At 35.2% G+C, this 72,089-nt stretch overlaps 3 protein-coding genes and 2 long non-coding RNA genes across 9 annotated transcripts; 4 read left to right on the top strand and 1 right to left on the bottom strand.

The window, feature by feature from the left end:
• The first annotated feature begins 6,207 nt into the window (after window positions 1–6,207).
• Window positions 6,208–8,907, top strand: LOC133780064 (protein CHROMATIN REMODELING 5-like). The gene is made up of 8 exons (XM_062219943.1): window positions 6,208–6,227; window positions 6,306–6,393; window positions 6,494–6,628; window positions 6,878–7,069; window positions 7,165–7,232; window positions 8,374–8,467; window positions 8,602–8,726; window positions 8,817–8,907. The coding sequence occupies exons 1-8, from the start codon at window positions 6,208–6,210 to the stop codon at window positions 8,905–8,907; spliced, it is 813 nt and encodes a 270-aa protein (XP_062075927.1).
• Window positions 8,908–9,736: 829 nt separating this feature from the next.
• LOC133834048 (uncharacterized) lies at window positions 9,737–11,742 on the top strand. 2 transcript variants are annotated; one of them, XR_009893289.1, is made up of 4 exons: window positions 9,737–10,116; window positions 10,892–10,951; window positions 11,043–11,137; window positions 11,534–11,742. It is a non-coding gene; the product is annotated as an uncharacterized LOC133834048 (long non-coding RNA). The 2 variants fall into 2 exon arrangements; XR_009893288.1 differs by lacking the exon at window positions 11,534–11,742 and having other exon boundaries at window positions 9,750–10,116; window positions 11,043–11,357.
• A 20,185-nt stretch (window positions 11,743–31,927) lies between these two features.
• On the bottom strand, window positions 31,928–33,004 carry LOC133834047 (protein P21-like). Its single transcript, XM_062263568.1, has one exon. The coding sequence runs from the start codon at window positions 32,870–32,872 to the stop codon at window positions 32,165–32,167; it is 708 nt and encodes a 235-aa protein (XP_062119552.1). The 5' UTR covers window positions 32,873–33,004; the 3' UTR covers window positions 31,928–32,164.
• Window positions 33,005–40,789: 7,785 nt separating this feature from the next.
• Window positions 40,790–45,554, top strand: LOC133778359 (uncharacterized). 3 transcript variants are annotated; one of them, XR_009869089.1, is made up of 5 exons: window positions 40,790–41,201; window positions 41,549–41,718; window positions 43,547–44,711; window positions 44,858–44,973; window positions 45,362–45,554. It is a non-coding gene; the product is annotated as an uncharacterized LOC133778359 (long non-coding RNA). The 3 variants fall into 3 exon arrangements; XR_009869088.1 differs by having other exon boundaries at window positions 40,792–41,718; window positions 43,547–44,326; window positions 44,557–44,711; XR_009869087.1 differs by having other exon boundaries at window positions 40,792–41,718.
• A 2,354-nt stretch (window positions 45,555–47,908) lies between these two features.
• Window positions 47,909–49,650, top strand: LOC133834046 (uracil phosphoribosyltransferase-like). 2 transcript variants are annotated; one of them, XM_062263567.1, is made up of 4 exons: window positions 47,909–48,048; window positions 48,322–48,399; window positions 48,675–48,756; window positions 49,098–49,650. In XM_062263567.1, the coding sequence occupies exons 2-4, from the start codon at window positions 48,352–48,354 to the stop codon at window positions 49,331–49,333; spliced, it is 366 nt and encodes a 121-aa protein (XP_062119551.1). In that variant the 5' UTR covers window positions 47,909–48,048; window positions 48,322–48,351; the 3' UTR covers window positions 49,334–49,650. The 2 variants fall into 2 exon arrangements, 1 of the variants encoding a protein (XP_062119551.1); XR_009893287.1 differs by lacking the exon at window positions 49,098–49,650 and adding an exon at window positions 48,957–48,986 and having other exon boundaries at window positions 47,915–48,048.
• The last annotated feature ends 22,439 nt before the right edge of the window (window positions 49,651–72,089 follow it).

Genomic DNA, 72,089 nt, shown 5'->3' with positions numbered 1-72,089 from the left:
CACCCATATCAATGTAAGCATGCAACAACGTACATAAACATGCAATATTCATAAACTCATAACATACATCACAAAATCATAATCATAACCATAACATACATAAACTTAATTAGATCACATATACATAAATTTGTGCCTTCAAATGCACACTCTGTGTTACAGTGACCACTCTTCTTACCTCAAGTCTAGCAGGGCTCCAAAACACATTCCTTGTTCCATTCAAGTATCCTTTACCAAGTCCTAAGTCAAACAACATACAAGCTTGAACTTATAGATCATACATCATATTAGACTTATGCAACCTCTCCTAGACTTTCTATGACTCTTAATAGCCTTAAAATGTCCTTAAGAAAGTCCTAAAATCCCCAAACAAAAAACCCTTAAACTATACCATCAAAGCCCCAACCAAGACCATCAAAATGAGGAAAAAAACATGTTTTCTAGGAATGTAGCACGGTTGCGCCTGACGAAGAACCCATATCGCGACTATTCTTCAAACAACCATAACTATTAATTTAAATACGATTTGAACGATTCTTTTTGCATTTATCTCATCTTGAATCTGTCTATATCATCATACTATTATTAGAGATCAATAAAATACCAACAATTCATGAGAGTCCCCTAACTCAATAATTCTAACAATTCTTACGCAATAAAACTCATTCTTCCTATGTTATGGACATATATCCCAAAACTAGTCCTTATTTCATCATTAATTCTTCTATATCATGTTTATAACATTAAAACATATTCATAAAATATCCTAACATGAAATTCTAGGATCTAATTCATATCATCTACCCTTAAATTCCATGAACAATCATAAACATGACCTAGATTGTAAAGAGTAATAAGATCTTACCTTCAAGTTGATTCTTACTTCTCCAACCTTCTAGACCTCAACCTCAGATAAAATCCTTGCTTTGTGTAACAACCCAACTAATTTAAAGACCTCAGACCTTTAAAACTACTAAGACATACTACTATCTTTTGGATACATACATAAAATAATAAAGACTTTATTATAAAGAACATCCAAAAGTACGAGATCTCATTGTTTATACATAAAAATCTTAAATAAAACAAAACATTTATTTAAATATTCAAGTACTAAATGTGGAAATCATAAATACGTAATTAAAAGACTCAAATTTCAACGTCATCCTCGATCGATCCCATCGGTTCACTCCTTTAGTTCCTCCACCAATACACATGCCGGATTCATCCCGCCTTCCATGTTCATTTACCTGCACAATCTAAATAAAAAGAAAAAAGCCTAATGCCCAGTAAGGAAAAACTACTAAAACATAAAGCATAAAATATAAAATGGACTACAATATTAATGGCCATTAACTCATTACCATAGTATCTGATAGAAACCGCTATATTCCTCTTAACTACTATTTTAAAGGTAGGTTTAGACACAACTATAGTCTAAGATAATGATAAAAATCTCGGGATTTGCTATCTAAGCAACCATATTTCCCAAGTGACTAAAAGACATAAAAAAAGCATACATACAAACACATAACACATAAGAACTAACTTATTTTCCTTACCAAAACTGGAATATTGGAGACAAGTGCAAGATCAAAAACTCCTAAAACCAAACAGTAAAACCATAAATTTTGTAAATAGAAAAAGATGAAAAAAAAGATCTAAACCATTGGAATAAGAACTTACCAAAAATCTCAAGTTTCAAAGAAATCAAGTTCCTAACCAAAAGCCATTATAATGAGTGTAACACCCCACGTCACTATGATTACTTCCTGGAATGACGATTGACCCTACAAACCAACACGAGTCTTTCCAGCATGCTTTGTCATCCTAGGAAGTCACCCATCATGATACTACTCTAAGTCAAGCATGCTTAACTTTGGAGTTCTCAAGTGATGGGCTACTGAATAGAAGATGCATCTTGTTGTCATAAGTAGTACCCATCAATCAATTTAATCCAGCTTCAACTATGTAGTCCCATACCTACACAGTCTTAGAATCATCACGCTTGACCTTCCCCAGGCAGTGCGGGATTGCACAGTTTTTACCCGGTCTTTCCCCCTGCGAATCACGGGATTCTGACTATCACAATCACCCTCCCTTAGGGGTCCAACGTCCTCTTCGGCCACACTTCCAGCTGGGTCAAGGCTCTAATACCATATGTAATGCCCCACATCACTATGGTTGCTTCCTGGAATGACTTTAACCCCAAAACCCTAGTGTTTCTCTCTAGAACAAAAATAACAGCTTGAAGGCTCTAAAAAGTGTTTGAAAGATGATGAAAATGGCTGAATGAAGGGTCATATTTATATAGTTCAAGGAGTGAAACTAACTCCTATTAAAATGAATAAAAATGGGATTTTCCTCTCAACAAATGCCCATAACTCAGTCAAAATCGTACAAGCTGTTAAGGGTTGTTTCTAGCTTCAGATTCCACAAAGTTTCAAACTAAGCCACTAGAGCCGATACATCGCCCCCTATGGGCGATATTTGCCTCCCCTGTTTTCCCGAGGCTCTGTGGTTTCGATAATGTAAAGTCGCCATGTTTCCCGTATTAGCATAGGCGATATATCGCCCCCTACAATTGTGATATATTGGCTTACGCTTAAATACTAAAACACATTTTAAGCACACTTAAAGTTGTTGAAACCACTTTGACTGAGTAGTACGAGATCCTAGCATCTGAGAGAAGGTTCTAAACTTCCTAGGTTTATCCTTGATTGTTTTATCCATCTAAAATCCTTAAATCCTTAATAAACATATATGTGACAAATGTCACACACTACACCAAACACCCATTACCATAACACATCATTATAATACTATTTAAAAAGAGTTATTGTATATATAAAGTTATTGAGTAAAGTCACACGCGGCAAAGTTAAAAATAAAGTGCCAAGTGAAAAAAAAACAGAGGCAAATTTTTCTCATTTTCACTATCTCGGACTGAAGTCTTATCTCTTTCTCATTTTCCCTTTTTTCCCCTTCTCCTTCTCGTCTCTCTCTTCCCTTCGCCCTAGCCGCACTCCCGTAACCACCGTCATCCTCAGCTCTGACCACCTAACCACCATCCTCACACCTGTTTTTCTCCGAGCCAAGCTCCAAATCTCAGGCACCCGTGAACCCAACCCCCGAACCAAGTGACCCTAGGTGCGAGCCCACCTCTGTGTGCCTTCGACCCAATGCGACTTCCATTCGCGGGCCACCACCAAGCTTACGCCGTTAAGGAGAAGATGAAAGGTTCTTTTCATTTTCCTTACGACGTTTTATTTTTCTTTTTTGTGGAAAATATTGGTATTCTGCTCAAGTATGTATTCACTGCATTAGATGTAATGACCCACTACTCTAGACTTTTGGACCATTAACGAAACTATACATACAAATCCTTAATAAAACTTACATTTGCGAAAATACCATAATTTTATTAACTTGTAGAAATAAGAGTTACTTACAAAAATATCAAGAAGGATATGGGATCCCATTGTCTTAAAAACAAAACATAATTTAAAATAAAGGAGTTACATAGAAAGTGCGGAAAAATTACACATAAACCCATAAATAAAAGACTACATCCTCGAAATCGAACTCTCGACTCCTTGAATCCATTCACCATCGATACACAATCTCTAAGCATCCATGAACCTTACCGCCACTAATAGCTATTTTACTGCACATATAAACAAAAAGGAATGAGCCTAATGCCCAGCAAGGAAAAATCTAACACATAGTTTATATACATAAATTTCATAAGAAACATAAAGACATAACATAACACTTTATCATACACATACTATAATGGCCATTATTACTTAGGGTCCCATAGACTAATCAAGTCATATGCCCATTAGATTAGTGGGGTCCTACTAGCTAAGTAGGTCATATGCCCATAATCTATTTGGGGCTTGTTAGTCAAATGGGTCATATGCCCAAGCCTACAAACATACATATTTCATAACATATTTATAACATATTTCATAGCATAAAACATAAGATAACATAAGCATATAACATATAGATTCTATCCTATTTTCCTTACCAAAGTTACCGGGATATGAGGACAGAGTTGGGACTTTTGGAACACTCCTAAAACCATATATAACAGGGTGAGTAGATTGAAGAAAAAGTAATGAAAAGAATGGAAGGAATGGAATGACTAAACCTTTGAGAAACATACTTACCAAAAACTTATGTGCAAGTTCTTAGATTTCCTAACCAAAATAAGAATGAGGTTAGAAGACTGAGTAGAAGACTATGAGAAAGAAAAATAACATAAAACCAATGAACTAGAGTGTGGAAATACCTTGAAGACTTATAAGACCAATCTACACCTCAAACCGAAATACTATGAAACCTTACTTCCCAAAGTGTTTGATAAGCTTATGATTCCCCAACCCAGGTGTTTACACTCTCACACTCACTTAGCACTTGCAGCCTCTGAACTTAGAGCAAAAGATGAATAATGGCTGGGTACTAGGTCCTATTTATAGAGTTTAGGAATGAAAGGATCTAAATTTTACTTGAATAAAAATAATAGCTTTTTAGGTGAAAATAATTTGAATAATCGTTCAGCAGAGGCTGAAGACTCGTTCAAAAAGGTGCTGGACTTATCAAGAGGTTGAATGGCTGAAAGGAAAAAGAATTCAAAAACTTTTGAAATATACTGAAGGAGGCGATATATCGCCCCCTGTAGGCAATATATCGCCTGGGCCAGTATGCCCGAGGCTGTCGTGCATCATCTCGTGTTTTCTGTATCTATGTGCTGCGATATATCGCCCCCTATAGCTGCGATATATCGGCACATGCTGATTATTTAAACACGAAATTACACATTTTTAGCTAAGTTTGAATGGAGTAAACAGCCTTGACTAAGCCCTCAACGTATTCAAAGCTGCTGACTGACCTTATAGCATTCAAACTTTTACCCTTATTAAATTTAATCCTCAAAATACTTAATCTTTAATCACCCATTCATAACATGTGCTTAAAATCCTATTGGTCCTTATCTAAACCTTATAGTATAATAAATATTATCCTTAATATCAGTCATATTAATCAAACCTTAGGTTAAAATTAATATTCTTAAACTATAGATTAAACTTAGAAAATCTATAAGTACTACTATGAGTGTCCAAATAATTCCCGGTCTGAACCAAAAATCCACAGTTACAAAGATAATGCTATAAATACTATAATACTATTATCTAACTAGCTAAGTAAAGTTCTTGGACTCTACATTAGATGTCAACCGATGGTTCCATAAGTAGTTTTCTACCCTTGAGCCTTTTACATTCCTAAAACTGTGTAGGCTTATCCAGCATTTTGATCCTCAACCAAGGCTATCATGCAATGCATCATTTGTTAGCATTAGATGAATATGCATTTGGATCCCTAGTTTGTGTTGTTTTTGCTCTTGCTTTTCAGGGTTGATTTCCTTCATTGTTTGGGCCTTGAGCTCATTGGGTAGTTTACTTCACTGGGTTTTGATTGTATGCAGACACAAATTCTCACTCAAGTAGAAAGTGCTTCTATATTTTACTAATGCTTGTAGTGTGTCATCTATGAGCAGGCCCGTGAGGCTGAAATTTCTATACAGGGGAAATTGGTAGATCCCCAGCGCAAAAAGAGCAAAGGTTGGTATTTCTTTGGAGTTTTAAAAACTTGAACGATGGTGTGCTCAAATTTGAGTGGCCTATGAAAGTTCCAATGTCATTCTTTTCTACTAAATATGAACAAAAGTAGGTAAACACAACCATTTTGATGCTCATATGCATCAACTTTGTGATCCTACCATTTCTTCTATATTGGCAAACATTTCATTACTTTTTTAATGAACCAGTTTTATTCAGATAGAAAATATGAAATATAAAGAACACGTTGGTATTTTATACAAAGAAATATAGGCAAACTTTTTAGTAATGTAAATACTATCTTTATTTTATATGTGGGAGGAGTACATTTTAACTGTGCACTTATCTCTAGACATTGGTTTGCTAAACACAGCTTATTTCTACTATGATTTTTATTTCAACTATTCTTTTAAACATTGTATCTTTGTCTAGAATTTGGTTAGTCATATGCAACAGACATAATGGGTGCATTTTTAATGTTTAGCAAGTTTACGGAAGCTTGATGAGCAGCCTTAATGGTTGAGGGGAAGAAAGCTGCGTGATTATTAGCTTGAGGGTCTGAATTTTCTTGTTAATAGGTATGTCATTTTATTTGGAACTGTTTTTCCATGATTAAGTGTTACCGTAAAAGTATTATACTTTGGCAGTTATCTGTTTAAAATCTCTTTCTTTTTGCAGTTGGCGAAATGCTACTAATGTTATTTTAGCTGATGAGATGGGTCTTGGTAAAACTGTTCAGACAGTATCCATGCTTGGGTTTTTACAGGTGTAAATGTAGTTATTTTGAAAATTTCTTGAAATTTGAGGTCATGAGTTTTTCTTTAGAGCTAGACTTGAGATCAAGGTTTTGTTTGTTCCCTTTACAGAATGCTCAACATATCCATGGGCCATTTCTTGTTGTTGTACCATTATCCACATTGTCAAACTGGGCAAAAGAATTTAGGAAGTGGCTACCTGAGATGAATATTATTGTATATGTTGGTACTCGTGCAAGTCGAGAGGTGAGTTTAAGTTTTTCCATTACATGTATATTGGTATATGTCACATAGATGTTTAATGTAAATATTTTAATATTAGTAACAGTCTACATGCTGCAGTATGATTACTTTTTCTATGTCAAAAAGTGCCCATCATAAGTGAGGGTTTTTTAATAAATTGGGAGGAGGTCACGGACATGTGACCATTGTCTCTTTTAGTGCTATCATAGTTAGTGCCTCATTTTTTTCTTAAAAGTTTTATGTTGGATGCAGGTTTGTCAGCAGTATGAATTCTACAATAACAAAAATGTTGGCAGGCCAATAAAGTTTAATGCATTATTGACTACATATGAAGTAGTTCTAAAAGATAAATCTGTCCTTTCAAAGATCAAGTGGTGCTATCTGATGGTTGATGAAGCACACAGGTTAAAAAATAGTGAAGCACAGTTGTATACAACACTTTCGGTAGGTTAATCATGGCAATTGAATTTACAACTGCCCATTTTATCTTTCCTTTTCAAGTTTAGTTTGTTACCATTTGCTAGTGCTGTGATTGAAAGGAATTTAGCACCAAGAACAAGTTGTTGATTACTGGTACTCCATTACAAAACAGTGTGGAAGAGTTGTGGTAAATAATTTCTCTTTTTCACTAACACGGATATATAAGATTTTGTGTGTTCTGCATTATTGTTAATTTGCTATACATGCATGTGATTACCCATTTAACAAAACAATCCAGCTTGTTTGGAGTTTTATGTTTAGAGATGATTATGGTGCCTGGGAAGTGGGAAGTATGGGAATAATTTTTGTTCTTCTCCCTCCACCAATTGTGATTATGAGCACATATACCAAATCTTTTAGCTGTTGGACGGGTTTAAACTATGTGCTTAGTAATTCCTATAATGTTTAAATTTGCAGAAATATTGAATTATTAAATTTGAATTTCTTATGTTCTATTTGATAATTTTTGGCATCTTTAATTATGTGTGGAGAGGTTGAAGCAGCTACAGTTTCTAGATATGCTAAAATTTTGATGTTGGGCAACTGTTTTGTTAGCTATTATAGTGGAACCATCATCAATTTCATCTGGTGTCTAGATATCATTTTAATAATATATTTCTAAACTACTCCTGTTTCAAGTACTATTCTTTTTTATTCTTACAATGTTGTTGACTCTTCTGTCTTCTCCTGGCTTTTATTACATTTTAGTTATCATAATCATTCTCTGAATTAGCTTCAATTCCCAGATGTTCTTCTTATTTGAATTCTTCAATAAAATTTTGTTATTATAAATAAGAAAATGCATAACATAGTTGTACAATTACAGCTTATATTGTGACTGATAATAATCTGGAAAGGAGATTATGGAAATATAGAAAAAGGGAGGTGGATAAATTCTTGAAAACCCTTGCTTTATTGATTATTTGATTTCCTGAAATAAAATAAACAATATATAGATTTATATGTATATATATACATATGGAAAATGGGTATTTTGCTTATGTACTCTTGTTATGTCAGGTGCTTCACTTGCATGCTTTATACTTTTGCAATTTTTTAGACCACCATTTTATTGACCTTGTTAGAGCTCCGAGAAACAGCTTAAGAAGTAGATCTTGAGACTGAAAAATATATAGGAAAGCCGAATTATTATCACGATTTTTCTAAATAAATTTTTATTATGTCGATGAAGGAAACTTCGCTTAACTTTTCTTACCTTCCTACTGATGCTTATTGATTTTCCATATTCACCTTTTGTTTTCTTGTAGGGCCCTGCTTCATTTCCTTGATCCAGATAAGTTCAGGAGTAAAGATGATTTTGTTCAGAATTACAAGAATCTTGGCTCTTTTAATGAGAATGAGGTATACAACTTATCTTGCTTAGTCATCATAGAATATTTATGATTAGGTACTTAATATTGATTTCATTGCTCTTTATTTCTTTTTGGCTGATTGTCCGTACTCTGAAAGTAATATTTGCATTTGAATATTTATAGCTTGCTAATCTTCATACGGAATTAAGACCTCACATTCTCCGAAGAGTTATTAAGGATGTAGAGAAATCTTTGCCTCCAAAAATTGAGCGAATTCTTAGGGTTGAGATGTCTCCACTTCAGAAACAGTAAGTTCTATTGTTAATTTATAGACATGAGTCTCTATAATATCAGTCAATTTACTCTCTGCATGTTTGATGCTAACATATTTCATTTAGGTACTATAAGTGGATATTGGAACGCAACTTCCATGACTTGAACAAAGGAGTTCGTGGGAATCAGGTATTATGTGTTGCAAATATTGTTTGAAGAATTTAGAGGTATTATATGTCTATTGTTAGTTTTTGATGGATGTGGTTTATCATAAGTAGGGGTGACAATTTAGCTTTTCTCCTTTTGCTTGTTTGATGATCTGGGTGTTTTCTCACTCACTTTACTCTTGTATTATTTTAGCATTAATACAAGTTGATGTTTCTTTAAAGAAAAGTTGACTTTTGGCCAAAATATAAAGGCATGATCCGTTAAAAGCTGGACTATTGAACCAGCCCCAATGACGTATATGATACGAGACAGGGTGACTTTGAATATAGGGAAAAAGCACAAGCAGCTCTTGCCCAATTGCTTCTTTTGTTAGTTTGATCATTTTTAGCCACAAGTGGTGGTGGAATTCACCCCCAGAACACTCTCAAGAGCTACTGCTCAATTCATTACGATCATCATGCTTCCTTCATTCTTCTACTTTGTATATACTAGACTATTTCAGCGCATCCACTATCCATCACTACAATTACCCACAAACCTCTCTACTATCTATATTCTATTAATGTATTGGGACCTATCATTTGGCTTTCTTTACATCTGGAACTCCTCTTCTTGATTTATTCTATCCTGTTGGTTTTCAATTGATTTTGGTTTTATTATTGAATTTGCTTTGACAGGGAATTTAATGTACATATTTTATGGGTGTCTTTGTAACTTCTTATGTATAACAGAATGTTTCCATGGAAATGCCAAATTAATATTGGTGGAAGAGATTTTTCTTTCTAGAGTTTTTTGTTTTAATAAATTAATATTCTTTAGCAACGCCGTGGATTTATCACTTTATTTAAAATAAAGGTAAATGCTTCTTATATAAAATTAAAAAGTGTAGAATGCTTAGATGATTGGCAAGTACAGTTACTAGTGCATGTATTGGGCTGGCGTCACTCATTTTTTTTTAGTAGATCTCATTTGGCCATTAATATTGTTTTTTTTCTTGCACAGATGGTTTTCAAGCTGGCAGAGATATACGAAGCAAGGCGTGGCTGAATCTTTGGTTGATGAGCAGTCTTCTGGATCTCAAAATATGGATGTTATTACTTTAAAGAGTGCAAATAGACCCGGGCAGATTGATTATTTTGATATAGTTCTAAATAACAAAGATAGTGATGGTGATGAACTAGAGCTTCGTAGAATGTTGGAGGAAGGACGTGACTATGTTCTAGTTTCCCAACAAGTTTGGGAAAGACTATTGTCTTGGTATATTTATATATTTCTCTTCCTTTTTTTTTTTGGCCCCTATTTTCTTTATGGTGTGTCTTTTTGTTGTCATATATTATCTTTGTTGTTACATCTATATTTAGCTAATCTGTTACTTTATGTTGGTCTAAGGTAGTTTAATCAAGGAGCCCCCTTTTTTGTGATCTTTTTGGGGTTTAGTGTTGGTAGAATGAGGTTGATTTTTAGAGTTGCATCAAGTAGTAATAGGTAATGACTGGTGTGCACCACTTATTTTTATTTTTTGTGCTTTAAATCATCAGGTACAAAGGAGGACCAACATTACCAAGAAAATTGATATTTCAGGGTACTTTTCACAAGAATTTTCTTGTAGAGGTTTACCCGCTTTGTCTTAAGTTGATTGATTCTAGGGACCAAAACCAATCAATATCAGTATTAAGATTAAGCAAAAAGGTAATTTTTTTTTAGTGATTTTCACTCAACTATAATCATTAATCACTAGTGCTTCCAGTGATTTTTTTTCCTAATGTCTGATCTTTTGCAAGCGCACACATTGCACTTCCTGGTTTCTACCTGTCTATTGTTTTTGCATTTTTCCCTGTTTGTTTGATGTCAATGCTATGGCTACAATTTACACTATGTTTGGTAATGAAGAAAAGAGAGGAAAGAAAGTATATGTGAGAAAAGTGGAAAGAAAATAGTAATACAAGTATATGTTTGGTAGAGCTTCTATTTGGTTTAAAGGTCTCTGAGATTTCCTGCAATGAGAATGTTTTAACATGTTTTATTTTTTCAGGCCTCTACAAGGGAGCTTTATGAGAGGGTGTGTAGCCTTCGTGGAGTAGAAAAAGAAAAGGTTCTTTTTATTTTGTTGTTATTGTTGTATGGTTTTGTTTATTTAATTTAAAAGTAATTTTTTTTAACTGTAGTCTTTCTTTAAATGTCAGGTACTTATTTGGGACTATTTCAATAAACGGCGAACTCAAGGCTGAGTAACTCAAACCAAACTTTGGAGGAGGCAAACTTGCAGATGGATCAAGAAGTGAGTAATTGATAACGCTGAAGATTATTTAAATCATTGATTCGAATCATAACATTTCTTTGATTTATTTTTCCCTGCACTTGGTTCCCTCTTTCTGTCATGGAGACTTTTCCTTCTTATTCGTGCACTTTTTTTTGTTCAAACTAATTAAGAAGTTATCACTAAGGTTACCCTAAACTGAAATTTGGTTGTCATTGTTGAGTATTAATGTAATAAGTGCTATGAAAATCTGGCTTTTGTTGTATTATACACGTTAATTTAGTAGCCATTCACATTCCTCAAGTATGGTGACAGTATCACCAGCTACCCAGCAAAAAGAATTACTCTGACTGTATGGTGGGTATGTAGTTTTTAATACGACTAAAGACACCTTCTTGATGAATTCTTTATATGCAGATTCTTCTTGAGGTGCAAGATGTAAATAATGCTTCTCCATTCGGCAAGGATTCAACAGGAAATAAGTTGGCTTTGGTATCTATAGAACCATCCAGGTCTTCAGTTACAATTGCTGGGGGGCCTACAATGTCAAATGGCCATTCAACTGGATATAGCTCTAATTTATATCAGGGAAATGCTGTAAGTTTGTCATTCTCAGATATTGATGATGGATATGATGTTTTAACATTCTGTTTTCATGTAGCTTGATACTAGTGCTTCAGCAACAAACAATTTTTATTAGCTTTGATGCTTTAGTTTTTTAGGTTATTAGGCTTATGGATGAGTTTTCTATCTTTTGAGTACGTATATGAGAAATAAAAATTATGTTTTTTGTTTTTTTAATATCCTCCGTGTTTACACCAAGCTTTATTTAGTCAGCTTTTTTAGTTGTACATTTACTTTCTGATTTCATGTAGTTTGGTACTATTACTTCATGAATAACCAATTTCTAATAGCATCAAAAGTTTGCTGTGAACTAGTAATGATTTCTTTTTATTTTCCCCCCAATATATGACTTAGTTATTAAGAGTTTGGGGTTTGGGGTTTGGTATTTGGTGATTCATTAGAAAATTTGGAATATAACTAGGCAGGTAGTTTTTTGGTTGGTTTCAACTTATGGCTACATCTCTTTCTAGATTCATTAATAATTGAGTCTTGTAGGATAGACTTGTTACGATATTGTTAGTTGATTGTTATAATTTACATGGGTGTTAGTAAGATTTTGTATTTTCTTTTTCTTATCTGTGAATTGTATCCAGATTTATTCATAGGAGGCATGGGGCTGGAGTGATTTGATCTTTTTTGTCTTTTTTTGATAAGTTTTAGATATGTGCTTCAATGATTCTATTCTGTTGAGCCAGCAAGAACACTTCTTTTCGCTTTCCTTAAGGTGATTTTTTCTTCTTTTTATCTTTTTCCCTTTTATTCATTTGAGGAAGTTGAAATTTAATGGTGCTATATTAGTCTTTAGTTTTTTCAACTGTTTTGGTACTGTAAACTAACATGTTTTATTGTTTGAGGTTTCAAATGCTCTGATTTGAATTTGAACAGAAATTACTATTAAAAGTTATGAAAAATAGGAACTCAAATGGTCTTGCTAGTTGTTTGAGAAGAATAGGATTCATAAACAGTCTATGCACAAATCATTCCAGCCTCAGATTTTCAGTATACATAATACAGTCTGTCAAAACAAAGTGAGCAATGAATAAGAATATCAACCATAACAAACCATAGACAGTAAAAAAACATTATAATTCTGTTAAGAGGTGATAATTATCTGATTGAGATAATATTGCTCAAATTAAAAGACAAACTATACATATACCAAAACCCTTTTATTTAAAAAAGTAAAATGTCTACATGTGCTGAAGCTTTAATGAAAAAATCACACCTACTTTTGAAAATATAGGCACTCTAAAGTCTAAAGTATTCTGATATATGTAGAAAAAAAGCAACAAAAATATCTTAAGATGTAAAGAAAATCTCAATCAATTAAAGAATATACATTGGTTAATTAAAGTGTGGTGAAGCTGGATCAAAACAAAATACAGAGAATTAAATTTACAAATTATACATACTTGAAGATCAAATACCTCAATTAATCAATCGGAGTAGCTGTTTGGATGGTAAATGCAAGCTCAAAAAATTAATTACATTGGCAATATGTTTCCATGTCTATATATATAAATCCTATAGCTAGCTGTATATTTCTTTTTTGATAATCAATCAAAATTCTTAAGAGTTTTCCTCTCTAAACTCCTGCAAAACCAAGTCACAGCCCTGTTCGACAAAAAGGAACGGTAGCTTTGCAATTAGCAAACTAACATAGAAACCAAAACAAGATAAATAAAATAACCAACCATAAGAATGTTCAGTGTAGGGATTTTGAAAGAAAATAAAACAAAATGCAGTTAAACGAGTTATCTATTGGTTTCACTGGCCAAATTCAAAATGCAGCTAGAAGAAACTAATTAGCATATTAAGCTTCAATCTTGCTATTGAAGAGTTATCCCTTCCAATTTGGGTGGCTAGACGTTGAACTTATGATCCTATGACCATTAAAATCCAAGAATTTTATAAAAATAAAAAATTGATCGTTCTATTTTACAGCTCAGTAAGTCAGAATATTCTCAGAAACAGACTTAATGAATCAATACACAGAACAAACTAAGAGCACCATAAGGCCTTTAAACGAGCTCAAAAGATGGTAAACTTGCTTAAAATTTCTTAGCGGTAATCAGGGAATCCGCATCTTAATAACTTCAGTATATTTTCCCTTCTTATATATATTTCCTTTTATTCTAGGTTGTATTTATCAAGAGAGGCTGCCTTATCAATAATCAAAACATAGCAAATGTAACTCTCTTATTTGGACAGGTTTCAAAGTTAGACTGAAACCAAATAAATTTAGGATGTTTATAACTAAGTTAGAGGTAACAAATAAAACCACTAACTAGATGAATCCAAGAAACATAATTTTAGTGACCCAATACTGTTAAAAATCAAAAAGAACAATCCAAGAAAGATTTGAGAAAACACATGAACATCCTGAGTTAAGTGGAACGCACAGAGCTTTGTACACAGAAGCACTGACACCGTCTCCAACTTCTTCATATAATTTATAATCATTTGCATCAAGCGGGAATCTCTTCTCTGAAATATAATCCATGCTTTATTCTATATAACACTGTTAAGACCCACTTTGCTCCTATATTTCCCAGAGAACATGCTTTATAAATCTTAGTTTTCTTTTCTTCCAATAAAACTTATCTTGGTTTTATATTTAGGTTGGTGGTAAAGTGACACCAAGCGAAGGACAGTCTCGCAATGTACCGCAATCAAACAATATTCAGTTCCCTAAGGTAAATTATAAAAGTTGTTATTGTTTTAAATTTTCATTTTAGAAGAACAATTACAGAAACTAATATATTGTCTTTAAAATAAATTTGGTGGAGTATTGCATTAGAAAAAAGACATAACTTTATAGAAGGGAAGAGTGCTTGCTACTTGCTTGACTGGGCAGATGCAATTGTTGTTGAAGGTCGTTGGGATTCTAGTGATCCAAAGATAACTGCACATGGAAAGCCTCTTGGACTAGACTTTATGCGAGTATGGGTTGATGTTGCTATTGTACCAGAAAGTAGTAACTTTGTTTATTTCTTTGTGTTGAAAGTAATAACTTTTAGACTCCTTGAATACTTAAAGAATATTTTGTTGTTGATGACAGTGTTGAATGTTTTAAACTAAATTGTGGATTGTTAATTCAATGTAGAATGTTCTTACTTTTTGTTATTTGAAAATCAAGTTCATTTGATGATGCTAGTATATATTAGAAAGATAATTTTAATTATATAAAAAAAATTAAAATATAATAGAATAAATTAGTGTTATATAAATAAAATATATAATGAGAGTTTAAATATATCTAAATATAACAATAATACGAAAATTGAGTTATAATATATATTACAATAACACTTTTTATGCAAAGAATTATGTTATGCAAACTTCATTATATAACACAAATAATGTGTTATACTAAAGTGTAGTATAACACAAAAAATGTGTTATACTAACGTATAGTATAACACAAAAAATGTGTTATACTAAAGTGTAGTATAACACAAAAAAAGTGTTATATAATCGACTATAAATAACATAATTCAACACTTATCTATATATTAAAATAACACAGAAATTGTGTTATCGTTGACAGTACAATAACACATCTGTATAACACTGATAAAGTGTTATGTAAAGTACCCTGACCTACGATAACATAGTCGGTCTTAACACATCAGAAAGTGTTATCGTAGGTTTTGATAACACATTTTTGGTGTTATTAAAAGCATTTTTTCTTGTAGTGGCATTCTTAATTATTCTATCTAAACCTTAGGTTATAATAAGTAATACTTCTAGGACCAACTTCAATAATTAAACCTTATGATAAAATTAATATTTCTAAACTATAGGCTAAACTTACAAAATCCATAACTCTCTCTATGAGTTTCCAAATAATTCTCGGCTTGAACCAATATCAACAAAAACTAAAATACTATAGCATAAGATACTATTACCTAACTATGTAAAATTCTGAGGCACTACAATGCTCGTGATGCTGATGTGTGATCACCCTTCTTATCGACAAGGATTTTTGGAATCGAATCCAAATTGGCAAGCCTTCAAATGGATAAGCAGTAAATGTCAAAAGGTTCTTATTCCATAATGGATGATTGGACGTTGAATATATTCATAATTTGAAAGACTGTACTATGATCGAGGTCATAGGTCTAAGTTTGGCGTACATGCTAAAAGTATAAAGATGTACTAAGACTTGAAGAGACGACACTGGTAGGAAGACATGAAGTATAGCCAGCTTTGTTGCTAAGTATTTGGGTGCCAACAGGTTAAGGTTGAGCACCAGAGATACTCGAGTTTGCTTCAATCATTGCTTATACTAGAATGAAAATGAGACAAGGTCACCATAAATTTTGTGAATGGTTTTCCTTGATGCTTTTTAAGGCATGATGTTGTCAGATGATTGATGACCACTTCACTAAGTTTGCTCAGTTATTCAAAAAAAAAAAAAGATTTCAAATTGCTCAACTATATGTGGACAGTATAATGATTACAAAAAGCGTCTTTGAACATGGTGTCAAATTGAGATCCTCGTTTCTCATCAAGAGTTTGGTAAGCATTGTAGGAACATTCAGAGACTCAATTGGACTTAAGTACTTTTTACATCCTTAGATTGTTGAATAGTCTGAGAAGACAATAAGAATGTCGAAAGACATGCTTTGTTCTTATATCATGGATTTTGGAAGTTACTTGGAATCACTTGTTGTGAGTGGAGTTTACTTGGAATAAAGATTTCTTGAATATCTATATCAACATCAACATAACTTCCGATGAGGATCTATATGGGAGACCATACAGATTGTCTTTCTGTTGGACAATAATGGTTGAGCATGTCACCATTGGACATTAGATTTTTGCTAACGTAGTAAGTAATACCGAGACCATACAAGGACTCAAGGCTATTCAATGACACCAGAATAGTTATTTTGATTTTCATCAATGAGAAGTTGATTTTGAGGTTGGTGACTATGTCTTACTAAAAGTTACTCTCATGTGTGGCATAATGATATTTAGGGTGAGGGTAAGCTAGCTCTAATGTAGGCTAAACCTTTCATGGTTATCGAGAAGGTTGGGGGTATCGCTTACTTGTTCAATTTGCTAGCACAATTGGGGCACATTTATGTAATGCCCTAAAATCCCTAATGAAGTTTAATAGTTGGATTAGTAGGCTGGGAGGGCCATAATTGATTTATTATGTAAATACTCGATTATGTGCATGTGCATGTTTATGTGAATTATATTATAATATGATGTTAAATGCATGCACGTAGGTCCACATTTCATCATAGGGGCATTTTGGTAATTTGGCCCGTTGAGGGCATAATTTTATATTTGTATGCATGTTGGTGAATTATTGTTGAGGCCACATAATAATGTGGATTTTTTCGAGCCATTCGGCATGAGACGTTCTTTGAATACAAGTTAGCAGTTTGGTCATAACAGGATTAAGTTCAAGGTCGGGGTGAGTCTCGGGGTAATTTGGTGATTAGAACGTTGCCGGGAATTAAAGGGTAACGGGATATGAATTATTAGTATTTGAGAATAACGGGAATTGGAGGGTGTTAATTATGATTAACGAAATACACGGGAAAGGACGATTTTACCCTTGGGAGCCTTTAGAAGACTTTAAATGACCTAGGGGCAAAAAGGTCTTTTAACCCTAAGATATACTTAAGCCATTGAAGGCTGTAGAAGCTTGCCAAAATAGAGTATCAAAAGTTTCTCTCCCGTACATCATTTTCTTCTCCTTTTCCTTTGGATTTTTGAGCTTCTTTTGAGGATTCAAGCTAGGGAAGTGGATCTTGAGGGCTTAGGATTGTGTTCCACCATTGAAGAGGATCCTAAACTGAGCATGAGGTAAGTTTCTAGCCATTAAAACTCTAACTTTGCTCTGTTTTTGTTTTGGATTTTAGCTTGGATTTCTCGGTTGGATACTGGGAATTGATGGGAGTTTTTTGCTAGGGTTACTTGGGTTGTGATGCCTAGGACATGTGTAGAAGGTTTTTGGCTTTGTTTGGGACTTAAAATGAGGTTTGGAAGCTTTTGGTTCAGGTTGGAAATGGTGGAGCTGAAGGGGAGAAGAACCAGGGCATTTCTGCCTGGTTGTAGCGCTACATCGCTAGCCAGAGTGATTCTATTCTGCCTATAGCGCTGGGGCGCTAGGAGGGTAGCGCTACAGCACTACCCTGCTTTTTCTATAATCCTATTTTGGACATTTTTAAAGGATTTTGGCTCGGGGTTTCAATTCCTAAGGCCCAGGATCAAATCTACTCACTGTTTGGGTACAATTCGGGGTCTCGGGAGTGAGGTTTAGGTCAAGACCCTTTAATTGTCGATTTTCATTAATGGAGGTTATAATTGGTTATGACTAGGTAACTGCTATGGAAAAAAAAGGTCGATCGTTCTCAAGGGTTGTTCTTTTATTAATTCTCGCTCGAACCAGAGGTAAGAAAAACTGCACCCCATATGTGACATGCATGGTTATATTATTGAGGCATGTTGATTATTTAAATGTGGAAATTGATTGCATATCAAATGCTTAGAAAAACTTGCTCACTTGTGCATGGCACTAACTAATTAGTCAGAATTGGCAATGGTGTCAGTATTAACTGTGAAGTTGTGACTCACTAGTCATGTTCGGCAGTAGTACTGAGCACTGGTGACATGGTATTGACTAATAATTCCATAACGTTCTTAGCGTGTTTAACACAAGCCAACAAAGATTAGATCTAATCGACATCTGCATTGAATGACTCATCATGAGCATTAATGCCGGACCGACCTCAAGTTCGATGAAAAACTAAAAGCGCTTGTCTAGCCTATGGCTAGTCACTTAGAGTCAGGTCCAGAAGGCCCAGGTGACTGCATCGTCACATGGCTATGGGTGTTTTGCCCCGTAGTGACTCACTCATTAGTCACTCATCTGGTTTATGTAATGACTCGCTCATCAGTCACTCATATGTTTAACATAGTGACTCACTCATCAGTCACTCATCTGTTTAATGTAGTGACTTACTCATCAGTCACTCATCTGGTTTACGTTAGTGACTTACTCATCAGTCACTCATCTATGTAAGCTAGTGACTCACTCATCAGTCACTCATCTATTTAAGGTAATGACTTACTCATCAGTGACTCATCTGTTTAAGCTAGTGACTTACTCATCAATCACTCATCTGGTTTACGTTAGTGACTTACTCATCAATCATTCATCTGATTAAGGCTATAAACCCCATCATGGTTAAACAGAACCTTAAAGTGTTATTCACTCATCTGTTCAGAGCTATAAGCTCTGTATGATTATCATGATCATCATTTGATATTATTTACATGAAGTAATGAGTTTTCTTGCTGGGCTTTGGCTCATGGGTGCTATGTGGTGCAGGTAAAGGGAAAGAAAAGCTCACCCAACCTTGAGTGGAGAGCTTAGGTGGTGATGTGTACATATGCAGCCGCTTGACCACCACGGCCAAGGAGTTTCTTGGAGGAACTAGGGGGTTAACCCTATTTTTGCCGCTTAGGTCGGTGGGTTGTAACTTTTATACTGTAATGACCATTTTGGATTGTAAATAACTTGTAAACGTTATGGGCCCATGAACAGTTTTATGTTTTAAATAAAATATATCATTTCCTTTTTTATGGGTTTTTCACCTTAACCTGTTAATAACACCTAGATGCACGTTTATAACCAAAGAACTCGATTAACGAGTTAAGCACGGTTCAAAGCTCACAGTAACGGTCTAGGAGTAACCAGGGTGTTACAGTTTAAAATGAGTTTCTTGTGTCAATGTTGATGGAGTATAATCTAGACAATTGCACATTATTGGATAAGAGGTGTCCATATTATGAAGTATATGGTTTATGAAGAATAATATCTCAAATTTCTCAAGCGAGTTAGAGATGCAAATGAAAAGGGAGATTTCAGTAATCTGGGTCTTATGGCGGATCCAAAAATGACAGGGCTACTTGGTAGTCAGAGTTGGAAACGGAAGTGTGTGCCTATGAGAAGTACCGTGGCATGTTTAAGTTTTCAGTTGGAGGTTGTAATACTAAATTTTGGGACGAAATTTCTTTAAGGAGGGAAGAATGTAAAACCTATTTTTATAAAATAATAATATATTATATTTCATGTAAGTGGTGGGACCCACTTTTCTTTATTTTTTATAAAAAAAATTCTTCTTCTTCCCTCTACCCTCCCAACTCCTCTTCTTTTTATTCTTCTTCCTTTCCTTTTCCTTTCTTTTTCTTCTCCTCGACAACCATGGAAGCCACCATGGATGGATACTTCCAGCCGCCTGTTGCTGCCACACTCCGGCCAGGGATATTCAGCAGTCCCCGATTTAGTAAGCCACCAAGAGGCATCGCCCCACTTGCCGCTAGCTACCCGGAAAAGCTAGTCAAAGTTTCGTCGTCAAAACTCTGCATTTTACGGCGAAATTTGACCACCACTCAGAGAATGGTTGGTACCGTTTGAACCAGTATGGAGAGAGGAACAAAATCCAGTAAGTCATTCCGGTCAACTCGCAATTTTACTCGAGTGATATTTTGAGTATCTCCATCCTTTTGGGAGCGTTTTTCGACGACAATAGTGGCTATTTGGGCAAACGTGTTGCACGCTTGTGATGTACTCATCTATAGGATCGTTTTGATATATGCAACGCCTATCTTCGTTGATATTTTCGGTGCACCGCTCACTTCAGCCACCAACCGCTACTGTGCACCACTTGGGTGAGGTTCCAGAACTTGAAATTTTAAATTTAGTCTTATTATATGTCGTTGGACATGATTTTGAATAAGGAATGCAATGATGACAATCGTTTACTCATTTAATGCATGTAGGAAAAATGTGACGTTTTAACTTGGATTAATCACACTAGGATCATCGTTAAGCTCGGGAGTGTCTCAGAGAATTATCAAATGATCGTATCTAAAGGTAGGGACTCAACTTAGTTCTTGGAATTATTTGATTTGTATTGGATTGCATTAAACATATTCCAATTTTGATATTTATAAAATATTTCAAAAATGGAAAACTTAATCTCCATGTTTTTCTGGATTGTACTGACGCACTATGTACCAACAATACTTTTTATATACATATTGATGCATGTTATTATTTTTGGGTTTTATTCAAATGCAGTCGTTATGCTGCCCAATTTTATAAAATAAAAGGGAATGTGTTTCTTGTTATTTATGTTTACCTGCAGGTGGTTATACTGATGAGAACCATAGCGATCATGATTTGAGCACATTGTTGGTCCACGACCTAGTCTCTGTGTCATCATAGGTAGATCAGGTGTCCACTCACCTGTAGGTGTAAAATCCTAGCATATGTATACAAGAAGTGTTCTGAGCCTCCCCCTTGTGGTGGTTATCAGGTTTGACTACCCAGTTTAGGATGTCGGTTTTCTAAGGTACGTAACGGGAACAAGGGATCTAGTGGATGATGTGATGTGCACATGTAGCTACGCTCTAGTGATTTGTGGGACTATTACTTTTAAAGGTATATATGATGAGAGTGATCCAAATTTTATTACTATTATTTCTTTATAATTATAGGAGTTAATCCATTATTTTAGACTTATGATTATTGTAGTTTATAGTATAAACTAATGGAACGCTTGTAACTTTTTCCAACAAGGGTTAAAGTTTGTTTGTTGACCACCCAAGATATAGATATTATACCTTTGGCATGCCCTAGGATTCGGGGCATGACATCACCTCTTTGGACGCATTGCATCACCTAAATGTGAAGGGGTTTGAAAACCTCAGTAGGTGATTCATCACGTGCTAGCATACGATGCATCGCCTAGCATACGATGCATCGCCTGTAGGTAGGTGACGCGTCACCTAACCTATTTGTATGGACACATGTTTTAAGCTCCAAATGAAGAGTTTTGAGGCTCTAATCCTATTGGTTAGACCTAATGATACTGCCTACACTATAAAAGGGTTATCTTAGAGTTTTGGAAGACTTGATCACTCTTTCAAATCTTTCTTAAACCTCTCTCTAGCTTTCAAGAATCTCAAGTTTTATCCAAGAAACTCATGAAGAAAGTGCTTGGCTTTGTGAGTTTAAGGCTTGTTCAATCAAAATTCTCATTTCCTCTTAGAAAAAGCCTCAAGCATCAATGGAGGGCTAGGAAAATAGAGAATTAGGACAGCGATACGTCTCGTATATAAGCTTTTGGTTGTGTTTTACATTGAAGGAGAAGAAGTTCTAGGTAGTGGTTCAACAAGGGTTTTGAAGCTTCATCATGGTTGAAGAAGATTGTTCTACAACTAGGGTTTGCATCATCTAACTCAATCTTTCTTTGGGCTCTGTCACAGATACTTTGTAGATTCATAATATTTTGGTGGTGTAATCTCACTGTCCTCGAACATTCTATTTCTCTATTATATAAGATACAACATCATGGAAGAATCCACATCATAATACTTTCAGCTATGAAATACATGACTCAAGATTTTGTGAGATTGGATAGATTTGATGGTACTAAATTTGTTCGTTGACAAGATAAGATTAGGTTCGTGCTAACCACTCTCAAGGTCTTCTATGTCTTGGATAAAGACCTAAAGGCCACGGAACCCGCTAAGAAAGATGACACCCAAGAACTCATCAATGAAAGGAAGAAACGTGAAGAAGACGAATTGATTTGTAGGGGTCATATTGTTAATGCACTATCAGACTTGTTGTATGATCTATACACCAACACCAAGACTGCCAAGCTGATTTATGAAGGGTTTGAGGAAAAGTACAAAGTGGAAGAAGAAGGTACAAAAAAATTCCTTATTACTCTATACATGGAATTCAAGTTTTATGATATGAAACCCCTTCTTCCCCAAACACATGAGTTGCAAATATTTACGAATAAGTTATCTACCCTCAATACTGTGTTGTTGGAGCAATTCATTGTTGGAGCAATTCATTGTTGGCGCCATAATAGCCAAGTTACCTCCATCTTGTAGTGGCTATAGGAAGAAAATCCTCCATAAGAATGAAGAGATTTTATTGGAGGAAATCCTTAAACACTTGATGATTGATGAAGAATCATGTTCTAGAGATAAGAACAAGGAAGAGTCTAATTGTAATGCCCCGGATTCCCTAATATGGTTTAATGGCTGGTTTAGTAGGCCAGGAGGGCCATAACGGTTTAATTATGCCATTAAATGTGTTTATGCATGTTTTTGAGAATTATATTATAATATGATGTTAAATGCATGCATGTGAGTCCACATTTGTTTACAAGGGTGTGTTGGTAATTTGGCCCGTTGAAGGTATAACTGTATATTTGTTTGTATGTTAATGATATATTGTGAGACCACATTATAATGTGGATTGGTTCGAGTATTTCGGCATGAGACGATCTTTAATTGTGATTTATCGGTTCGGTCATAACAGGTTTGAGCTCGGGGCTCGGGGTGAGTCTCGGAGTGTTTTTAATGATTAGAGCGTTACCGGGGATTTTAGGGTAACGGGATATGAGTTATTGATGTTTGAGAATATTGAGATTAGCGGGAATTAGGAAGCGTTAATTATGATTAATGGGATAAGTGGAAAGTACCAATTTTACACTTAGAATGGTTTAAGAAGCTTTAGATGACTTAAGGGTATTTTGGTCATTTAGGTTTGGATATATATGACTTAAGTTGGCTGCTGGTTGTAGAAGCTGGTGGATTAAACAGAGCCAAAACAGAGACATCCCTCCTCCTTCCCGTACGTTACTTTTCTCCATTTTCTTCTTTGGTGTTCTTGAGCTCAAGGTGGGATATTAAGCTAGGGAACTTAAAGGCTGAGGTTGTGGACTTAGTTCAGCTGTTGAGGAAGGTTCAAAGTTGGTTTCAAGGTGAGTTCTAGTCACTAATTCAGGTGGTGTTCTGTTTTTCTCTTTAGTTTTTCAGTTTTTGATTTCTTGATGGAAGTGTGGATTTGAAGAGGTTTTGATTGATGATAAGTTTGGGTTTTGATGAGGGTGAGTTATGGGTGATGTTTAGAGGTTTAAATGAGTGTTTGGAAGAGGTTTTGGGTTGGTTTGAAGGGTTGGTTTGAGAGGAAAAACACAGGGGAGAATTTCTGGTGCGTGCAGCCCTTATGGCTGGTCTGGGTTGGGCGCCGCGGCCCTTGGCGTCTGGCAGGGAAGGCCCTCTCTGTCTGGAGGGCGCGTCGCGGCGCAGCAGGGGAGTGTCGCGGCCCTTAAGGTCATTTTGGCCAGAATCATGTTTTTAGCTTGGCGATTCAAACCTTAGGCCTCGAGGTTGAACCTAGTACCCGGTTGGGTAGTGCTTGATGTCTCGGAGGCTGGGTTTTGGTTTGGGAATCCTCAGTTATCATTTTTATTGATGAATCCTATATTTTGGTTATGACCAGGTGACCGTCAAGGAATTTAAAGGTTGATCGTTCTCAGGGGTCGTTCATATAATAATTCTCACTCGAACCAGAGGTAAGAAAACAGTGTAAGAATACAGTTGCACCCTGTCTAGGTATATGACATGCATGGTTTGATATTGAGGCATGTTGGTTGATATATGTGGACATGGATTGCATATTAAATGCTAGTGAACGCTGATTACTTGTTTATGGCACTGACTAGTCAGGGACCGACCCTAGAGTCGATGAACACGCATTGAATGGCTCTATGGCATTAATGTGGGACCGACCCTAAGGTCGATGAACTTATAAGCGCTTGAATGGTCTAAGACCAGATGTACATAGCCAAGGTATATGACCCCGGTGACCGTTTGTCACATGGCTAGGGGACATTGTCCATAGTTACGAATCTAGAGTCGGGAGGAAGGTTATGTTGGTGACCAATCACCATGTACCTATCCTGATCAAACTTATGAAAGAATTACTTATCAGTTAAGCCCTGGTGACCCTATCATCACATGGCTAGAGGGAGCTGTACCCACTATTGTGACTTTTGGCTATTGTCACCTATCTACTTGGACTGTTGATCCTGAACGATTATTATGACTATTGTTGATATTATATCATGCTTTATTGTGCTTTCTTGCTGGGCCTTGGCTCATGGGTGCTATGTGGTGCAGGTAAAAGAAAAGAGAAGCTCACCCAACCCTGAGTAGAGAGCTTGGGCGATGTTGTGTACATATTGGGCCGCTTGACCGCCATGGTCAGGGAGTTCTCAGAGGGACTAGGGGTTTACCCTATTTTTGCCGCTTAGGTCGGCGGGGATTGTGAATTTGAAACAGTAGCGACCCTTTTGTATTATGAACAGCTTGTAAACGTTTTGAAAGGCTCATGAGCAGGTTTTTACTTAATGAAATGTATCCTTTCCTTTTTACTGGTTTTTCACCTTAACCTAATAATAACACTTAGATCACGTTTTTAACCAAAGGCCTCGGGTAGCGAGTCAAATTTCTGATTCACTGTTCACCGTAACTGTTCTGGGGTAACCAGGGCGTTACGCTAATGGAGAAACTTCAAAGGCCAATGTGGTGGCTAATCCTCTTAACAAGGGCAAAGGCATGGAGAAGAATAAAGGCGAGGGTCAAAAACCCTTAGGGACTAAGAAGTATGAGGGACAATTCAAAAGTTCCAAGGGACCTTACTTTGTGTGTGGCAAGAATGACCACTTTTCTAGAGATTGTAGGTTCAAGAGGAACCATAACAATGAAGGAAGATTCAACTCAACCGAAGAAGAGCTAGTGGCAACACTTAGCGAAATCAATTCCATTGATGGAAAGGTGAATGGGTGGTGGTATGATACTTGTGCCACCATTCATGTTACCTATGATAGATCTTTATTCAATACCTTTGAAGCTTCAAATGAAGGGCATGATATTCAAATGGGAAATGAGAAATGTTACAAGGTTGAAGGAAATGAGACTATTGATCTATTCTTCACATTCGGGAAAAAGGTTCTGCTCACCAATATTTTGTATGTACCGGAAATGAGTAGAAACCTTGTGAGTGGCAATTTTCTTTGAAAACTGGGAATCAAGGTTGTGATAGATTCCGGCAAGCTTACTTTGTCCAAGGGAAATGTATTTATGGGGAAGGGACATGCTTGTGATGTCATGTTCAAAATTTGTACCTCAATTGACAATTTGAGTAATGGTCCAAAGGGAGAAATGCACCTGCCTTTAGATGCTCGTCACTCCAAGCCCCAAAGTCATCCCGAAGTGGAGTGGAGCTCTGCTCTCTTTCCAACGGAGGTTGGACAACAAGGCCCTCGGACCCTAATTCTATCTCGTGACTCAACAAAATTTTATTCACCTTGCCCTAAGTCTTTATTCAGGATTCAAAGTGCTCAACCTCAAAAAAATGCGTTGGGGTCAACTATGATCTCCCTATCCACTACTAGGCCGAAGTGGGGAATATGGGTCTCAGATGCAATCTGCTTGCCCTTACTCTTGCTTTGGGAAGAGGAGCTCACGACTGACTTCTTCTGATGGGCCATGATCTAGCTCGCCTCACAACAAAGCAGCCTGTTAAAGGTGACATAAGATAAAACCTTGCTATGGAAATAAAGGTACGATGACTCGAGGCTTTGAATTTTATTTATCCAACTTAAGAAACACATGACCTAGTATATCTCCTATCAACAACGCGCGTGTCCACGCGCGTTCAGTAACCCACGCGCATTCAGTAACCACGTGTTGTAAACTTAGGAAATCCCCTAATACTCTGGGATTCGCGTGTCAGACCCAATACATGGTTTAAGGCGATTTAATGCAAAACCACTCGGGGAATCATAACCCTTAAGCTACCCAGAACTTAACCTAAAATACCTCAAATTTCTACACATACATAGGCAATCCTCTTTCAAAACCAAGAAAATTACTCGTTTTTATGCACATTATTTCTAATCAGACCTAGTACTATTGTTTTGGCCTATCAAAAACCCCTATTAAACTCGAACATGGCCGAAGTAAGAAACTATATTGGAAAATTTCATAAAACTTATTGAAAAATAAGAGGGTGAAATTTAAACGGGGTATAAAAATACTTACAGATTAGATGTTCGGTCGAGGAAAGTGGTGATAGCTCCAAAGATAGTAGCCTGAAAGCTTATGGAGAATGAGAGAATGCTGAAGGTTTCTGAAGGTGCTTTGAGAAGGAAAGGGAAATCTTTTGAATGCAAAGGTGGTGAGGTTCAGGTCTGTTTCTCCTATTTATACGTAAACTTCAAGAACCAATCTGGGCCACTCGATTGGGTTAGTTCGGGATCCAAGGGCCTAGATTAAATAACCCCTGCAGCAGCAAAAAGTTAACAGGACAGTTGTCACAGTACTCAACACCCGAACAGGCACCTATTACAGACTGACACATGTTTAGCACTCGAGTAGTGGGTGGGCAGGATTTCACATAACAGAATCCTAAAAGCCCCTAATGTACTTGTCAGAGGTGACGTCATCCACGAGCAGGAGCTTGGGGGAAAATGTTGTACCCCAAAATAAAGAATAATGATATGTGCACCCAAAATTTGTACCCAAACATTACACACAGTGATGTGGCAGTGCTTTTTAAAACAGTGGGTCCAAGTTTTAATAAATATGATTGGCTAAGCTAATCTGCCACGTCATTGTGTGTAATATTTAGGTGCATATTTTGGGTGCACATATCATTACTCCAAAATAAATATGAACTAAATCACTCAGCCTGGGGTACATCTGGTAGATAAGCGCATGGAGAAAGTGTACAGGTAGAACATGTAGCTAACTTTGGTGTGAGAAAGAGTCAAACTTGACAGTACGACAACCAGATAATCTCCAGATCTCCTATTGCGCCAACAACCCAGTTCGAGATGCGTGATGGCTAGATCGCCTTCTAGACTGAACTTGGCCCGTGTCAAGTTAGGTTATCTCTCCCACATCCAGCTTGAAGGAAGTGTTTAGCTCATGGAAGCCTGATCATGACGCATAATGAAGGATCCCAAAAAGACTCGGAGATTCCTTATACACTCATTAATGCCTAGATTTTATTACAAATTTATTGCCTAAGATAACAAATGTAAATTCTATAGGAAATCATACCCCTATGTAAATGGGAGATTATTCTGATTTATTATTTACCATATTTATGCACGCGGTTACCCAAAGCCGTCCAAGAAAACACTCTATAAATATGAGGGGGGGATGGATAGAAAAAGGGATTGTGTCTTGACATATAGAAACTCTGCTGAAATTGTACGAAACAATTTCACCCAAAGCCTTAAAGAGATTAATAAGACTGTCTCGTGGACTAGGTGTATTTTAACCATTGAACCACGTTAAAGTGTGAGTGTTTATGATATTGTTCATTTGTCTAATCACGGTTTAGTAAGAAAGCCTAATATCTCTGTTGTTGGATTTCTTAATCCATTGTTGGTGAAAAAATCGCGTTAACAGAAAGTAATATATGAACCCAGGCTATAAATACTAATATTATTTATTTGGAAAGCACACTGAATTCTTGTACTAAAAAATTATGTGAAATTTCTTTAAAAGCTTTAACGCATATTCCATTAATAATAGTGACCCGTGGACTACGTAGATTTAACTACTGAAACACGTAAAAAAATATATGTTCTTTTCTTTTCTTCCTAATTCTTTGATAAAAGTTTAATTGCTCTTATTTATTTTTAGGTTGACAAAAAAAGTCGTCAACAAGTGCTAAGCTAGAAAAGTGGGAAAACAAAAGATCTAGTGGAGGTGTGAGAGGTATCACCAGTTTTATCATAAAGAATATTTGGCTCAAGCTTTAAAGCTACCAATGATTTCGATAAGAATTTGTGGTATTTTCACTAACGTAAAGTTCAATTCAAAAGGCACTTTACTTTAGGCACCAAAATTGTTTTGAGCTAGAGGTTAAGGATTGTATTTAACCAAGTGGGGGAAAGTTATGATTGGTTAAATACAAATTATAAGTGTTGTTATACAAGCTAGGTATAAACATAGTGAAGATGTTAAGATGTAAAATTTGAATTTCAATTGTATGCACTTGAAAATTGTATTTTTGGGTCCAAAGTGATACATAGAGGTATCTAAGTCTACCCAAAAGGTTTGGTAGCATTTGGAGCATTTTTAGGACCCTTAGAGGGGACCTTGGGCAGAGAGGGTTGCGATGCATCGCCTCTTTGGAAGCATTTCATCGCCTAAATGCGTAGGAGTTTGAAAACCCCAGTAAGCGATGCATCGTCTGCTAATAGGCGATGCGTCACCTGATGTGTCCATACGGACACATGTTTTAAGATCCAAATGATGAATTTTGAGGTTATAATCATGTTGGTTAGACCTAATGATGGTGCCTACACTATATAAGGGTTCTCTTAGAGTTTTGGAAGACTTAATCACTCTCTCAAATCTCTCTCTAACCTCTCTCTCTCTAGCTTTCAAGAATCTCAAGTTGTCTCCAAGAAAACTCATAAAGAAAGTGCTTGGCTTTGTGAGTTAAGGCTTGTTCAATCTCAATTCTCATTTCCTCTTAGAAAAAGCCTCAAGCATCAATGGAGGGCTAGCAAATAAAGAATTAGAACATTGATACATGTCGTGTATAAGCCTTTGGTTGTGATTTACATAGAAGAAGAAGAAGTTCAAGGTTGTGGTTCAACAAGGGTTTTGAAACTTCATCAAAGTTGGAGAAGATTGTTCTAAAACTAGGATTTGCATCATCTAACTCAATCTTTCTTTGGTCTCTGTCAATGATATTTTTGTGTAGATTCATAATATTGTGGTGGTGTAATCTCACTCTCCCCCAACATTATTATCATTGTGAACCCCATATGTTTCTCTCCTCCAAAACATCAGCGTGGTAGTTGGGGTCTGTATCAATGTCCATTGACGTAGCTGGAGGTTGAGAGGTCGGAGGTGAATAATCTATGAAGGTATACTATAATTTAGAGGAAATGAGTTGAAACCAAAGAAAGAAGTGTTGGGTGCTATACCTTGTAAATAAGATTTTTTTTGCATAAAACGAATTACTATCAACAAAAATAAGTAGAAATCATTTTAATCACATATTACATTGCTTACATATATTATTATATGATTATTGATAATACAAACAACTATAAAATCCTGAACATATTTATCGTTGTAATTATAGTGACCAGGTCACAGTGGATTATAATTGTAATTATATTTTTAGAAGAATATGTCGTAAGATTAAATCACTGCATTGGATTTTCACTGATTCAGAAATCTACGATAATGTTTACTTACACAATTTTGTGATGTTTTGTCCAAAACACTAACTAAGTAAATAAGATCATATGTATTTTGTTACATCGGAAAATGGTCAATATTGATTATTGATAGATAAATAAGTATCGTTATTATCAAATCTAATCATATCACAATGTTAATCATCATTGGTCAAGTCAATCTCAATTCTGAGTGATAATATATCTATCAGATATTTGCGGCAAAAGTACCCAAATTATTACGTTTGTAGCACTTAAGTACCCAAGTTATTTTTTTGCCAGCAAAAATACCTTCCGTCCATGTTTTGTTGCAATCGTCAGTTCCAATCGTTAAGTGTGTTTGTAACATGTTGGTGAAAGTACCAAATTAAATTAATATTTGTAGTGAAAGTACCTAATTTAATAGATATGTGCGGCAAAAGTACCCAATTTATGAGATATTTGTGGCAAAAGTACCTAGGTTATAAGTAAATTTGACATCACGTGGTGGACTTAGCAGCAAAATAAACAACTGCAACAAAATATGGATGGAAGATACTTTTGCCGACAAAAAAATAATTTAGGTACTTAAGTGCTACAAACATAATAATTTGGGTATTTTCGTCGCAAATATCCTTATATCTATTACTTATGTTATTTTAGTTTTTTGACTTGTTCATTAAAATTTGTCTCATTGATAGGGCTAATACTTATATCTTGGAGATTCAATAACATAATTGAATGAGAGTACCTATCATAGATAAAAAAATCTATAGCTTTTATATAAGAAGTGACCGTACTTATATTTGTGATTCACTTCACCAATTTATTATTTACAAGGACTTAATTAGTAGAAGTTAATGATAAAAAATAAATGAAGGGTAAAATAGTAATTTACACCCACCTTATTAGTAATACATCGTTAGATGACCTCCTTCATTTCTTTAACATGAAACAATAAAATCGTAGGTTTTGGCAAAATAAAAAAAATAAAAATTAGTGTGAAAAGTTTATTCAAACTAATTTGATAGTTTTTTCTTGGGTATTAGTAAGTTATCTTCTTCGCTTGACTCTTTCTTTCTCATTTTTTATTCAAGCAAGAGCTTATGTTCTTGACAATAACCATAACAGAGAAAATCATGGTCGACTATTAAGGTTGACAATTCATTGTATCATGTTGTGTTTTGGGTCACCACGAATTTGACACGCATAATTATGCTTACCACCAATGCAACAAAATTAAATAACATGACATAAAATATAAATACGAGTACACAACACATTTATAAATATGTTAACTCATGACATGATACATTTAATACGATTTACGTTATAGTTTCTATAAGGAAATTGTTAGCCTGAGTACATTGTTCTTAGCTCTCGTTTTAGATAATTGAATAGTGGGATACAAATTTTCTGTCCTTTTTTCTCTGTTATTTCCACTAAATAAATAGTTGCTACTTCATATAAAATATCAATTTATTTTATTTAATTATTTTCTACATGTTAATTAATTATTGTTTTAAGGTAGGTATTTTAAGTGAAGGGACATGAACGGCACATAAAAAATGGCCGGAGAAAGATTTATGAATGGCAGGTGTAATGCATAATTTTACTTTTTCTTGTTTTGATGTGCTCTGTTTCTCTTTTATTGATGTAGAAGAACGAATGGTCCAATAAAACCTTCTACAAGAGAAGGTTGGAGTAAAAGATTAATTAGTCGATTGTTTTATTATTAAATTCTTTTCATGTTTTTTTTTTTTGACAAATATATACTTGTCATGCTTGACTCTACCTCTTGGATTTTTTTTATTATTATTATTACGAGGATAATCTTTTAACTGAGCTAGTAAAAAGATACAATAAATAAAGAATTAAAATCAAAATGGTTTCGTATATTGATTACCCATTGGTTGTAAATTAAAGCTGCTATATATATGCTTTTCTGAACATGTACGTGCGCATATGGATAATCTATGTATACATATATTTAATTTTCTCTTTTTTTTTTTTTTTTTTGTTATATATGGATGATCAGGATCACATTTAGAGGTGGTACCGAGGAAAACTAACATAATATAATTTATGGGTGTTATCTTTAGTCACCAAATAAAACAACATATATATATATTGTTATTGCATAAAGCTTGGGCGGCACATACAAACTTCAACACACCCTACTGAGTATGCCAGCAAAGTAAAAGTAAGCATATATAAGCTTTTATTCTTCGTAAACATACATAACAACAAAGTTTGCAGGACTAGCTGGAGCTATAGCTTATTATAAGAATAAGCTAATAGTGTACTTTAGCGACCATGATATATGATTTCAAGGGCAGAAGACAACCTTATAGTTAGTCCCTCCAGGGCACGCAAACATGCTGGTCGCATCATCCTTAGGGTAACTATAAGCATCAGGGCATCGATTCTTAAAGAACCTCGAATAATCTGTGGGTCCACAGTTACCAGAGTTACAGCAAAACTGATCGGTTCTAAAGACAGTGCATGGGTTGTTGCAGCCTCCATTGGCTCTCAACTGAGATGGGCATTCGCTGTTTATAGCTGCCGCGCACTTGCTCCCCCGACTGCACTGCGGCGACGTGGGACCAAACTCCATGGGGACATTGAACCCATCAACCAGCGAGATGTCGAAGAAATCCAAGTTGTTATATTGGTTCAGCGCGTACTCGGCCAACGTGTTGGGCGGCTGGCCATAGCCTTGGCATTGTAGAGTGCCGCCACAGTCGCCAGTCTTGCAACTGCCGCGTCCAGCCCCATCAAATCTACAATCCGTCCGAGCCCATATGCGAGCCCCTGTCGTGCCCTGGTTCACGTCTAGGGTCCATGATTGACCCGAGTTCAGCTGCCTTCCACCGCCGGGCACGGCAGCTGCCCAGACGGTGAAGGGGCATCTGTTTGTTATGTCGAATCTGGCTGCATAGGTTGAGGTGGAGAAGTAAGTAGTTAGCATTAAAAGAAATGAGAGAATGGACTTCATCATTTTAGGAGATTGAGAGAGATTTAGGTAACAATGCATATAATTAATGGGGTGACTATGATCAAGTGCTTGGAGTTATTTATATAGAGCTTAGTGGTGTTTACTATAAAGTGTCAAATAATAATGGGATAAGGGAGTCATCATATAAAACCTTCTTCTGTATTTTCTAGGAGACTTCCCTCCAAACAAATCAAACTTATAGCTCTCATTAGTTGTATAATCAATATGAAACTAGTAATTAATTAATTAATCATTTTTGTTTCAAGACATTATATATGTAAGCATGCATTAGATATTATATCAGGGACTAAATAATTTCTCCATGTTATGTCTCATGACTAATAGAAATAAACTCACAAAATAAATAAAATGAGTTTTAAACCCCTATAATTAAATATATATATATATTAGCCACTAATAATTTAGAATATTGCATGAATCATTCTATACTTCTGGATTTTAATTAAATACCTAATATATTATGTTTTTAAAGTTTCCAATAGACTTTGTAATTACAAAACGGATAAGAGATAACCTTTGACTTATTAATTCTAAAAAAATTCTTCGATAATATTTTTATGAAAACTTTAAAATATTGGCCAAATTTGATACTAAAGTAATGGCCAAATTTGATACATCATTAAATACTATTTTTTTTATTTACCACATTGCCACTAGTTACTATAATTTAGTAATTGACCAATTATGTATCATTTTTAATTTATTTTTTTAATAATAAATTTCTTAGAGTACATAATTTGGATACTAAAATATAAAAAAAAAATGTATGTTCTCAATAAATATTAAATGAATTATTAACTTTTTTATGTTAATTTTCATCTCATACGTTGAAACATAATTAAAAATATTGAGTCAAATATAACATTAACTTTTTTTTTTTTTTTTGCTAAATTTGGTAGAAAATTTACTTCTTAACTAAAAGTAAATGCTTAATCCTAACTGGACTCATTCAATAATAAATCACAAACTTACTTGTTTATAAATGAGTGGACACGATACTGCCCATATAACTTTTTATATAAAAAGGTTGTGTTCAATTTGTGTCAGCATGCCAACCAATTAATTTATTAACGACCCATTTAATAACACATCTATGACATATATTTATGACTCATTTAATATATCTAATAATAAATAGGTTTTATAGTGCCATTTTCACGTTAAGCATATTACTAAATAGCCGCTTGAATTTTTATTGCAGACCACTTTGTTAGTACTTATTGGTGACACATAATGTATGTTTTTATAATATATGCAATCACACTTACAACTGTTCACATCATGCCCCCGAATGACATTTGTTCGTGGTTAACATCACGTTCGGAAAGTAAAATATTTTTCTCTCAAGTTAGACGTGTTAACCTGAATATAACATGTTTAAGAAATGAGTTTATTAGGCCGGTCAAACTCAAAATGACACAAACCAATTTAAGATAAAACTAAGTTCATTTACTTTGTGTGAATTTTAAATCCTGTTATTATTGTGTCTGGCCTATTTTTTTCTGCTACCTCATAAAGCTTAGATATAAAATAATATAAAAAAATCTCATAAATTTAGATTCTACTTTTATTAGTTTATGTGAGTGTTACTTTTCCAATAATGATAATAATGGTTTTACCCACACTATAGCTTGACTATAATCTTATGTCAAGAAAACAAAAATTGATTGGACAATGATAAGAAAAAAATGTTCAAATGGACAAGCTATCTCAATAAATATTATATTTTGTATACTAATATAAGGTAGGCCAATACTGACTAATAGATCGTAGTTAGAGAAATATCTTGGTAAAGCTACTTTTTAGTCTTTTAGTGTGGTAGTGGTAGACCCACATAAAATTATATAACCGCACTTACTCACCAGTACTTCTAGAGAAAAAAAGAAAATGAACATGGAAAAAATAAATAGAAAGATAATTGTTGAGAATGAAGAATATGAACTCCAAAAAATCTTATTTTTAGTAACACGTACTATATATATTACAATTAAAACTGAAAAAAAAATTAACTTACAAATTATCATCATGGAAAAATTATTACTAAAAAAAAATATGCACGTAACTAATTAAATATGGGGAATTTTTTTAAAATATGGCTTTTATAACATCAATGTGTAAAAATATGAGAATTATATTTTTCTTAATTTGTATAAGAAAATTAATTTATTAAAGAAAATATTAAAGTATGAGAAAAATAATTAGTAGCTAACTAAAATATGGTAATGCTACATTTTTTTATCATAGTTATGTTTTCTTTGATTTTAAATATTATTTTATTTTAAATTTTTCAAATTTTTTATTTTTTCTTTCATTTTTAATTATTTTTTCAGTTATTTTTCTTTTTTTTCCCTTACTTATTTTTCTTCTATTTTTCCCTTTTCTTTTTTTTTTCTACCAAGTTTTTTTCTATCTTTTCTTTTCTTTCCATTTTTTCATTCTTCTTCTTCTTCTCATTTTTATTCATTTATTTTTTTTCATTTATATTTTTTTGTTTTTTTTGTTCATATTTTTTTTTCAGTTTTCTTTCCTCTTTTTCGTTCTATTTTTTCGTTATTTTTGTATTTATTATTTTCTCATTTTAATTTTTTTTCTTTTTTCACACATATGAGCTTTATTTCTTTATTTTTCTTCTTCTATTTTTTCTTTTTTTTTTTTTTCATTTTTACTACAAATTTTTTTATTCATATTTTTTTTTCTTTCCATTTTTCCATTATTTTTCTTCTTCTTCTTTTCATTTTTATTCATTCATCATTTCTTTTGTTTTGTTTTTTTTCATACTTTTTTTAGTTTTCTTTCTTAAGTTTTTTTCCTTCTTTTTTCTTCATTTTTTGTACTTATTCTTTTCTCATTCTATTTTCTTTTTTCCCCATTTTTCATACATATTTTAACATTACATAATTATTTTACTATTTTTTATTTATTATTGTAATTTTTTTAATTTTTTCCAATATATATAAAAAAATTCAAATCAATTTTTTCAGCATTTTCTTTTTACTGTAACATTTATAGGAACACCAAAATTTGGAAAGAAAACTAATAAAAATATGAAAACATGAATGGGTAACCAGTTACCCTGATGAGAACATTCAAATCTAGAAAATAATTATATGAAGAAGATGAGAGAAAAGGGAAAGGGGGTGGATCTGATTTTTTTTCTTCCTTCAGATATGTAGTAACTGGTTACCTTCCCATTCTTTATGTGCATGTTTCTAGGGATAATTGGTTACATTCACGTTCTTTGTGTGTATATTTCTGGGGGTAACTAGTTACCTTCACGTTCTGATGTGTGTATATATTTCAGGGTTCTTTATGGTAACTGGTTACCTATGTTACTAAAATCATAGTTACTTTTTTTTTTAATGAAGTGTTCTTCCTCTTTTTCCTTCAAATTAGATGTTTATTTTCATATTTAATATGAGTAACCCATCATCCATCTTATGGTAACTGGTTACCCCTCTTATGACAAAAAGTTACTCATCTCAGGATAACTGGTTACCCCTCCTAGTACATGTTATTTAACCTAGCTCTATGATTTTTTTTACATAACGGTCAAAGATCAGTCAAGTAACTGGTTACCTTACCCAGGATTTGAAAAAAGAAACGTACAATCTCAAAAAAATAATTTTAAATGCAATTTATATTACAAAAAAAATTTGCAAAACAACTAAAGAAAAAATTAATATAAAAATAATATAAAAAAATATTTAAGCTAAAAAATAACAATCAAATTACAAACATACCCTTCCAAATTAATAAAACTTGATTAAGAGTAAAACTATGGTATAAACCAACTTTTATGCAAAAAAAAAAAAGGGAAAATAAACCCATAAAAGTGAAAATTCTTAAAAAAAAAAAGCCATAAATTAATTTTTTTTTTTTTTAAAAAAAAGCCATATTTTTGCACACTCTATTAAAATTCTCATATAAAATGTAATTTTCTCTTAAATCTATTTTTGCTCTCGACATAAATTTGTTATTATACATAATAGACTATAGTTAAAATTTTATTAGATAATTGCCACAAAAAAAGTATTAGATAATTAAATATTACCATTTAATTAAAAAAAATATGTAGCCAATAAAATGTGCTAAATAATTATATTTGTTTTGAAATGAAGGGATAGACAGAGATCCATATGTTCATAGTCTAGATATTTTGGATACTCCACAAAGCACAGATCATTCAAGTATGATGACAACAATACAATAATTTCCACTTATTCCTAGCTATAATGAATTATCCCATAAGTGTGAGACATTAACAGTTAGAAAGTGTTTTTAGTATCTTGTGGTAAGAGACATTGAATTTTTTTATTTATGATTACAATTGTAAGTTATTAAAAATACTAGAAGACTATGTATTGGATTGGGTCGCATGAGTCATTTTGGCTTGCTTGTAATGTCTACCATTGGTAACGTGGGAGATAGCACACGTTTCCCCATGGGAGATGTTGAAAGGTCTCTGTTTTTGGACACTCTTCAACATCTCCTAGTGGGAGTCGTGTGATGTTTTCTATGTCTCTGCATGAGAGACGTTGAACCCCACAACCATAACTTTACATCTAATGTCTCCCACAAATAATAGACTTTTAATGTCTCTAAAAGAAAGTTATAAAATTTCGATTGTGTGGTAGTGCAACAATATTCATTGCTAGAATTAATTAATTTCAGCAGTGTTGTCTTCCCATTTTACTTAATTTCTATATATAATTTTTTTGCCTTTTAACATACGCACATAGTAATTACTTACCCTAAATTATATAATTTAGATACTAAAATATAATTTAGATAAATACATAATTTAGATACTAAAATATAAAATAAAAAAATGCCCCTTAGCAATTCTCATTTGATAACACATCTATGACATATATTTATGACTCATTTAATATATGTAATAATAAATAGGTTTTATAGTGCCATTTTCAGGTAAAGCATATTACTAAATAGCCGCTTCAATTTTTATTGCAGACCACTTTGTTAGTACTTATTGGTGACACATAATGTATGTTTTTATAATATATGCAATCACACTTACAACTGATCACATCGTGCCCCCGAATGACATTTGTTCGTGGTTAACGTCACGTCACGTTCGGAAAGTAAAATATTTTTCTCTCAAGTTAGACGAGCTATTAACCTGAATATAACATGTTTAAGAAATGAGTTTATTAGGCCGGTCAAACTCAAAATGACACAAACCAATTTAAGATAAAACTAAATTCATTTACTTTGTGTGAATTTTAAATCCTGTTATCATTGTGTCTGGCCTATTTTTTTCTGCTACCTCATAAAGCTTAGATATAAAATAATATATAAAAATCTCATAAATTTAGATTCTACTTTTATTAGTTTATGTGAGTGTTACTTTTCCAATAACGATAATAATGGTTTTACCAACCCCAAGAGTAGCTCAAGTAGTAAGGGCGAACTTGAGGATCTTATCCATCCCAGGTTCGATTCCTCATGAGCAATTATAACTTTCTTGGGGCCACTGGTGCAGTTTCCGGTTAAAAACACCAGGGCCTCGAGGGATTAGTGGGGGTGGGGCCCCTGATACCCTCGGTAAAAAAAAAAGAAAAAAAAGATAATAATGGTTTTACCCACACTATAGCTTGACTATAATCTTATGTCAAGAAAACAAAAATTGACTGGACAATGATAAGAAAAAAATGTTCAAATGGACAAGATATCTCAATAAATATTATATTTTGTATACTAATATAAGGTAGGCCAATACTGACTAATAGATCGGAGTTAAAGAAATATCTTGGTAAAGCTACTTTTTAGTCTTTTAGTGTGGTAGTGGTAGACCCACTTAAAATTATATAACCGCACTTACTCACCAGTACTTCTAGAGAAAAAAAGAAAATGAACATGGAAAAAATAAATAGAAAGATAATTGTTGAGAGTGAAGAACATGAACTCCAAAAAATCTTATTTTTGGCAACACGTACTATATATATTACAATTAAAACTAAAAAAAATTAACTTACAAATTATCATCATGGATAAATTATTACTAAAAAAATATGCACGTAACTAATTATATAGGAAATTTTTTTAAAATATGGTTTTTATAATATCAATATGCAAAAAATATGATAATTATATTTTTTTTAATTTGTATAGGAAAATTTATTAAAGAAAAAATTAAAGTATGAGAAAAATAATTAGTAGCTAACTAAAATATGGCAATGCTACATTTTTTTATCATATTTATATTTTCTTTGAATTTAAATGTTATTTTATTTTATTCAAAAAAATTTCCCTTTATTTTTAATTATTTTTTCGGTTTCTTTTTTCCTTACTTATTTTTCTTCTTCTATTTTTCCCTTTTTTTTCTACCATTTTTTTTCATCTTTTCTTTTCTTTCTATTTTTTCATTCTTCTTCTTCTTCTCATTTTTATTTATGTATCTATTTTTTTTTTTCATTTCTATTGTTTTGTTTTTTTTTTCATATTTTTTTTTCAGTTTTCTTTCCTTTTTTTGTCATTCTAATTTTACGTCATTTTTATATTTATTATTTTCTCATTCCATTTTTTTTTTCACACATATGCGCTTTTTTTCTTCTTCCATTTTTTTTTTTTTTTTCATTTTTTACTACCAATTTTTTCATTGATATTTTTTTCTTTCCATTTTTCCATTATTTTTCTTCTTTTTCTTTTCATTTTTATTCATTCATCTATTTTTTCCTTCATCATTTCTTTTGTTTTGTTTTTTTCATACTTTTTTTTAGTTTTCTTTCCTAAGTTTTTTTCCTTCTTTTTTCTTCATTTTTTGTACTTATTATTTTCTCATTCCATTTTCTTTTTTCCCCTTTTTTTCATACATATTTTAATATTACATAATTATTTTACTATTTTTTTATTTATTATCTTTTATTATTGTAATTTTTTTAATTTTTTCCACTATATGTAAAAAAATTCAAATCAATTTTTTCAGCATTTTCTTTTTACTATAACATTTATAGGAACACCAAAATTTGGAAAGAAAACTAATAAAAATATGAAAACGTGAATGGGTAACCAGTTACCCTAATGGGGACATTCAAATCTAGAAAAAAAATTATATGAAGAAGATGAGAGAGAAGGGAAAGGGGGTGGATCTAATTTTTTTCTACCTTCAGATATGTGGTAACTGGTTACCTTCCTGTTTTTTGTGTGTATATTTCTGGGGATAATTGGTTACCTTCACGTTCTTTGTGTGTATATTTCTGGGAGTAACTAGTTACCTTCACGTTCTAATGTGTGTGTATTTCTGGGTTCTTTATGGTAACTAGTTACCTATGTTACTAAAATTATAGTTACTTTTTTTTTTTTAATGAAGTGTTCTTCCTCTTTTTCCTTCAAATTTGATGTTTATTTTCATATTTAATATGAATAACCCATCACCCATCTTATGGTAACTGGTTACCCCTCTTATGGCAGAAAGTTACTCCTCTCAGGATAACTAGTTACCCCTCCTAATACATGTTATTTAACCTAGCTCTAGGATTTTTTTTTTACATAACTATTAAAGATCAGTCAACTAACTGGTTACCTTACCCAGAATTTGGAAAAAAGAAACGTACAATCTAAACAAAAAGAAAAGAAAAGTTTATAATAAATAACAAAAATCATTTTAAATGCAATTTATATTACAAAAAAAATTGCAAACCAACTAAAGAAAAATTTAATATAAAATTAGTAATATAAAAAATAAATAAGCTAAAAAATAACAATCAAATTACAAACATGCCCTTCTAAATTAATAAAACTTGATTAAGAGTATAACTATGGCATAAACCAACTTTTATACAAAAATATGGGATAATAAACCCATAAAAGTGAAAATTCTTAAAAAAAAGTCATAAATTAACTTTTTTTTTTTAAAAAGCCATATTTTTGCACACTCTATTAAAATTCCCATATAAAATTTAATTTCCTCTTAAATATATTTTTGCTCTCAACATAAATTCGTTATTATACATAATAGACTATAGTTAAAATTTTATTAGATAATTGCCACAAAAAAAATTATTAGATAATTAAATATTACTATTTGATTATTAAATATGTAGCCAATAAAATGTGCTAAATAATTATATTTGTTTGAAAAACTGGTGGTAACAAAAAGAAGAAAGAAAAAACTGGTGGTCTCAGCGACAATTCATGCTTTCGCTTCTCATCCTCCATGCTTTTTGCCTCTCTGCTTTTCTTCATCCCTCCTTTTATCTATTCTCGTCGGTGGTCATCGCAGACCCAGAGCTCCAGCGTTCCACGCATCATGTACGATTCATGCTTGTCATCTTCATCGCCACGAGCAGCACGTATGGTTCATGCTTCAGATCAAGTTGATTCACCAGTGGGTTATCTCCTGCTAAGGTTCTCTCTCCCTCTCTCGTTTTATTCCCTTTAGTTGTCTATCTCTCACTGGTTTAGATTTTGTTTGGATGTTTAGTTAGAACTTGGTCTTCCATTTGAATATTATTAATCGATGCTTTATTATTTTAGTTTATTGATTTTGGTTTTCGGGATTTAACTCGACTTGGGTCTCACCATGGGTTTTGTTTAAATCTGATATATGCATTGGTTTTAGATGGATTTGGAATTACCATTATTGTGTACAAGACTAGTATATAGGCTTTCCTTGAGTTATTTTTTCTTTTTCTTTCTTTCTTAATTTAGGGTTCCATTTCTTTTTCTCTTTAGTTCCATAGCTTTATTTATTGTGGAGTTGTCGTCCTTAATTGAATTGTCTTTTATGGAACGACATTTGAGGAAGCAATTGCTAAGTTAGAAGAACCGTGGAAGGAAAGCACCCTAGCCTCATCATACAACCCCTAAGGGACAACCTCCTCCTTTGGATTTCTGATGTGCAGGTCAGCAGCTCGTCAATTTCTATTTAATATTATAGTTTCTCATTCTACAAAACTTTTGACTATTTGTATCTTTTGTCTACTTTAGTTTCCTAAGTAATTTGATGATTATTTGAGTAGTTTAAATTGAAAGGGGAATATGGTCAAATTTCATTTAAAGAAATTCATATACTGTAGTCTTTTTGGATGAATTTATGGTGCTAATATCAGTACTTGAAGCTGAATTTTTTTAATCAATTTTACCAAAATTTAGTTTGTTGTTTTGTTGTCTTGTTTGTTAAAAAGGGATGAAATTGACTAACTATTGAATCAAGTTGACATGTTTTATGAAACGAAAAATTGGACAGAATTTATATCTCTACAAAGTTTGGAACTTTTATTTTGTTTCATCTATTTTCTGCATATTGTAAACAAGAGCTGAGGGAATAGGGATGGGATCTCCATGTGATCTTTTTTAATCTGAGTTTTTTCTTGAGAAACTTCTCTGACTTAGGTTGCCTCTCAAGTAAAACATTCATGGAATTTCCAATTGGATAATTAATTTTACTGAAATAGAATTGATAGAAGTTTATGGTGATGAAGCTATTATTGTGGACTAGAGTTTCTTATCTGGGCATATTTCCATTATCTTTTTTCGAACCATTGAAAAATTATATCTTTTATTATTAAAGCAATCCTGTACCTATAAATCAATAAGTATATATAAGGCATGATCAGAGAAAAAATTACTTATTTGTGAGCTGAGACGGATCGTTTATGGGGTTTGTTGCATAATATTATGTTTGTCTATTATATACATGCTCATAAGCATTCTTTAACCTTTAAGTAAACATATTATAAGAATTTAATGGTTCATATTTTGATCATTTGCCAACGCCTTTCCAACCGAAGAATGCTGTGAAGGCATATATTTTTGCAATATTTAATGAAAATTTGAAGCCTGGACTAACATCTGAGAGAAATTATGGACTATTCAAGGCTGATGGCACCATTTCATATGACATTGGGTTTCATTGACTTGATTCTTCATCTTAAAAAAAGCATTTGAACCATTATAAAATATTCTAAATTTGTCACTGCAATAATAATGAATGAACTATCATGATGTATAAGTAAAAGCATAATTGGTAGAAACTGGAACGCACATAGAAAGGCGTTTATATCATACAGTTAAGGAAAGAAAGTTCATAACAATAGGCTCAAAATATTGTTCATTTTAGTTCCCCCTGCCTAAATATTCTCATGCACTGATTAATACTTGATTGAACCTTGAATTTCATAGAAAGTTGCTATACATAAGTTAATGTTTGATCTAACTAGTTCTTCTATGTACTGATTGAGGATACTATTGTGTATGTCTTCTGTAACATGTACTACTTTGCTTCAGCTGACAACTATAAATCTTTGGCCCTATAAGCTGCATTGCTTTATTTTCCTGTATTACTAGCAGGAGCTATAGCCTGTTATTTTAATTAGAAATTTATGCAGTTTTTATATTGACAAACTGATTATCCAATATTATTTCTATTACTGTTGCTAATACATAATCTGATCTATATTTGTGATGCATAGATGGTTTGTCATAAAATCAGTAGAACTTTTATTAGAGTGCTTGCATGATAGAAATACAAACGTAACCGAGTTCATTCTTTTCCCTGAAAAATAATAATGATTACAAGTAAAATAATTTTTGTGAGCCATAGACAAAATATAAAGTCTTGGAGACATATTTTACTAACTTGACCTTGAATATTAGTTTTTTCTTTCAAGTGTATATTCAGTAGAGGATTTTTGGTAATGATAGAAGTTTTTTTGCATGACATTTTGGCAGGATGTCTACTTTGATGACGAATCTGTTGAAGTTGTGATATCTTCTCTGCGGTTGGGAGATGACAAGGACCAGGTAGGTTGAAATTATTGCGCATTCATCCTATCTATTGTGCTCTCTTGTCTTTGCTGTATATTATTTTTTTTAGTGAGAATCTGGTATGGAGTAGCCTACTGTAGGGCTATTCTTTTTGTCCATTTAAGATGAAATGGAAATGAGGTTTGATGGTTTGGTGAGCACTTCAAATTTATCTGCGTAAGACAACTTTCTTACCAGTCAAATTTGGAACTTTCTTCCTCCCTCATTTGATTTAATATTCATTTCAATGTATAAAACATGTATCAATTTACCAAGCATTTTTCTCATAATTTTAAATATTTTAGTACTGGTATACTCATGAGGAAATAATTATTGATTTTTTTTGTTTGTTTGTATATGTCACAGGCACAACTAGGTAGAGCCTCATTATATTGAGGCAGATGCCTAGTTTGATGAATTACCTTTCTATCAAAATAAAAAAGAAAAGCTAGAGCTTCGTAATGATTATATGTATATGAATTTTTATTATGATAAATATAACTGGTGAGATAGTTTGTCTTATTGGTGTGTTTCTTAGAGATTCTTTCATTGTATTTGCATGAGTTAAATATGGCTCAAGTTGTCTTACACTGCTATAGTTATAGTGAAGGGAAATTCGTACCTCAACGATGAAGGTCTTCACGATTCAAGTAAAATTGCTGCTTTTGATTTTGATGGATGTCTTGCAAATACTTCTGTTAGAAGGTTGTAATAATATTCATTAAGCACTGATTAATTACATTTCATTGAAGTGCAATATTAGTATAGTATATTGAACTATAATTACCAGAAGAAATTAAACAAAATCGAACTAAAATACATTTCATTCCAATACAAAGTTTTTAAATCTTATTATATTGATTCTAATGTTCAAGCTCACTTAAGGTTCTTGTGAACTAAGATGCCCGAGACATTTTCAATGTGTGCACTTACAGAATGCTTCATTTGTTGGAAGCTTTACACAAATTTGGCTCACTAACAACTAGATTTGATGCACTTATTGCGGGGTAGGTCCAGATGCTTGGTCTCTGATGTATATCCTTCAATACCTGCTAAGCTACAAAGCCTGTACAATGATGGCTATAAACTGGTTATTTTCTTTCCATATAATCTATCTCAAATGTAATGTATTTGTCTTGTGATTTCTCCTAGTTTGACATTGTTCACCTGGTCAATGCTTCGTGAGCTTCTAATTATTTACATCATTCACCTGATTCCATTTGTAATCATTGTCAGGTTATCTTTACCAATGAATCAAACATTGAGCGCTGGAAAAATAAGAGACAAGTTGCTGTGGACTCAAAAATTGGTCGCCTAAACAAATTATTGAGACAGTGAAAATCCCAATTCAGGTCATGCTTATATATTGTGACTATTGGATATAATATATATATATATCTCATGCTTGTATAATTTTTGGGCACTTTGATAAGTACAAGTCTTTACATAGTTGTAGCGAGTTCCTGGTGGTATATATGAATTCTTGTATTCAACTGCATATTTTGGGAGCAGCTTTCCCATTTGTGTTCATCCTTTCGTCTTTTAGCTTGCCAATTAGAATAGTGTGTTTGCCAATGGCCACCTTTACTCTAAGTTTTGTTATTTGCAGTTTCTTAATCAAAAGGTTTCCCATTAACTGAAAAAAATTATTCTCATTTTTAGGTTCTTTTGGTTTCAAAAGTACAGAGAAAATTTCAGAAAATTTGCTGAATGATTTGCACTGCAATTACAAATATGTAGGTTTTCATTGTTTGTGGAGTAAGTAATTCTAATGGTCAAGCAGACAATCCCTACCGCAAACCAAAACCAGGGATGTGCTTCATATGGTGGATTGTTGTATTCTGTGGGTAAATTATACCTAAACTATATTTATTGTCTTTGTTTACTCGAGAATTTTTTAACTTCTCAATAGTAAGAACATAAAAAATAAAAATCATCATTAGTTATTGCAAATAAACAAAGAATTTGATGTGCAATATAATAGTTTTAATATCTTTTTCCATCATAAGTTCTAATTATATATGATTAAATGAAGAATTTGTTAGATATGCTTTAGTTCTAATGGTTCTTTATAAATTGTTGTATATTGTATCATTGTGTGCATTTTTTTTAATAAAGAGTTACAACTTTTGGTGTTTCGGGAACTAAAGAGAAAGAGCATAGCAGCTGCTGCACTCAAGTCACTTCAATAAATTTGAGAAATACAAGATAGAGTTGAACGACTCATATAAGAATACTCAAGTATACTTATAACTTGTTCATGTTGCACAAAACTGATTACTTATAAATTGATATTATATTTGTATCTGATGAAATATATTTTGATTAAGTTTGCTATGTAATTTTTGTCTTTGTAATATGTAAATTTGGTTTATTTTTTTATTGTTGACTATTGTTTGTGTAATAAATCTATAAAATTGTTGAATAAAAAAGTTTATTTCTTTTATTAGAAAGTATTAGAACTAATCAAATATAAATTTAATGTTACAAATGTTAAATTAATTTAATTTTTGATGTGCATTATTTTACTACACCACATTCTTTTAGGACTTGCAACGCGAGCCCTAAAAAATTACTTAAAGGCACCCAACCTGATTTTGTAGGACTTGCGTTGCGAGTCCTAAAAAATTACTCAACCCGATTTTTTAAGGCACTCAACAGGAGTCCTAAAAACTTACTTAAAGGCACTCAACGAGATTTTTTAGGACTCGCAAACATTCTTTTAGGACTCGCATTGCGCGTCCTAAAAAGCCTTAGCTTTTAAGGCTCTCAAATAGAGGACTCGCAATGCTAGTCCTAAAAAGCCTTTTTTGTAATAGTGTATAAATCACTATTAAACTATATACATAATAAAATGATCATATATTATTAAATAAAATCTCAACTATATATTGAAACCACTGCTACAAAATTGGGCTTTCCCGACACCCAACCACGACAAACAACTCTGTTGACTGTCGTAATTGTTTAGGACTTTACGCCGACAGTTAAAAACTGTAGGCATAGAGACTAACGCCGACACCTAATAACTGTCACCATTGCTTTTCACTATCGCTATTGACCCCAACACCAACAGTTAATTCGAGACCAATGCTGACAGTTAAAATATGTCGTTATTGACCCCAACGCCGACAGTTAATTTGAGACCAATGCCGACTGTTAAAATGTGTCGCTATTGACCCCAACGCCGACAATTAAAATGTGTTGATATTGACCCCAACGCCGACAGTTAATTCGAGACCAATGCTGACAGTTAAAATGTGTCGCTTTTGACCCTAAGACCGACAGTTAATTCAAGACCAATGCCGATAGTTAAACGTTATCGCTATTGACTCCAACACCGACAGTTAATAAAAGTCCAATGCCGTCAGTCATAAAATGTCGCCAAAATTCAAATAAAAAATTATAATTAATGAATAGTATAATTTTAAAAATAAACTAAATTATGTAAAAATATATCTATAAAAATTATATATTTATTAAATGCTTTTAAAACTAGATTTTTTTTTCTAAATTTTTCATATTATTAACTTTTGTATTTATAATAATTTTTATATCAAAATTTAAATTTATTATTCTTTAACATATTTATGAAATTAACTATATTATTGACTATATTATTCTTTAACATATTTATAAAATTTATATTAGTTAAAAAAGAGTTATTTTATTAATTAGAAAAATATTATAAAAAAATTTAATATATAAAGCAAAATTCATTGCCACAAGTTTTAATTTTTTCTCAACAAAATATTAGATTAATAATAATGAATTACGATTTAAGCGAATTTTTTTTTAGAGGGAAACTAAAAAAAATTAAGGTGGGATTACTTTTTTCTTGCTCCCGCGTCTTTCTCACTTCGTTCTCTCTGTATAACTCCCCACTATTTTCATAAACATTTTCATTGAAATTGAAACACGCCTCCATTTTCTCAAACATTTTTCAGACCTCCTTCCTTCGAAACCCCCTCCCTATTTAGCCCTTTGTAGTTTTTTAAGTTTCAAAGCCCTTAACCCATTTTCCCTCAACTGATTTCAGGTGCGCTTTGGCAGTTTTTGGGGCTGTGGTCTTCGGCTATTGTAGAAGATCAGTTCGACAGCTGCCTTCGAGTTTAAAATCTCAATTTTTTTGGGATTTCTAGTTGCATCATCTGTCTAATTTAAGATCTAATTTCGTTCAGTTTTAAGAAGTAGGTCCTTGGCGGTGGTTAGCGGCGGCAGTTGGCGACGAACCAGTAAAAAAGGGTTTCATTTATTAAAAACCCTTACATTTCTGCTGCAAAGAGGAGCCGCACAAAGGTTCTCTCGGCACCTGCTCCATCTCCGGCGACGTGAACTATTTTCGGCACCGACTGCGTTATTTTCGACGGCGCCAAGCCTAGAGGACAGCGGCAGCATTTGTATCCTCCATTTTTAGCGACACCAAGGTATTTCTCCCTCAATTTTTTTCATTTATTTGATAGTTTGAAAAGGGATTTTGTACCTTTGTGTGTACTTTTGTGTTGTATGTTCGTAGAAACGCAAGTTTAACATTGTCCATACCTCATATTAATCTACTTATTAAGAAGCACCTTGTAATTCTTAGCCAAGGATTTATTGGAATGTGTTCTTTTCATTTTAGATTGTTGTTAGGAGTTCCCTATTGGTTTCTTAATTTTTGGGAATATTTTTCTGATATACCTGTGTTCTATGGATGTTAGCCTACCGTAGTGGGAGAGATTCAGACACCAATGGATGTTGCAATGATTGAGTTCATAGACCCAAGAGAGCCTGTAGCGGTTAGTATAATGTTTCTCTCTCTCTCTCTCTCTCTCTCTCTCTCTTCTCTGTAATTGTTATTGTGTAATATCTAATTTGTTTGTGTCCTGCATATGATGATTGTTTCTGGGATTGCCACTTCTCCTAGTGAATTCGTTGCATTTTATAGTTGTTTTCATGATTGGTGTGGGGAAAAGCTTAGTTTATCAGTGGTTGGTTTATGTGCCTACTATGATAATTGACCATGCACTATGCATATGTTATCAAGTATTTATATCCTCTTTTAATTCTACAGGTTATTCCAATATTAAGAGCTGGTCTAGCTCTAGCAGAGCATGCATCATCAATTTTGCCAGCAACAAAAACATATCATCTAGGTAAGAAAGTTCATACTCATATCACGTATATCATTAGAGTTGTAGATGAGTTGAGTGTTTTTTAGTTGTTTATGTTAGAATTTCACTATTCAGCATTTCCCTCTGGAACGCAACCAGTTCTTCTGCATTTTTCTATTCATCTAGAAAATTGATTTTTTTTTCATTACCAAACATTTAATTTTCATTTTTTGCATATTAAGGGATGGTCAGAAACGAGGAGACACTTCAACTTATATAAGATGTGTTTAAAATGATCTCTATGTTTAGATTTAAGATAGTTTCTTGCATATTACAGCACCTGATTTTCAAACTATTATGCATCTCTTTGTATTGAATCTTAGGTGGCACAATAGTGGCAGCTCTCAACCTGATAAAGAAATGTGGGGTTGAGAACAGTCAAATTAAAGTGGTAACATATCTACAACTTATTCTTCACTATTTCTGTCAATTTTATTTCATAGTTAATGGAGTTGGAAATGAGTTTGTATATGAACTCTCTGAAAGTATCTTAATCTTGAACTTTCGTTGCTTTACATATAAAGTAGTGGTGAAATTGATGAAGGGAGGAACAAATTAAATAAATTAATTAATAAAGTGGGAACAAGAACACTAATAACGTTGAAAATCTCAACCAACCTTTGGAGGTACAGACTGCAGACACCTTTATATACACCAACTGTTCTGTTTTTTTTTTATCAATAATTCCTTCTTAATATTCTTTTTGGACCCTGCTGTTTATATGTATTTAGACATGCATAGTTTTATGGCTTTATGTTAGTGCTTAAAATTCAGCAGCTGCATTTTGACTTAGAGTAAAACACTTTTATATGGACGTGAATGTGCATTAACTATATGTGTTTTTAGAGTCTAGTATGATCCATACACTACTACAAAAAAGGGCAATTGTGTCAGTCAAACGCGTCAGTCAACGCAGTTGATTGACGCTGTTGACCAAAAATTAGTATTTGTGACAGTTAGGCACTGTCACAAATGATGGGGCAATTGCGTCATAACATACACTGACGCTGTTTAATGGGACCGTTTGCGTCAGTGCCCCACTGACGCAAACGGGTCGTTAACAGCGTCAGTGAGGCACTGACGGTAATGGCCCGTTTGCGTCAGTGGGGCACTGACGCAAGCACCTAAGTGAAACGCGCGTTTCACTATGGAGCGTTTGCGTCAGTGGGGCACTGACGCAAACAGCCGTTACCGTCAGTGGGGCACTGACGCAAACGGCCCGAATAACCTAAATAAACCCTCATCGTCCCGTGTACAGACCCATTTACCTAATGTTCAGAAACGAAAATGCTTGAAAAACCAGAGAAACCAGCGGCGCCTCCTTCCACATTTGCTCACCTAGGTACGTTTTTATCAAAAAAAAATTCAATTTTAATGTAAAAATAGTGATTTATATATGTTTATGTAACTTATATATAGTTTTTTTTTTAATTTTTTGTATAGATTTTGTATTTTTGAAGATTGTAGTTTGAAAACCCATAAAATTTCTTGGTTTTTTGGGGTTTTCTACATCAAGAACTCACATTGCTCAATTATCACAAGTAAGTGCAATTTTATTAATTTTTGTGATTTTTTTTTTTATAAATTGACATAATTTCGGATTTTTTAATTTTTGGATAGTTTTATATTAATGATTATGTAATTGTTTTAGGTTTAAACTTTGCATTTTAATATTTGATTTTTTTAAGTAGGTTTAATACTTAGAAATTTAGAACACACAAGAGTACATATATTAACTTTGATATCTGAATTACTTTTATAGTTTTGATCACAAATGTTAACTCTAGATAAATGTTAAAAAAAAATTATACTGTTGTTTTTTCGTTTCTGCTGCTGTTTTTTTGTTTTTGGTGTTGATTTTTTTTTATCAAAATAGGCCAGAGAAATTGGCACAAATATTTGCAATTTCCCTGGTTAATACTTTATGTGACAGTGCCCAACTGACGCAAAAAATACTCATTTTTAACATTTGTGGCAGTGCCCCACTGACGCAAATGACACTCTGGTTTGCGTCATGGGCAATTGCGTCACATATCAAACTGACGCAAAAAATCAATTGTGGCAGTTATAAACTGACGCAAATGACATTTTTTGTTGTAGTGATATACAATGTGCATTAACTAAATTCAAGGTTAGTACACCTTTCTCATGCAAAATAACATTTATTTATATGCACATTACCTTTGATTTTGTCATTTATGGATGTATATTTTGGTAAATAACTATGTGTTTCAATTTGGATTTTGAGTTGCACTTACACTTAGTGTATTGCTTTGATACTTTGTATTTTCTTTGTCTTGTTCTAGTTTGAAAATTTTAATTTATTGATTTTGTTTTGATATAAATTATTAGAGAGATAAAATTAGTTCATTGAAATTATTGAGTATGTAAAAATATTAAGAAAAAAATTATTTAGTTTTTAATGTATTTGTTGAATATTGACTTGTATGTATGCTCATGTTTAAATGGTGATTGTTGACACTTCTTAGCTTACTTCTTGTGTGTTTCATATATTGGATATTGTTTAACAATTGCTCCTTGATGACTTGACTAGTAGTAATGTGCTGAATAGATTAGTAACTTTGGTTTGGGTTCTCTTATTGAAACATGTTTTATTGCTTCTTGGTTCCTTTGACAAAGGTATGAATTGTTGAGCAAACATGTTAAATAAACTAGAGTACTGTAATTGTATTTATTAGTTTGTTGAGAAATGTCTTGATGCTTAGCTAGAAGATTTAAGCATAAAAATTGCTAAATCTGAACCACCTCAGTATATATGTTCATGTAGCCACCTCATATACTCATGTGGGTCTCAAAATCATGTATAATATTTTTTGAAAAAAAAAAGTCTCTGGTCGGACTTGCTCTGCCATTTTAGGCTAGTTTTAGAGGTTGCCAATATATTACACTTGCTATATTTGTGTGGCCATTTGTATGACTTTAGAATAACATTTTTTTTAACCAGAATATATATTTTAACTTGGAGGGGACATAATTCTAATCACCTTGTTCTTGCTTAAGTGAGTACTTTGACTTTCCAAATTTAATGTCTATTTCTGGAACTCATTTTTGTATGTTGTTAAATCATAATAGAGTTATTTCTCTATGTTGTATTCTCTCTCCAATCACTTGAGCTAACTAAGACACTATTTATCAATATAATTTGTTAGCAAGAGGGATGTGTAAAAGTTATGAGTAAACTTAATTACACTACAATAAAAATCTAGTTGTAATTTTTCATGTTTGGTGTATTATAATTTGATTTTTCATATTTCAGGGATAATTTTAGAAATAAATTCATGATAGCCGGTCCTTATTTTGGAAAGACTATTGGTGACGAGGGTGAGTACAAGGACAAGAAGAAGAAAGATATGTTATTTGACAATGAATTTAGTGTTTTATTTTATTTGTAATTTTTATTAGAGTAAATGATTCTTTTTTTAGTGGCTAATTATTTACTTTGTAAATCTAGGTACATATTTTTAAGGTCAAGGTGATTATGTTTATAGACAAGGTTATATGCTTTTTGAGTAAGTAGTAGTGTTATATTTGTTCCAAAATTTGTTTTAATAGATTTGTAAATATTTTGTATAAGTTTTGTTATTTTAATCTATAATTTTTTAGATTCGTATATAAATGTTTCATTTAAATTATAATTTTTAATTTAAAATAAAAATAAATTAAATTTTTTTGCAAGCAACGGCGACATCTAATAACTGTCGGTGTTGCTTTTTAACTGTCGACATTGCCAGCAACAGTGATACCTAATAATTGTCGGCGTTGTCCCACAATAACGATAACTTTTAACTATCGGCGTTGCTAGCAACAGCGACACCTAATAAATGTTGGTGTTGCCTGCAACAGCGACAGTTTTTAACTGTAGGCGTAATTACTCCTACGTCGGCATAGGCAAATACGACAGTTAGTCGACTGTCGTCGTTGCTTAATAGTGACAGTTAAAAACTGTCGGGAAATCTCATTTTTGTAGTAGTGAACGAACTATAGTTACATACATAAATGTTACATAATTTTAGAGAAATTACTATACACAGGGAAGCATTCTTATAAATATATATTTGAAATGATCATCAACACAAGATATCATGAAATAACAATTTTAGTTTTTCTAATAAAATTGCAAAAGATGAGAAACTAGCTAGAATATCAATATACTTGTATATATCATGTGCTACAAACACCTTCAAACAAACAACCCAGTATACATATGCATATATAAATGAGCATAATTAAATTTTGCATATATATATCAATATGTATATAAAGAAAAGTTTATCAAACATAACATTATTAAGCCATCACAATGACATGTTTTTTTCTTCTCTTAAATTTCAAAAAGATAATCGAAATTAAGGGCGCCATTTAACAATAACTCATAATTATTGGTGTACACCCTCTTCAAAATATTACTTATTCATTAAAATAAAAACTAAACAAATAAAAATACAATTGAGTTCATAGCTAGGAAACAATTTCAATGCAAGCAATATATATATATTAAATTTGTTAGTGTTGGTATTTATCTAGTGATCAAGAAACAAGATCTAAACCATATCATAGTATGACAAACAAATCCTAGTAACTTGACTGTTTCTATTCTTGAAAAGAGACTAACAATAGCTTTGCTAAGCGGCTTATCATTCCCTATGTGCATTACACACATATATAGATAATATTATATTTAAAGCAATTGTATATACAAGACCACACCACACTACTACTAGTGGATTTCTGTGAGAAAGAATTTATTTCAAAATTTTGAAATAAAATACACTTTTTACTTATTGATACTGAATATAATTAATCACTATTATTGTTATTGCACAAGTAAATTGGTTTGAAGTAAAGGACCTTTCTTCCATTTATCTTTCACTATTTAATGTCTCAATTATTAAATTATGTCATGAAAACAGACTTAACAAACGGCCCACTACAATATAAGTGAGACCTTCCAAACTATGATAGGACCCTTATCTCAATTAATGCTTACAAAGATGTCCACGCTCAAACAATAAAAATTCACTACCAACCATACAACTGTCTACCTTTTATGTTATTTTTTACCCAAAAAAATAAAAATGAACAAATAGGTGCATAATTCCTTTATCCTTTAAAACTAGTCTCCATTATGATAATGCCACTACAAAAAACGGGACTTTTGCCGGTGCAAATTTGCGCCGGAAAAAGTAAGGTTTTGCGCCGGCAAAACCCATGAAGTTTTTGCCGGCCCCGTCGCTAATTTCACTTTTGCCGACATAAATGTAATGCGTCGGTAATGGTATCTTTTGGCGACGCAAAAATACGCCGGGAAAAATAAGAATGCGCCAGCAAATTTTTTTGTCACGTGTTGTGGAAAATACTTTTAGCGGCGCAAAAATGCGCCGGTAAAAGTTGACTCTTTTAGTGGCGCATTTTTGCGCCGGTAAAAGTAATTTTTAAATAATATTTTTGATTAAATTACTAATTTTATTTTCAATATATTAATATTAATTAATAATTTTTTATTTTAATATATTACTAATTATTTAATTTTTTAGTAATATTATTTAATTAGAAATAAAATTAAAATTAAAATTTTATAAATAAATAAAAATTACAACTATTAATATTTATTGTCTCCACCAAACATGAAAATATAAAAGTAGTTTAGTAAAATAAATGTGTCATAAATTAAACTTTTAATAAATAAAAAAAAAACTTCTACAAATGAGTACTGCCCGCCTCATCATCCCCGCCCCCGTCAGCATCATCGTCATCGTCCAGATCCTGGTCTGGTAAGTCAACTGTAAAATCAGGAGCCAATTCACCAACCTGCTCCAACAAAGCACTGAGCAGAAGATCTTGACGCTGTTGCCGACTCTCAAGTTTGGTATTATGCTTTTTTAGGTTTTGATTTTCTAGCATAATGTCCTCAGTTCGCTGCAAAAGGCTGTCCATTTCATGTGGCAATTGCCCGGACATTTGAGAAGTTGACAAAAAACATATATTATAAAAGTAACTTAAATATAGTTGTTATTAAGATAAACAAATACATATAAAACATTAAAATAAAAATTAATGTTAACGGCTATATTTTTTGTAATTAATGTTAATTTTCCTAAGACTAACAAAATTTGGGCAGCATAACAGCTATATTTTAAACTATCCCAAAATTTTATAAAACATGCAAACTACACACAAAAATATACATAATATTACTAGATCAATATAGAGAATATTCCCAGAGCATGCACAACATAAACGTATATTTACTTAAAATTTCTAAAATATTTTAAAATTTGATTTTTAATTGCTAAAATTTAATCTTATTATAATACCAAATCTAATCTCATAATCTTAAGATTAATCGAATACTAATTAAATTAATTTCTAATTATGAGATTATATTAGATCATCTAATGTAATGATTTTTACTATACTATCATGCACAACATAAAATTTGATTTTTTCTTGTACTTCTTTTTCTAAAATTTAAAACAGAAAATAAAAAAAAACAAAAAAAAATTAAATCATATATAAACAGAAATAAATAAATAAAAAATACAAAACAGAAAAAAAAAACATAAATATAAATATAACTATATACATTTTTCGGTTTAAATATATATTAGTTTATATATAATATATATTAGTTTAAATATATAATATATATCAGATTATGTAATATATATATCACTTTATATATAATATAATATATATCAGTTTATATATAATATATATATCCGTTTATATATATAATATATAACATATATAAATATATATATAGGTATACCTGTGGTCCGGTCGGCAAGGTGTGGCAGAGTGGTCCGTCGGCGAGGTGGTGGTCCGGTCGGCGTCCTAAAACAGAGAAAAAAAAATGAAATGAGTAGAAAATTTAAGGGCAAAACAAACAAAAAAATAAAAACAACTTACCCTTGAGAGAGATAGAGTCGTTGAAGAAGATAGTGTCTGAAAAAAAAATGAGAGAAAGAGGGTCGGAGAAATTAACACAGAGGAGAGAGAGACTTTCGTTTTTTGTGAAAAATGGAACTGAAGTGGGGAAGAAGAAGGCTTGCGGCTGTGGAATATCATTATGACTTTTGCCGGCGCAAACGCGCCCGCAAAAGTATTTAGTAAACCCTATCACAAAACGACATCGTTTTACTAATGCCCTCTTTCGCTGGCGCATTTTTTGACTTTTGCTGGCGCAACGAAACGCGCCGGCAAAAGTATACCCACCTACTTGCTTGAAAACGTGCAAAATTCAAAAAACACGTTTGACTTTTGCCGGCGCATTAGGTGAAATGCGCCGGCAAAAGTTTGTGGGTTTTATTTAAAAATATGATGATACTTTTACCAGCGCAATTCGGGGTTGCGTCGGCAAAGGTACTGCCTTTTTTTAAAAGTGATCACTTTTGCCGGCGTAACCCCGAATTGCGCCGGCAAAAGTCACTTGTGCCGGCGCAATTTTACGCCGGTAAAAGTATTTGTTTTTGCCGGCGCAATTCGCCAGTTGCGCTGGTGAAAGTTGCTTTTGCCGGTGCAATTCGAAATTGCGCCGGCAAAAAGCTTGTTTCTTGTAGTGTGCCTTTTTCTCTTGGTGCAAAGAAGGAAAAAAAAATTGCATATGTATATGTATATTCCATAACCAACCGTAGCTAATAAATACTCATATCCAAAGAAAAATATAATAAATCCAAAATAGAGGAAGTCGAATATCAGCAACACATTTCATGCAAAACTATTAATATGTAAATAAAACATTAAATCTCTTTCACTAGTAAATATAATCCAATCATTTCTTTAAGCTTAAATTTCAAAACATGGAATATAAAACTAAAGAAGAAACATATGAGGAAAGAGCATATGTATTATACCATATTCAGCCGATGGTACATAACATCATTACTGGGGTGGTCCAAACAGTTGGTCCAACAGGGATTATATATATAACTAAGGGTAAAGTTTGTTATAACTGGTCACATTCAAGAAAAAATTTGGGCAAGAAAAAGTGAGAATTTAACTAAAAAGATAACGATGGAAAGAAAAGGGGATACCATCGTTTGCTGGATTCACAGCAAAGGCAAACACAAGATCACCATTCATTGGTGTAAATGTATATTATAATATTTCAAGTATATATTAAGTTATATATATACTTGAATTGGTAGATCTAGACATTGAGTAAAGCTGCTAAGAAAATCAAATGCCCATAATATATAACATGTTCATTCAACCAGTATAGGAGAAATACAGGAACCTAGATTAAAACAGTAGAAAAAATAACATGCGAATGAGAAAACAAAAGAACAAAAACAAGAGGGAAAACCCTAAACAAAGTCTTACCGTGATAGAGAGTCAGCAAACAGTAGACACTATAGCAGACCCAAGAGATATAATAAGAGATGGTGAGAGGACGTAAGAGCGGTTTAAAGCTGAAAAAGAGATAATGATTTAAATAAATTAGACAAACTCAAACATTCAAAAATACCTAACAATGAGAAAGATGATTTACCCAAGATGTTCCAATAGACCAGTAAAGAATGTGCTCGTCGACCAAATCGAAAAAAAAAAGAAGAAAGTCTATGAGAATGGAAGTGGGAGGGGAGCAATGTATCTAATAATGGAAGGGGAACGTAGAGGATTATTCTTTTTTTTCTGCAAAACAAAGAGTATGTGTTGAAGGGAAAGGTGATTGTCTAAAGACCAAAAACAAAGTGCCTTTTCAGCTTAAGCGGACTCTCCGAAAAAATTGTCGCTTTTTTAAGTATCCAAAACATATTATAATACATTTCCATTTCCTTTACATTTTTTTTTTAATTTTTGGCTCATTAAATTTATTTATTATAATACTTTTTTAATGGAGTTATAACGATGTATTGTGGAAAAGGGTCATTGGCGTAGTGGCTTACCTCTGCCCAAGTAAACTTCACAGCTGATCCTCCTAGACTAATAGCTTCAAGATTCATCAAGAGCCAACTTCAATCTCACCAAGCTGCCCTTTAAACTCAAGAATCCCCAGGGCTTTTTCCCAAGCCATGGCCAGCTTTCCACCAAGAGAGGGAAAGAGAAAAGGCCACGAGAGGGAGAGAGAAATGGGAGAGTTAAGGTGTTTCTGTTCCAATCTAAGTTTCCTTAGCTTCTATAGAATACTAGTACTAAGGCTGAGTCTATCTTTTGATAAAAAGACTATAATGTCCCTTAGTCAAAATCGTCAGTTGCCACATTTCTCGCTAAACCTCTAGCAGCCCTATAAATTTCCAATTAATCCCGACATTCCCCCCAAATAACCAAATACTTTACTCGTTACTCAATGAATCCCAAGTATATGATAAACTTCCCAAAATACCCTTAGGCTCACCCCAAGCCAGAAATTAAACCCCGTTGTGACTATTCTACTAATCCGCTCACCATGATTGCCTCAAGCTGCCCATTGGAAATACATACACTTAATAATGTGGTCCCAATCATTTAACATATACAATAACATTTATGCCCGCAATAAGCCAATATTACAAATATGTCATAATTATCAAAAATGGGCTCAAATGTATATTTAATACAAATAAACATAAATTCATATTATTATATTTAGATCATGTATGCCAAATCAACATGTAAATCCCATTATGCCCTCCGGGCACTAAGCCTTAACAATAAATTCGGCACATTATACTCTTGTATCATAAACACATGATTAGACATTAAGTAATACACTGGTTTTCTATTTGCTTTCTCTGCATTTTTTCTCTGTTATTAGAGCAAGTTGGCATTTCCTGGATTGATACGATAATCCTTCCAACACCATTTTTGTTTGTCACGGAGAGCAACATATATATATAAATATATATATATATCAGCTAATACCATGAAACTGGACAAAGGTCTTCCATCTTCACAATATTCAACTGTTAGTTGTTGGATCACATAACTTCAAACTAGGCTTTCTATTCTTTAAAGTTAGTTATTTTTCTGTTACTACTGTTCAGTAAAACAGTTAGGATAGCTAGCTATATAAAAGACCTCTCGGTCTCAGGCTTAGATTAACGTATTGTATTTTTCTTTAGTTTTCACTTGAGTTGTAACTCTGTACTAAGAGAGAGCACTGTGAGTTTCTGTAACTAAGATTGATACAAGATCAATAAAGTGACTATTCAAGAACCACTTCTGTTTTTGGTGTGTGTTTCTAGTTCTTGCAACTGTGTTATGTTTTTACTTTGCACTACAAACTGGTGTGATGAGCGTGGATCGGCATCCATGACGTCTGCAAAGTATGAGGTGGAGAAGTTCACCGGATTGAACGATTTCGGTCTTTGGCGATTGAAGATGAGGGCTCTCCTTGTTCATCAAGGACTCGATGATGCACTTAATGAAGCATCCAGTCTTGACAAGAAGATGGATGAAAAGGAGAAGAAGACTCTGCTCGAAAAGGCTCACAGTGCCATTATCTTGAGTCTTGGAGACAAAGTCCTCAAACAAGTCACGAAGGAGAGGAATGCTACTGGAATTTGGTTTAAGCTTGAAGGACTGTACATGACCAAATCTCTGGTAAATTGCCTATATCTTAAACAAGCTTTATATTCTTTCAAAATGTAAGAGCATAAATTTGTACAAGAACAATTGGATGTTTTTAACAAATTGATTCTTGATCTTGAAAATATTGATGTTACTATTGATGATGAGGATTAAGCTTTACTACTGTTGTGTGACCTGCCAAAGTCTTTCTCTCATTTCAAAGATACACTTCTTTATGGAAGAGAGTCTCTATCTCTAGATGTGTGCAATCTGCCCTGAATTCAAAAGAATTAAATGAAAGAAATGAACCAAAGTCAACTGATCATGGTGAGGGTCTTATAGCTCATGGAAGACATACCAAGAAGGAAGATAAGTCAGAAAGAAAACGTTCAAAGTCACAAACAAAGAGTGGTAGCAATGTGACCAACATTAGATGTTATCACTGTAGGAAGGAAGGCCATACTTGGAAGTTTTGCCCTGATAGACAGAAGGGAAACAATCAAGATCGGTTCAAAGATTCTGAGAATGCTACAATAGTTGAAGATGGATACGAGTCAGCTGAAGCTTTGATGGTGTCTTATGAAATGTCAAAGACAAAGTGGATCTTGGATTCCGGGTGTTCATTCCATATGACCCCAAACAAGTCTTGTTTTGAGAAACTTGAAGATCAAGATGGTGGTCCTGTGCTACTTGGGAACAACAAACCATGCAAGATCACTGGTATAGGATCTGTGAGGTTAAAAGTGCATGATGGAACTGAGAGAGTCATCAAGAATGTCAGATTTGTACCCGATCTAAGGAGAAATCTGATTTCTCTCAGTGAGTTTGACAAGCAAGGGTATGTGTTCAAAGGTGAGAATGGGATCTTGAAAGTGCTTAAAGGCTCCATGATGGTCATGAAATGAATTCAGAAAAATGGCCTGTATTCATTAGTTGGGGATGTGATAATTGGTTCAGCTGCTACAGCTGTTGTTAAAGGGCTATCTAAAACTGAGCTATGGCATAGGAGATTGGGACATGTGAGTGAACGGGGCCTAATCGAGTTGGGAAAAAAAAATCTACTTTGTGGTGACAAGGTGGAGAAGCTTGATTTCTGTGAAGATTGTGTTTATGGCAAGGCTTGCAAAATGAGATTCATAACAGGACAGCAAAGGACAAAAGGCACTTTGGATTATATCCATGCTGATCTGTGGGGTCCCTCAAGAACTCCCTCCCATTCTGGTGCCAGGTATTTTCTATCCCTAGTTGATGATTATTCAAGAAAGCTTTGGATTTTTGTACTGAAAACAAAAGATGAGGTATATGAATGTTTCAAGAATTGGAGAGTCTTAATTGAGAACCAAACCGGTAAGAAATTGAAGAGGTTTAGGACTGATAATGGGCTCGAGTTTTGCTCAGATTTCTTTGATGAATATTGTAAGAAGGCTGGCATTGCAAGGTACAAGACAGTACCTAGGACACCTCAACAAAATGGCTTGGCCGAAAGGTTCAACATGACAATTCTTGAAAGGGTAAGGTGTATGCTTCTTAGTGCAGGACTTCCAAAGATTTTTGGGCAGAAGCAGTCATGACTTCTTGCTACTTGATAAATAGGTGTCCATCCACAACTCTAAACATGAAAACACTCGAGGAGATTTGGTTAGGCCATGCTCCAAGTTATGACAAACTGAAGGTGTTCGGGTGTGTAGCTTATGCACACATTAGGCAAGACAAGCTGGAACCAAGGGCAATCAAGTGCTTGTTTTGGGGATACCCTGAAGGTGTTAAGGGATTCAGATTGTGGTGCTTAGAACCTGGCTACAAAAGGTGTATTGTGAGTCGAGATGTTGTCTTTAATGAGTCAGAAATGGCTTATAAGACTAAGACAAACATGGGAAATGGTGTGCAGCATGCTAGTTCAGACAAAAGTAATGTTGAGGTGGAGCTGAATGTAAAGAATGGAAAAGATAAAGCTGAAACTTGGATCAGAGAAGGCAAACTGAAACTCAGATTCAAACTGAAGCTGATGAAGTAGAAGATGAAGACTACTTGCTGGCTAGAGACAGAACCAGAAGGGAAATTAGAGCTCCTTAAAGGTATGGATATGCAGACTTAATGGCATTTTCTCTTATTGCAGCTAGTGAAGTTCTAAAAGATGAACCAAACGGTTACAAAGTTGTAATTAATTGTAAAGAAAAAGGAGAATGGCTTAATGCCATGAATGAAGAGATGAAGTCCTTACATGACAATCATACCTGGGATTTGGTAAAAAGACCTGCAGGGTCAAGATTAGTCAGCTGTAAATGGATTTTCAAGAGAAAAGAAAGTATTCCTGGTATTGAGAAAGGAAGGGGTCGTTTGGTAGGCAGGAATTTGGACATGGGAATGGGAATCTGAACACTTTCCCATGTTTGGTACTCGGTTTGAGTTTTTCTAACCTGGGAATCTGTACTCCATGGGTTTTAACTTTTCTTGATTCTAGGTTCAAGTGAAACTCATCTGACAGGTGGTTTTCAAATACCCATGTTATACCCAGATTTCGAGCTATGTTAAATATGACCTCGAAAGTTGGATTCGCAGCAAATGAACTCGTATAGTTGGAAGTATGTTCTAGGATTAAGTATCGAGCCTGCAAGACATAGATGACCTCGAATATGGTGACCTCGAAGTGTTCATGATCTCGAAAGGTAACTTCGGAGACGCATCCATCCTCAGGGATGACCTCGTATCAGAGGTCCCGAGCTCGATGCACAGACGATCTCGAAAGCCATGTGACCTCGGGAGATGTCTCTAGCTCGAAAGCTGACGAGAAACCTGGGAAGCTAAGGCCTTGGACATATATGATAAAAACCTTGAATATCTATAAGTGTTGTCCATACGAGATGTAATCCCCATTTATTGCTGTAAATCCCCTAGAATCGTGGGATATTATTTGGTCAGTTATACGTCCCTTGGTCTTCAGGGGACGTTTCCTTTTATATTTGATTATAGATATTTAAAGCCATTTATTTTATTTACACAAAAAGAGTAACTACCCAAAATATGTGGGATAGTATTCCGCAGCCTTCTCTATAAATAAAGAAGTCATGCACCATTGTAAGGGACCGAAATTCTGATCCTTGAGAGAAAATTCTGAAGAATTCATCCTTGAAGAATTTTCAGAGATAATCTTGAGTATTAATAACAGAGACTCGTGGACTAGGCAGATTTAACTGCTGAACCACGTAAAAATCGTGTGTTTGTGTTGTTATATTTTAATTGGCCATAATCAGTTATTGTTTACGTGCTCTCCTTTCACTGATTGACGAAAAACGGCGTCAACAGTTTGGTGCTTTCATTGAGAGCCTTAAGCATTCATCCATGAGAAAATCATGCCCACTAATAATCAGAACACACCTGAAGAAAACTACCCAAGGCGTCCTGGAAAACAACCAATGGAAAACCCGGATGCTGAGGAGAGAAGTGGGTCCTCTGATTCCCGAGGAGCACCTCCTCCACCAAGAGATGAGGATATGTACTACAATCCGGAGCGGTACGTTCCTATTGTGGAACTTGAAAACCGGAAATTGAAGCAGCTGTTGGCAGAGGCCAACAAACGGAATGAGGAGTTGACAAGGATAGCCGCTGAAGCGCAGGTGGCTCAGCCCCCGCCTCCGCGCGAAAACCAAGTCCCTCCTCCAAAGGATGTGCATGTTCCTCCCCGGAGACCCCGTGGGCGTCCACGGAAAGATGCTGCCTCAAGGAGGCCAACTCAACCTCCAGCACCAGCAGAGCCATCAGCTCCACCTAGGCCCCAGAGGAGTACTCGGGCTCGGGCCTCGGCTAACCCGCCTGTGGAAGTTCCTGCAGGAACTGAGAATAACCGAACCCCTGTAGAGGCTTGGACTCAGGTACCTGGGAGCGCACCAAATGGGACCAATCCATCTCGAGCGAATTCTGGACCCTCTAGGCCGCGACAAGGATGGCAGCCACCGTCGTCTATATGGTTTCCTCCGTCACCCATAAGATATCCTTCGCCCCCCCCCCCCCCCCGGCAGGAACGCTCAACCCGTTCGAGATCAGAATGAAGGGCGTGCAGGGAAAAGACAAGGAAGCAGAGAGACTTTCCAGGAGCGGAGAGGTGCCCCATCTGAGAAAAGTCAGACATCTCGGTCTCGCACTGCGGAGACGAGGCGACGAAGGAAGAATCCATCACGAAATCACCAAGAAATGAGTTTTACCAGTGAAGATTCCGGAGATACCAGGTCGGTCAGTAAGCATGACCAAGGTCGTAAGAATACTGGAAGCCACAAGAATCATCCTGACCTGTGAAATCATCTGAATCAGAGTCGGGGTAATGGAGATCAAACAAATCCGGACCTGAGGGATCGCTTGAATAGGCGTAGAGATCCCTCGCGGAGACGCGAGCCTGGAATCACGATCAATGACGATCGATTCCAGACAATACCTCCTACTGACCCAGTCCAAGAAAGAATCGATCAGCTCGAAAGAGCCTTTAGGCTTTTAAAGAATGAACGAGGAAATGGTCGATATGAGGACTCTGACGAGGAGCTCGAGCCGTTTGCTCCCCATATTTCCAATACTCAATTTCCTCAAGGGTTTCAGATTCCTCACGTCCCAACGTTTGAAGGAAAGACTGACCCGTGTAGTCATCTGAGCACGTTCAACACTATCATGAGAGCTAGCAACGTGGTTACGAGCTCAGGTGCATGTTGTTTCCAACATCATTGCCAGGACCTGCTAAAAGTTGGTTCGAAAAATATAATAGACACTCAATAACTTCTTGGGAGCAGTTGTCCAAAGACTTTAAGAAGCAGTTCAGAGCAATGATGGGGGTCAGACCAGAGGCATCCACCTTAACAAACGTCCAACAACAGCCGGGCGAAACACGAAAAAGTTACCTAACGAGATTTAATCTGAAAGTCGCCCGAGCTCGGGACGTGGATGACAGCGGGCACCTAATGGCTATCCGAGCTGGTGTATTACCGGGAAGTGCTCTTTGGGACGACATGCAAGGAAAAATGGTAAGGTCAATAACCGAGTTTAACAGACGAGCGCAGAGGTTTGTCAATGTAGAGGAAGCGAGGTTGACACTCAAAGCGACTTCCCAGTCCGAAACTACAACTATAAACATCAACTCTGCCTCAACCTCGGCAGACCCAGCAGCTCCAAAGCCTGCCACGGAGAATCCCTCCAAGAGGAAAAAGAACGAAGGAAGTAACCCCGAAGCCGAGGGAGGAAAAAAGAAGAAAGGGGAAAGATATTTCTCCGTGTATAGAGTATACACCGAGCTCAATGAGTCTCGGGAGAGCATATACCTGGCTAATGAAAACCAGGTCCCTTTTAGGCGTCCGGACCCGATGAGGAATCAAAAATCCAAGAGGGACTCCAGTAAATATTGCCGGTTCCACAGAGACACCGGGCATACAACAGATGAATGTCGACAATTGACGGACGAGATCGAAGGGTTGATCTCGAGAGGTTACTTCCGGCAATATGTCAAAAACCAGAGTACTGGTCAAACGGCCGCGAGCCAGAGAGTATCCATGCCCCCAATGACGCAAAACAATAACTCCCGAGCTCGGGAAGAGGACAGGCCCCCGCCGATTGATGGAGAGGATGTAATAACCATCTCGGGAGGGCCTCACCTCGCAGGAGGGGGCAGGAATGCCCAAAAGAGGTATGTTAACGAGTTGAAGACAGGGGACGGGTCTCCTTATGAACCCGAACCTAGGGCACCAAAAAGCCAGAGGATTGAAACACAGTCAATAACATTCACCGAGGAAGACGCCTCTCATGTTCAATTCCCTCATCATGATCCGCTGGTCATTACTCTTCAGCTGGCCAATAAAAGGGTCCACCGAGTTCTCATAGATAATGTGAGCTCAGTCAACAACCTTTACAAAGCAACCCTCGAGAAGATGGGACTCTCCCTTCGCGACCTGAAAGCGTGTGCAACTACTTTGTACAGCTTTTCAGGAGAAGGAACTGCCTGTATGGGATCCATTGAGCTCCCCGTGACCTTGGGAGACTATCCAGTCTCGGTGACCAAGATAATGGAGTTCGTGGTAGTAGACTTACCATCTGCCTACAATGTGCTACTCGGGAGACCCGCCTTGGTCGGGCTGGGGGCAGTTTCATCAGTAAGGCATCTAGCCCTTAAGTTCCCGACCCCTAGCGGAGTCGGGACATTAAAAGGAGACCAGTTGGCAGGGAGAGAATGCTATAGCATCTCCTTGAGGGGAAAGAAACAAACGAACGCTCAAGCACTCGTTATCATACAAAACAAAGACGGAACAGTTTTAGAAATTGACGAGGAGATTGATCTGAGGATTGAGGAGAAAGCTGACCTCGAACCTTTAGAGGAGCTCAAAGAAATTCAGCTCGAAGAAACTGATACCTCGAAGAAAGTGAAGGTCGGAAAACACCTCCAAGATGAGGCAAAATAGAAATTAATTTGCTTTCTGAAGAAAAACCAGGATGTCTTCGCGTGGTCGCACTCAGACATGATAGGGATAAGCCCGAATGTAGCAAGCCACGCTCTAAACATAGACAAAAGCTTTCCCCCAAAGCAACAAAAGCAAAGACAGCTGGACGAAAACAGAAAGAAAGCACTGAAGGAGGAGGTTGACAGGTTAAAGGCAAACCATTTCATTAGGGACGCCTTTTACCCTGACTAGGTAGCCAATCCGGTTTTGGTCCTGAAGCCCAATGGGACGTGGCGAACCTGTATTGACTACTCAGATCTCAACAAAGCTTGCCCAAAAGACTGTTTTCCGTTACCAAGGATTGACCAGCTCGTGGATGCCACGGCGGGGCACGGCCTGATGTCGTTCATGGATGCCTATTCTGGATATAACCAGATTCCCATGCATGCCCCCGACCAAGAACATACGAGCTTCATCACGGATAAAGGGCTATATTGCTATAATGTCATGCCATTCGGGCTCAAGAATGCTGGAGCCACATACCAGCGGCTCGTAAACATGATGTTTTCAGAACAAATAGGGAACAACATGGAGGTTTATGTTGATGACATGCTTGTAAAGTCTCGACTCAACAAGAACCATGTTGATGATCTCGAAGAGTGCTTCGGCGTGCTCAGGAAGTACAACATGAAGCTAAATCCTCAGAAGTGCACTTTCGGGGTATCTTCAGGAAAATTTCTGGGTTTCATTGTGAACTCTCGTGGAATCGAGGCTAACCCCGACAAGATCAAGGCCCTGATTGACATGCCTTCGCCTCGAAGGCACAAAGATGTCCAAAGTCTGACTGGCAGGATGGCAGCCCTAAGCAGATTCATCTTGAAATCTATGGATCGTGGTCTTCCATTTTTCAACTTACTGAGAGGAGGTAAGAAGTTTGAATGGACAGAAGAATGCTAGCTGGCCTTTCAGGAGCTCAAAAAGCACCTTGCGGAACCACCCATCCTGTCAAAACCTGAAACGGGGGAAATACTGTATCTATACCTTTCGACTACCGAACACGCGATAAGTGCAGTGCTCATCCGAGAAGAAGAAAGGGTGCAAAGACCCGTTTACTACATCAGTAAAAGATTACTGGGGGCAGAGTCAAGATATCCACTGATGGAGAAACTCGCGCTCAGCCTGATTCATTCATCCCGTAAGCTCCGCCCCTACTTTCAGGCACATCCCATCCATGTGATGACTGATCAACCACTTAGGCAAGTCCTGTCTAAACCAGAAGCTTCAGGTCGACTTCTTAAATGGGCTGTTGAGCTCGGACAGTTCGAGATCACCTACCACCCAAGAACGACCATTAAGGCACAGGCATTGGCAGACTTTATAGTGGAATGTACGGGTATAGCCGACAACGAGGTAATAACCACGGCCCACGAGCTGTGGAAACTTTACGTCGACGGCTCGTCAAATGAAAATGGAGCAGGGGCAGGGGGTCATTTTGGTTACCCCCGCAGGAAGCAGATTTCATTCTGCCCTAAGATTTGTCTTTAAAGCATCGAATAATGAGGCCGAATACGAGGCTCTACTCGCGGGACTTCGTATAGCTAAGGAGCTCAAAGCTAAAGCTATACATTGCTACAGTGACTCACAGCTCGTGGTTAATTAAATCTTGGGTGAATACCAGGCTCGCGGCACGAGAATGGCAGCTTATTTGGACAAGGCAAAATCCGTGTTAGAGTGTTTCGAATTCTATACAATCGAACAGGTTCCCCGCGAGCAGAACTCGAATGCAGATGCCTTAGCTCGACTCGCCACGTCCACCAAAAACGAAGAGCTGAATGTTGTGCCCATAGAACACCTATCAGCACCTAGCATTAACAAGCCAGAAGAGGAAGATGTGTGTATGATCGAAACAGAGCCGACCTGGATGACCCCCATAGTTGATTATCTCGAAAACGGAGTTCTTCCAAAAGATCGGAACCAAGCTCGAAAGTTGATTTATCAACTTCCCCGTTACACAATTTTGGATGGAAGGCTATACCGAAGGGGATATTCCATGCCGTTACTCAGGTGCGTAACCCCTCCCGAAGCTAAGAAAATCATTGAAGAAATTCATGAAGGGTTCTGCGGAGATCACACCGGGGGGCATGGCCTATCCAAGAAGATAATACGCCAGGGATATTTCTGGCCAACCATTAAAACGGACTCTTTCGAGTATGTGAAGAAATGCGACAAATGCCAGAGATTCGCCACGATACCCCGAGCCCCACCATCCGAGCTGACCATGTTGACATCCCCATGGCCTTTCGCGGTATGGGGCATCGACCTCATAGGCTCTCTCCCGACTGGCAAAGGTGGAGTGAAATATGTTGTAGTCGCCGTGGATTACTTCACAAAATGGACGGAGGCTGAACCATTGGCAACTATAACTTCAAAGAAGATCCTTGATTTCGTAGTAAAGATCATCGTGTGCCGATACGGAGTGCCGAGGAAGATCGTATCTGACAACGGAACCCAGTTCGATTGCGACTTGTTCACCAACTTTTGTGCAAAGAACGGCATAATAAAGAGTTTTTCATCAGTGGCTCACCCTCAAGCGAATGGCCAGGTCGAAGCTGTGAACAAAACTCTCAAGGGGATACAGGACCACAGCTCGAACCTCAACAGGACATACCCCGTTCTCTCTAGCATACGGCTGCGAGGCAATGTTGCCCATAGAAGTCAAAATCCCAACGACCCGAACTCAGATTTACGACCAAAGTTCAAACCATACTCAGCTCGAAGAAACCTTAGACTTGATTGAAGAAAAAAGAGAAGAGGCTCAGCTGAGAAATGCTGCCTACCAGCAACGAACTACCAGATATTTCAACAAAAGGGTTCGAGATCGAAAATTCGGAATGGGAGACCTGGTGTTGAGACGCATATTCTTGGCAACTCGAGATCCAGCAGCTGGAGTGCTCGGGCCGAATTGGGAAGGACAATACCAGATAGAGTTGATCATCCGACCTGGTGTATACAAACTTGCGAGATTAGATGGGAGCATGGTACCACGAGCATGGAATGGCGAACACCTTAGACCTTACTATCAGTAGTGTAGGAAAAGTGTTGCCAGTAACCATGAATTTCTATTTGTATTAGCTCGTCTGTTTTTGAATTTCATCAAATAAAAGATCCATTTCGTCCAATTATGTTATTTCTTTTTATTTTTGCAATCTCTCTTAATTTAATAACCTATGGTCACACTCATAGGATATTAAGGGGGCATCATTGGTACATATACCATCAGCTTAAAAAATAAAATAACATATACAAAAACATATAAAGTATTTGGATATAACCAAATACGCGAGCTTAGATAGTTCGGACATAACCGAATTATCAAAAACATATAAAGTATTTGGATATAACCAAATACGCGAGCTTAGATAGTTCGGACATAACCGAATTATCAAAAACATATAAAGTATTTGGATGTAACCAGATACGCGAGTTTAGATAGTTCGGACATAACCGAATTATCAAAAACATATAAAGTATTTGGATATAACTAAATACGCGAGCTTAGATAGTTCGGACATAACCGAATTATCAAAAACATATAAAGTATTTGGATGTAACCAGATACGCGAGTTTAGATAGTTCGGACATAACCGAATTATCAAGAACATATAAAGTATTTGGATGTAACCAGATACGCGAGTTTAGATAGTTCGGACATAACCAAATTATCAAAAACATATAAAGTATTTGGATATAACCAAATGCGCGAGCTTAGATAGTTCGGACATAACCGAATTATCAAAAACATATAAAGTATTTGGATGTAACCAGATACGCGAGTTTAGATAGTTCGGACATAACCGAATTATCAAAAATCGAAAATGTTTGGAGTTAACCAGATGTGCATACTTAACAGGTTTGGAACAAACCAGCCAAAAAACTAATCGATGATAAGTAGGAACCTAAACTTATTTCGAAATAAGTCGAGATCGAGGCTGGAATATCTTAAAGAAAAATAGTTTCGAACTCTTAACCTTGGAACAAATACTGAGGATGAGGAAAAGTGACTAAGCAAATAAGATATAACCAAATCATTCACATTACATACCATATAAGTACTTTTGGGTTCATGGTTAAAGTAATATCCGACTTTGAAAAATAACGAGGTCGGAAGCGGATAATTTGAACAAACTGTGCATGAATGCATTGAGCTTCGAACCTAAATCCACAATATGTTTGTATGATAAATAAACATAAATGATTCATCCATAAAAAATGCGCAAAATATTTCGAGCCAAGAAATGTAAAGCATATATAAGGAATATTTAAAGAAATTGTATCAGCCCCGAGGGCATAAATTAAAATAATTACAAAAATAAGGGGACGTAGCCCCGATAAATGGTTTCCCCGAGATCAGATTTAAGGAAGAGGAGTCTCTTTGGCCTTCTCAGCATCAGCAGCACCAGATTCCTCAGAACGAATAGCATTGCTGTCCTCTTGGGCTCCCTCCGAAACGGCATCCCGAGCAGCCTTTTCCTTCTCAAGCTGATCAACCTCTTCCTTCTCGAGCTGAGCATTCCACCTGTCAAGGAGTGTCACCTCGTGAGGACCTAAGAAGCTGGTGTCCAGATCTTCATTGTAGGCCCACATTCGGTACATGGCCGATTCAACCGCTTGATCCTTCTTCTCTTTGTACTCAGCAAGGAGACGAGCTTTTTCATCCTCCATGATGTCAAAGGTGGCAGCCTTTTCCTCTTCAAGCTTCTTGTTGGTCTCCTGGAGCTGGGTGATCTCCTTCTTATGCTCCTCGAGCTCAGCCTTCAGCTTCCCGAGCTCGATGGCCATGTCCTCACGTTCCTTGGCTCCTGCCTCAAGCTTCGCATTCGCCGCCTTCAGATCATCGCTCGCCTTGAGGTGGAGATTCTTCGCCTCTTGAGCATGATATTTGCTCGAATGAATCTCATTGTTCAACTTATAATTGAGCTGGGCGGTAAAGTCAAGAGACTGAAAAAGAAAAAGTCATCCTTAACACCAAGTCTGTGTGATTATAACCAAGGACTATAAAAGGATACTTACCGCAACAGCGAGCTCGATACTCTTCTCATAGAGGACAGTGCAGTCTTGGGTATCATTCAAACATTGCCATTGGGGAGCTTCGAGACTGCCAAAGCTCTGGCCGATCCGGGACATGACATCCGAGACCAGCGTAGATCCATGGGACCCAGCGGCATTGTCGACCACATAGGCATCCATGTGGGTGGAAACTGGTAGCTTCTGAGCTCGAGAAGCAGAAGGCCTTCTAGAAGGCGGGCCTAAGGATGACTGATCCACCGCAGGAGGTTGGGACTCAACCATGACGGAGGGACCGACCAGCGAAGTCGGCGCCACTGCAGAGGCGACGACCTGCGAGGACGGCGCCGTTGTGGAAGCGCCGGCCTTGGAAGTCGCCGCAGCGATGGAGCTCGAAACCGGCGAAGCAGGAGGAGGGGTTTCCTTGGACCTCTTGGGGCCCTTGCCCGGCCGGTCGGTCTTCAGCGATCCCGCTTTGGGATGCTTGCTCCTCTTGGCGCCAGCACCATTGATGATGTTGTCGAGGTCAGAGTCCATCTTGCCTGCACAAGTCACAACACAGGGTGAGTTAATAAAAGAGAAGCATACAAGATGTTTCAATATCACAGAAATATAAAGTGATGATAGAAGAAACCTAACTGGAACTCTCCCCCGAGCTCGAGCTTGGGGACCATGAAATTCCCCCGTCTTCAGAGGAGGCGGGGGGAGTGCCTTCCCTATATGTGGGTGATAACCTCGAAAGGTCCCTATAGTCGTTGGTCCCGTACTGAACAACTATCCCGTTCCACACCTCGTCCGTGGTATACATGGTGTCGTATTTCCCGAGCCCACTATCAAACCTATGGACACAGTCATCTATCCAACTCCATATGTAGAAGTGATATCTATCCTGTGGGCATGAGACTAACCTATTGGGCTTATGTTTTAGTAAGGTGGGGAACCACATTCTCGAGGTGGGAAGGACGTTACCTTCATCCGAATCTGAGCTCGAGGCTTCATCATTAGCCTCATTCCCCGACAGCGGACTCCTCAGGCGAACTGGAAGTGGCGGCCTCGTTTCTCTCCTAGGAGGAAGGGCGCCTGTGGGCAACGGCACCTGCTCCCAATGTTCATATTTTTTGTTGGACCAGTCAAAGGTGGACTGGCCCTCCCCCAAAAGTCCGCACTTTCGGAGCCTATCCTCGTGTAAAAGGTATAAGAGATATCTCTTGCCATGGGGAAGTTGGAGCAGGGTCTCTCTATGCTCCTTCATTGTCTCATCAGGAGTGGGATGCTGAAAATTGGCTGAAAGACAAGACATATTTCTACTAAGTACGGATCTAAAAGCTAAAA

Source organism: Humulus lupulus, chromosome 5, assembly GCF_963169125.1.
Source record: "Humulus lupulus chromosome 5, drHumLupu1.1, whole genome shotgun sequence".
Lineage (NCBI taxonomy): Eukaryota > Viridiplantae > Streptophyta > Magnoliopsida > Rosales > Cannabaceae > Humulus > Humulus lupulus.
This window is presented reverse-complemented; position numbering and strand designations above follow the sequence as displayed.

Excerpts from the sequence above, each read along its gene's own strand:
- LOC133780064 (XM_062219943.1), top strand. The coding sequence starts at position 6,208 with ATGTCATTTTATTTGGAACT. Across the intron at positions 6,228-6,305 it reads ATGTCATTTTATTTGGAACT|TTGGCGAAATGCTACTAATG; the intron begins GTTTTTCCATGA and ends TTCTTTTTGCAG. Across the intron at positions 7,233-8,373 it reads AACAGTGTGGAAGAGTTGTG|GGCCCTGCTTCATTTCCTTG; the intron begins GTAAATAATTTC and ends GTTTTCTTGTAG.
- LOC133834047 (XM_062263568.1), bottom strand. The coding sequence starts at position 32,872 with ATGCATTGTTACCTAAATCTCTCTCAATCTCCTAAAATGATGAAGTCC.
- LOC133834046 (XM_062263567.1), top strand. The coding sequence starts at position 48,352 with ATGGATGTTGCAATGATTGAGTTCATAGACCCAAGAGAGCCTGTAGCG. Across the intron at positions 48,400-48,674 it reads ACCCAAGAGAGCCTGTAGCG|GTTATTCCAATATTAAGAGC; the intron begins GTTAGTATAATG and ends TTAATTCTACAG. Across the intron at positions 48,757-49,097 it reads AACAAAAACATATCATCTAG|GTGGCACAATAGTGGCAGCT; the intron begins GTAAGAAAGTTC and ends ATTGAATCTTAG.